This window comes from Clarias gariepinus, chromosome 28, assembly GCF_024256425.1.
Source record: "Clarias gariepinus isolate MV-2021 ecotype Netherlands chromosome 28, CGAR_prim_01v2, whole genome shotgun sequence".
Classification (NCBI taxonomy): Eukaryota; Metazoa; Chordata; class Actinopteri; order Siluriformes; family Clariidae; genus Clarias; species Clarias gariepinus.
Genome location: NC_071127.1, coordinates 7,899,790 through 7,971,878, shown reverse-complemented (window position 1 = coordinate 7,971,878; position 72,089 = coordinate 7,899,790). Strand labels below are relative to the sequence as shown.

The 72,089-nt window shown below is 41.1% G+C and overlaps 2 protein-coding genes and 1 long non-coding RNA gene across 4 annotated transcripts; 2 read left to right on the top strand and 1 right to left on the bottom strand.

The window, feature by feature from the left end:
• Window positions 1-46,778: 46,778 nt before the first annotated feature.
• On the bottom strand, window positions 46,779-48,730 carry LOC128515743 (uncharacterized). Its single transcript, XR_008356701.1, has 2 exons — window positions 48,653-48,730; window positions 46,779-47,101 (listed from the first exon to the last, which is right to left on the bottom strand). It is a non-coding gene; the product is annotated as an uncharacterized LOC128515743 (long non-coding RNA).
• Window positions 48,731-49,168: 438 nt separating this feature from the next.
• LOC128515741 (C-type lectin domain family 6 member A-like) lies at window positions 49,169-57,801 on the top strand. Of its 2 annotated transcripts, none has more exons than XM_053489899.1 (9): window positions 49,169-49,215; window positions 53,466-53,584; window positions 53,721-53,783; window positions 54,030-54,143; window positions 55,217-55,306; window positions 55,719-55,781; window positions 56,057-56,220; window positions 56,307-56,419; window positions 56,551-57,801. In XM_053489899.1, exons 2-9 carry the CDS (start codon window positions 53,551-53,553, stop codon window positions 56,711-56,713), a joined length of 804 nt encoding a protein of 267 aa, XP_053345874.1. In that variant the 5' UTR covers window positions 49,169-49,215; window positions 53,466-53,550; the 3' UTR covers window positions 56,714-57,801. The 2 variants fall into 2 exon arrangements, with proteins under 2 accessions (XP_053345874.1, XP_053345873.1); XM_053489898.1 differs by lacking the exon at window positions 49,169-49,215 and adding an exon at window positions 51,292-51,308.
• A 7,008-nt stretch (window positions 57,802-64,809) lies between these two features.
• On the top strand, window positions 64,810-71,568 carry si:dkeyp-92c9.2 (uncharacterized protein LOC571482 homolog). Its single transcript, XM_053489897.1, has 2 exons — window positions 64,810-65,142; window positions 66,094-71,568. Exon 2 carries the CDS (start codon window positions 66,232-66,234, stop codon window positions 67,192-67,194), a length of 963 nt encoding a protein of 320 aa, XP_053345872.1. The 5' UTR covers window positions 64,810-65,142; window positions 66,094-66,231; the 3' UTR covers window positions 67,195-71,568.
• The last annotated feature ends 521 nt before the right edge of the window (window positions 71,569-72,089 follow it).

The following is a 72,089-nucleotide window of genomic DNA, read 5'->3' as shown; positions in this document are numbered from 1 at the left end:
TTGTGGCACAGTGCTGACCGATGGTACAGGTGTGTAGGTGTTGCTGGTGGCGAGCGAAGGGGTGTTCTGCTGGCACTGCTCCCTTTTGTGAGTCAAGAACGCCGGCAAGGAGTCGAACTGCTTCTTACACACAGGAAGACATCGTCATCATCTGGCATGTCCATGAATGTGAACGCCGAGATGGCAGACATGAGAACTTCGTCGCTCACCAGAACGTTGCCCGGCACCAGGATGTGTGCGGGCGGCGACGGCGGCACCGTGATGTACGTCGAGACCTGCACACAGACAAAACACGAAAACCTGAAGTACACAAAATTAAACCGCACACCCTTTAAGTTTCCAATGTTTTGTTTTATTTGATCACCAGTACCTTTGTCAGTTTTTTTCAACACCATAGTACCCTTATTTTTTGATCACCAGTATCTTTCAGTTTCTTTGAACACCATAGTACCCTTTTTTTGATCTTTAGTTTTTCATTGAACACCTTTGATCACCATAGTTTTTCATTGAACACCATAGTACCCACAACACCCTTTTTTGATCACCTGTACCATTCAGTTTCTTTGAACACCATAGTACCCCTATTTTTTGATCACCAGTACCTTTTTCAGTTTTTCATTGAACACCACAACACCTTTTTGGATCACCAGCACCTTTTTCAGTTTCTTTGAACACCATAGTACCCTTTTTTGATCACCAGTACCATTCAGTTTCTTTGAACACCATAGTACCCTTATTGTTTGATCACCAGTACCTTTATCAGTTTTTCATTGAACACCACAACACCTTTTTGGATCACCAGCACCTTTTTCAGTTTCTTTGAACACCATAGTACCCTTTTTTGATCACCCATACCATTCAGTTTCTTTGAACACCATAGTACCCTTATATTTTGATCACCAGTACCTTTTTCAGTTTTTCTTTGAACACCATAGTACCCTTATTTTTTGATCACCAGTACCTTTTTCAGTTTTTCTTTAAACACCACAACACTTTTTTTTGATCACCAGTACCATTCAGTTTCTTGGAACACCATAGTACCCTTATTTTTGTTTTAAGTTCATCAAAATCCGCTTTGCGTTTTGGTTTATTCCTGTTTAAAGAGCAGGATCACCCGAGTGGTTTATTTCACCTGGGAGTTTGAAGCACTTACCAATACCATTCTTTAGGGTCTCCGGCGATAAATTTCGAAGAAAAGAAAAAACCTGTAAAGTCACAAATCTTTGGTTATACATGTATACAGAGCATCAAGAACATTCTCAGGCAAGAACAGCGATCACAATTAAAAGTAGCTGTTTGTACACAGGTGATTTTAAAAAGACACCATAACGTAGTTTGTCAGATATTTTTAAAGATTACAACACGTATACCTTTTTTTTTGTCAACAGATCACTTGCACTTTTTTAATGTTGTTTACATGAGGCATGAGACTACGGGCACTCCCCACACCATGCTCCACGATGAGACTACGGGCACTCCCTGTACCGCATTCCACGATGAGACTACGGGCACTCCCCTTACCGCACTCTGGGTCAAGGCTACGAAAACGCCCCGTACCGCGCTCTGGGACTAGGCTACGAACGCTTCCCGTACCGCACTCGCCGCGAAAAGCCTATGAGCAAGCCCCCGTACCGCTGCAGAATGTGACTACGGTACCTATCCTTTTGCTGGGGTTACGGGCCCCCGTACTATTCTTTTGCTTGGCACCTTAGCGGGAGGGGCTGCCGAGTACTTTTGCAGGAAGGGCTACGGGCCCCCGCACCTGCCCGAGGGGCTACGGGCGCCCCGTACCTTTGAGAGGGTGGGCTACGGGTGCCCCGTACCTTTTCATGTCGTGGTCATGGGCGAACCGTACCTTTTCGTGTTGTGGTCATGGGCGACCCGTGCCTTGCCTGGATCATACAGGCGAACTGTGATACCCTTTAGAAATGGTGCTTTTTTGGATGCGATACCTGTAATACCTGTTCAAAATAGTACCTTTTTGGATGCAATACCTGTAATACCTGTAAATACCTTTTCTCAATGTGGTTACTGGCGACCCATACCTTTCAGAATGATACCTTTTTTGGATGCAATAGCTGTAAAGTCATTTTCTCCGTGTGGTTACTGGCGACCTGATCCTTTTAACTTGCTATTTTTTTAAGGTTTGGTACCATACCTATTTTTTTTATAAACTACACACATATCTTTGTTCAGTTTTGTTGTGGGTGTAACATTAGTACATATGTACCTGTCTGTGGACTGGTGGTTGTGGCACAGTGCTGACCGATGGTACAGGTGTGTAGGTGTTGCTGGTGGCGAGCGAAGGGGTGTTCTGCTGGCACTGCTCCCTTTTGTGAGTCAAGAACGCCGGCAAGGAGTCGAACTGCTTCTTACACACAGGAAGACATCGTCATCATCTGGCATGTCCATGAATGTGAACGCCGAGATGGCAGACATGAGAACTTCGTCGCTCACCAGAACGTTGCCCGGCACCAGGATGTGTGCGGGCGGCGACGGCGGCACCGTGATGTACGTCGAGACCTGCACACAGACAAAACACGAAAACCTGAAGTACACAAAATTAAACCGCACACCCTTTAAGTTTCCAATGTTTTGTTTTATTTGATCACCAGTACCTTTGTCAGTTTTTTTCAACACCATAGTACCCTTATTTTTTGATCACCAGTATCTTTCAGTTTCTTTGAACACCATAGTACCCTTTTTTTGATCTTTAGTTTTTCATTGAACACCTTTGATCACCATAGTTTTTCATTGAACACCATAGTACCCACAACACCCTTTTTTGATCACCAGTACCATTCAGTTTTTCATTGAACACAACACCTTTTTGGATCACCAGCACCTTTTTCAGTTTCTTTGAACACCATAGTACCCTTTTTTGATCACCAGTACCATTCAGTTTCTTTGAACACCATAGTACCCCTATTTTTTGATCACCAGTACCTTTTTCAGTTTTTCATTGAACACCACAACACCTTTTTGGATCACCAGCACCTTTTTCAGTTTCTTTGAACACCATAGTACCCTTTTTTGATCACCAGTACCATTCAGTTTCTTTGAACACCATAGTACCCTTATTGTTTGATCACCAGTACCTTTATCAGTTTTTCATTGAACACCACAACACCTTTTTGGATCACCAGCACCTTTTTCAGTTTCTTTGAACACCATAGTACCCTTTTTTGATCACCCATACCATTCAGTTTCTTTGAACACCATAGTACCCTTATATTTTGATCACCAGTACCTTTTTCAGTTTTTCTTTGAACACCATAGTACCCTTATTTTTTGATCACCAGTACCTTTTTCAGTTTTTCATTGAACACCACAACACCTTTTTGGATCACCAGCACCTTTTTCAGTTTCTTTGAACACCATAGTACCCTTTTTTGATCACCAGTACCATTCAGTTTCTTTGAACACCATAGTACCCTTATTGTTTGATCACCAGTACCTTTATCAGTTTTTCTTTGAACACCACAACACCTTTTTGGATCACCAGCACCTTTTTCAGTTTCTTTGAACACCATAGTACCCTTATATTTTGATCACCAGTACCTTTTTCAGTTTTTCTTTGAACACCATAGTACCCTTATTTTTTGATCACCAGTACCTTTTTCAGTTTTTCTTTAAACACCACAACACTTTTTTTTGATCACCAGTACCATTCAGTTTCTTGGAACACCATAGTACCCTTATTTTTGTTTTAAGTTCATCAAAATCCGCTTTGCGTTTTGGTTTATTCCTGTTTAAAGAGCAGGATCACCCGAGTGGTTTATTTCACCTGGGAGTTTGAAGCACTTACCAATACCATTCTTTAGGGTCTCCGGCGATAAATTTCGAAGAAAAGAAAAAACCTGTAAAGTCACAAATCTTTGGTTATACATGTATACAGAGCATCAAGAACATTCTCAGGCAAGAACAGCGATCACAATTAAAAGTAGCTGTTTGTACACAGGTGATTTTAAAAAGACACCATAACGTAGTTTGTCAGATATTTTTAAAGATTACAACACGTATACCTTTTTTTTGTCAACAGATCACTTGCACTTTTTTAATGTTGTTTACATGAGGCATGAGACTATGGGCACTCCCCACACCATGCTCCACGATGAGACTACGGGCACTCCCTGTACCGCATTCCACGATGAGACTACGGGCACTCCCCTTACCGCACTCTGGGTCAAGGCTACGAAAACGCCCCGTACCGCGCTCTGGGACTAGGCTACGAACGCTTCCCGTACCGCACTCGCCGCGAAAAGCCTATGAGCAAGCCCCCGTACCGCTGCAGAATGTGACTACGGTACCTATCCTTTTGCTGGGGTTACGGGCCCCCGTACTATTCTTTTGCTTGGCACCTTAGCGGGAGGGGCTGCCGAGTACTTTTGCAGGAAGGGCTACGGGCCCCCGCACCTGCCCGAGGGGCTACGGGCGCCCCGTACCTTTGAGAGGGTGGGCTACGGGTGCCCCGTACCTTTTCATGTCGTGGTCATGGGCGAACCGTACCTTTTCGTGTTGTGGTCATGGGCGACCCGTGCCTTGCCTGGATCATACAGGCGAACTGTGATACCCTTTAGAAATGGTGCTTTTTTGGATGCGATACCTGTAATACCTGTTTAAAATAGTACCTTTTTGGATGCAATACCTGTAATACCTGTAAATACCTTTTCTCAATGTGGTTACTGGCGACCCATACCTTTCAGAATGATACCTTTTTTGGATGCAATAGCTGTAAAGTCATTTTCTCCGTGTGGTTACTGGCGACCTGATCCTTTTAACTTGCTATTTTTTTAAGGTTTGGTACCATACCTATTTTTTTTATAAACTACACACATATCTTTGTTCAGTTTTGTTGTGGGTGTAACATTAGTACATATGTACCTGTCTGTGGACTGGTGGTTGTGGCACAGTGCTGACCGATGGTACAGGTGTGTAGGTGTTGCTGGTGGCGAGCGAAGGGGTGTTCTGCTGGCACTGCTCCCTTTTGTGAGTCAAGAACGCCGGCAAGGAGTCGAACTGCTTCTTACACACAGGAAGACATCGTCATCATCTGGCATGTCCATGAATGTGAACGCCGAGATGGCAGACATGAGAACTTCGTCGCTCACCAGAACGTTGCCCGGCACCAGGATGTGTGCGGGCGGCGACGGCGGCACCGTGATGTACGTCGAGACCTGCACACAGACAAAACACGAAAACCTGAAGTACACAAAATTAAACCGCACACCCTTTAAGTTTCCAATGTTTTGTTTTATTTGATCACCAGTACCTTTGTCAGTTTTTTTCAACACCATAGTACCCTTATTTTTTGATCACCAGTATCTTTCAGTTTCTTTGAACACCATAGTACCCTTTTTTTGATCTTTAGTTTTTCATTGAACACCTTTGATCACCATAGTTTTTCATTGAACACCATAGTACCCACAACACCCTTTTTTGATCACCAGTACCATTCAGTTTTTCATTGAACACAACACCTTTTTGGATCACCAGCACCTTTTTCAGTTTCTTTGAACACCATAGTACCCTTTTTTGATCACCAGTACCATTCAGTTTCTTTGAACACCATAGTACCCTTATTGTTTGATCACCAGTACCTTTATCAGTTTTTCATTGAACACCACAACACCTTTTTGGATCACCAGCACCTTTTTCAGTTTCTTTGAACACCATATTACCCTTTTTTGATCACCAGTACCATTCAGTTTCTTTGAACACCATAGTACCCCTATTTTTTGATCACCAGTACCTTTTTCAGTTTTTCATTGAACACCACAACACCTTTTTGGATCACCAGCACCTTTTTCAGTTTCTTTGAACACCATAGTACCCTTTTTTGATCACCAGTACCATTCAGTTTCTTTGAACACCATAGTACCCTTATTGTTTGATCACCAGTACCTTTATCAGTTTTTCATTGAACACCACAACACCTTTTTGGATCACCAGCACCTTTTTCAGTTTCTTTGAACACCATAGTACCCTTTTTTGATCACCCATACCATTCAGTTTCTTTGAACACCATAGTACCCTTATATTTTGATCACCAGTACCTTTTTCAGTTTTTCTTTGAACACCATAGTACCCTTATTTTTTGATCACCAGTACATTTTTCAGTTTTTCTTCAAACACCACAACACTTTTTTTGATCACCAGTACCATTCAGTTTCTTTGAACACCATAGTACCCTTATTTTTGTTTTAAGTTCATCAAAATCCGCTTTGCGTTTTGGTTTATTCCTGTTTAAAGAGCAGGATCACCCGAGTGGTTTATTTCACCTGGGAGTTTGAAGCACTTACCAATACCATTCTTTAGGGTCTCCGGCGATAAATTTCGAAGAAAAGAAAAAACCTGTAAAGTCACAAATCTTTGGTTATACATGTATACAGAGCATCAAGAACATTCTCAGGCAAGAACAGCGATCACAATTAAAAGTAGCTGTTTGTACACAGGTGATTTTAAAAAGACACCATAACGTAGTTTGTCAGATATTTTTAAAGATTACAACACGTATACCTTTTTTTTGTCAACAGATCACTTGCACTTTTTTAATGTTGTTTACATGAGGCATGAGACTATGGGCACTCCCCACACCATGCTCCACGATGAGACTACGGGCACTCCCTGTACCGCATTCCACGATGAGACTACGGGCACTCCCCTTACCGCACTCTGGGTCAAGGCTACGAAAACGCCCCGTACCGCGCTCTGGGACTAGGCTACGAACGCTTCCCGTACCGCACTCGCCGCGAAAAGCCTATGAGCAAGCCCCCGTACCGCTGCAGAATGTGACTACGGTACCTATCCTTTTGCTGGGGTTACGGGCCCCCGTACTATTCTTTTGCTTGGCACCTTAGCGGGAGGGGCTGCCGAGTACTTTTGCAGGAAGGGCTACGGGCCCCCGCACCTGCCCGAGGGGCTACGGGCGCCCCGTACCTTTGAGAGGGTGGGCTACGGGTGCCCCGTACCTTTTCATGTCGTGGTCATGGGCGAACCGTACCTTTTCGTGTTGTGGTCATGGGCGACCCGTGCCTTGCCTGGATCATACAGGCGAACTGTGATACCCTTTAGAAATGGTGCTTTTTTGGATGCGATACCTGTAATACCTGTTCAAAATAGTACCTTTTTGGATGCAATACCTGTAATACCTGTAAATACCTTTTCTCAATGTGGTTACTGGCGACCCATACCTTTCAGAATGATACCTTTTTTGGATGCAATAGCTGTAAAGTCATTTTCTCCGTGTGGTTACTGGCGACCTGATCCTTTTAACTTGCTATTTTTTTAAGGTTTGGTACCATACCTATTTTTTTTATAAACTACACACATATCTTTGTTCAGTTTTGTTGTGGGTGTAACATTAGTACATATGTACCTGTCTGTGGACTGGTGGTTGTGGCACAGTGCTGACCGATGGTACAGGTGTGTAGGTGTTGCTGGTGGCGAGCGAAGGGGTGTTCTGCTGGCACTGCTCCCTTTTGTGAGTCAAGAATGCCGGCAAGGAGTCGAACTGCTTCTTATACACAGGAAGACATCGTCATCATCTGGCATGTCCATGAATGTGAACGCCGAGATGGCAGACATGAGAACTTCGTCGCTCACCAGAACGTTGCCCGGCACCAGGATGTGTGCGGGCGGCGACGGCGGCACCGTGATGTACGTCGAGACCTGCACACAGACAAAACACGAAAACCTGAAGTACACAAAATTAAACCGCACACCCTTTAAGTTTCCAATGTTTTGTTTTATTTGATCACCAGTACCTTTGTCAGTTTTTTTCAACACCATAGTACCCTTATTTTTTGATCACCAGTATCTTTCAGTTTCTTTGAACACCATAGTACCCTTTTTTTGATCTTTAGTTTTTCATTGAACACCTTTGATCACCATAGTTTTTCATTGAACACCATAGTACCCACAACACCCTTTTTTGATCACCAGTACCATTCAGTTTTTCATTGAACACAACACCTTTTTGGATCACCAGCACCTTTTTCAGTTTCTTTGAACACCATAGTACCCTTTTTTGATCACCAGTACCATTCAGTTTCTTTGAACACCATAGTACCCCTATTTTTTGATCACCAGTACCTTTTTCAGTTTTTCATTGAACACCACAACACCTTTTTGGATCACCAGCACCTTTTTCAGTTTCTTTGAACACCATAGTACCCTTTTTTGATCACCAGTACCATTCAGTTTCTTTGAACACCATAGTACCCTTATTGTTTGATCACCAGTACCTTTATCAGTTTTTCATTGAACACCACAACACCTTTTTGGATCACCAGCACCTTTTTCAGTTTCTTTGAACACCATATTACCCTTTTTTGATCACCAGTACCATTCAGTTTCTTTGAACACCATAGTACCCCTATTTTTTGATCACCAGTACCTTTTTCAGTTTTTCATTGAACACCACAACACCTTTTTGGATCACCAGCACCTTTTTCAGTTTCTTTGAACACCATAGTACCCTTTTTTGATCACCAGTACCATTCAGTTTCTTTGAACACCATAGTACCCTTATTGTTTGATCACCAGTACCTTTATCAGTTTTTCATTGAACACCACAACACCTTTTTGGATCACCAGCACCTTTTTCAGTTTCTTTGAACACCATAGTACCCTTTTTTGATCACCCATACCATTCAGTTTCTTTGAACACCATAGTACCCTTATATTTTGATCACCAGTACCTTTTTCAGTTTTTCTTTGAACACCATAGTACCCTTATTTTTTGATCCCCAGTACCTTTTTTAGTTTTTCTTCAAACACCACAACACTTTTTTTGATCACCAGTACCATTCAGTTTCTTTGAACACCATAGTACCCTTATTTTTGTTTTAAGTTCATCAAAATCCGCTTTGCGTTTTGGTTTATTCCTGTTTAAAGAGCAGGATCACCCGAGTGGTTTATTTCACCTGGGAGTTTGAAGCACTTACCAATACCATTCTTTAGGGTCTCCGGCGATAAATTTCGAAGAAAAGAAAAAACCTGTAAAGTCACAAATCTTTGGTTATACATGTATACAGAGCATCAAGAACATTCTCAGACAAGAACAGCGATCACAATTAAAAGTAGCTGTTTGTACACAGGTGATTTTAAAAAGACACCATAACGTAGTTTGTCAGATATTTTTAAAGATTACAACACGTATACCTTTTTTTTGTCAACAGATCACTTGCATTTTTTTAATGTTGTTTACATGAGGCATGAGACTACGGGCACTCCCCACACCATGCTCCACGATGAGACTACGGGCACTCCCTGTACCGCTTTCCACGATGAGACTACGGGCACTCCCCTTACCGCACTCTGGGTCAAGGCTACGAAAACGCCCCGTACCGCGCTCTGGGACTAGGCTACGAACGCTTCCCGTACCGCACTCGCCGCGAAAAGCCTATGAGCAAGCCCCCGTACCGCTGCAGAATGTGACTACGGTACCTATCCTTTTGCTGGGGTTACGGGCCCCCGTACTATTCTTTTGCTTGGCACCTTAGCGGGAGGGGCTGCCGAGTACTTTTGCAGGAAGGGCTACGGGCCCCCGCACCTGCCCGAGGGGCTACGGGTGCCCCGTACCTTTGAGAGAGTGGGCTACGGGTGCCCCGTACCTTTTCATGTTGTGGTCATGGGCGAACCGTACCTTTTCGTGTTGTGGTCATGGGCGACCCGTGCCTTGCCTGGATCATACAGGCGAACTGTGATACCCTTTAGAAATGGTGCTTTTTTGGATGCGATACCTGTAATACCTGTTCAAAATAGTACCTTTTTGGATGCAATACCTGTAATACCTGTAAATACCTTTTCTCAATGTGGTTACTGGCGACCCATACCTTTCAGAATGATACCTTTTTTGGATGCAATAGCTGTAAAGTCATTTTCTCCGTGTGGTTACTGGCGACCTGATCCTTTTAACTTGCTATTTTTTTAAGGTTTGGTACCATACCTATTTTTTTTATAAACTACACACATATCTTTGTTCAGTTTTGTTGTGGGTGTAACATTAGTACATATGTACCTGTCTGTGGACTGGTGGTTGTGGCACAGTGCTGACCGATGGTACAGGTGTGTAGGTGTTGCTGGTGGCGAGCGAAGGGGTGTTCTGCTGGCACTGCTCCCTTTTGTGAGTCAAGAACGCCGGCAAGGAGTCGAACTGCTTCTTACACACAGGAAGACATCGTCATCATCTGGCATGTCCATGAATGTGAACGCCGAGATGGCAGACATGAGAACTTCGTCGCTCACCAGAACGTTGCCCGGCACCAGGATGTGTGCGGGCGGCGACGGCGGCACCGTGATGTACGTCGAGACCTGCACACAGACAAAACACGAAAACCTGAAGTACACAAAATTAAACCGCACACCCTTTAAGTTTCCAATGTTTTGTTTTATTTGATCACCAGTACCTTTGTCAGTTTTTTTCAACACCATAGTACCCTTATTTTTTGATCACCAGTATCTTTCAGTTTCTTTGAACACCATAGTACCCTTTTTTTGATCTTTAGTTTTTCATTGAACACCTTTGATCACCATAGTTTTTCATTGAACACCATAGTACCCACAACACCCTTTTTTGATCACCAGTACCATTCAGTTTTTCATTGAACACAACACCTTTTTGGATCACCAGCACCTTTTTCAGTTTCATTGAACACCATAGTACCCTTTTTTGATCACCAGTACCATTCAGTTTCTTTGAACACCATAGTACCCCTATTTTTTGATCACCAGTACCTTTTTCAGTTTTTCATTGAACACCACAACACCTTTTTGGATCACCAGCACCTTTTTCAGTTTCTTTGAACACCATAGTACCCTTTTTTGATCACCAGTACCATTCAGTTTCTTTGAACACCATAGTACCCTTATTGTTTGATCACCAGTACCTTTATCAGTTTTTCATTGAACACCACAACACCTTTTTGGATCACCAGCACCTTTTTCAGTTTCTTTGAACACCATAGTACCCTTTTTTGATCACCCATACCATTCAGTTTCTTTGAACACCATAGTACCCTTATATTTTGATCACCAGTACCTTTTTCAGTTTTTCTTTGAACACCATAGTACCCTTATTTTTTGATCACCAGTACCTTTTTCAGTTTTTCTTCAAACACCACAACACTTTTTTTGATCACCAGTACCATTCAGTTTCTTTGAACACCATAGTACCCTTATTTTTGTTTTAAGTTAATCAAAATCCGCTTTGCGTTTTGGTTTATTCCTGTTTAAAGAGCAGGATCGCCCGAGTGGTTTATTTCACCTGGGAGTTTGAAGCACTTACCAATACCATTCTTTAGGGTCTCCGGCGATAAATTTCGAAGAAAAGAAAAAACCTGTAAAGTCACAAATCTTTGGTTATACATGTATACAGAGCATCAAGAACATTCTCAGACAAGAACAGCGATCACAATTAAAAGTAGCTGTTTGTACACAGGTGATTTTAAAAAGACACCATAACGTAGTTTGTCAGATATTTTTAAAGATTACAACACGTATACCTTTTTTTTGTCAACAGATCACTTGCATTTTTTTAATGTTTTTTACATGAGGCATGAGACTACGGGCACTCCCCACACCATGCTCCACGATGAGACTACGGGCACTCCCTGTACCGCATTCCACGATGAGACTACGGGCACTCCCCTTACCGCACTCTGGGTCAAGGCTACGAAAACGCCCCGTACCGCGCTCTGGGACTAGGCTACGAACGCTTCCCGTACCGCACTCGCCGCGAAAAGCCTATGAGCAAGCCCCCGTACCGCTGCAGAATGTGACTACGGTACCTATCCTTTTGCTGGGGTTACGGGCCCCCGTACTATTCTTTTGCTTGGCACCTTAGCGGGAGGGGCTGCCGAGTACTTTTGCAGGAAGGGCTACGGGCCCCCGCACCTGCCCGAGGGGCTACGGGTGCCCCGTACCTTTGAGAGGGTGGGCTACGGGTGCCCCGTACCTTTTCATGTTGTGGTCATGGGCGAACCGTACCTTTTCGTGTTGTGGTCATGGGCGACCCGTGCCTTGCCTGGATCATACAGGCGAACTGTGATACCCTTTAGAAATGGTGCTTTTTTGGATGCGATACCTGTAATACCTGTTCAAAATAGTACCTTTTTGGATGCAATACCTGTAATACCTGTAAATACCTTTTCTCAATGTGGTTACTGGCGACCCATACCTTTCAGAATGATACCTTTTTTGGATGCAATAGCTGTAAAGTCATTTTCTCCGTGTGGTTACTGGCGACCTGATCCTTTTAACTTGCTATTTTTTTAAGGTTTGGTACCATACCTATTTTTTTTATAAACTACACACATATCTTTGTTCAGTTTTGTTGTGGGTGTAACATTAGTACATATGTACCTGTCTGTGGACTGGTGGTTGTGGCACAGTGCTGACCGATGGTACAGGTGTGTAGGTGTTGCTGGTGGCGAGCGAAGGGGTGTTCTGCTGGCACTGCTCCCTTTTGTGAGTCAAGAACGCCGGCAAGGAGTCGAACTGCTTCTTATACACAGGAAGACATCGTCATCATCTGGCATGTCCATGAATGTGAACGCCGAGATGGCAGACATGAGAACTTCGTCGCTCACCAGAACGTTGCCCGGCACCAGGATGTGTGCGGGCGGCGACGGCGGCACCGTGATGTACGTCGAGACCTGCACACAGACAAAACACGAAAACCTGAAGTACACAAAATTAAACCGCACACCCTTTAAGTTTCCAATGTTTTGTTTTATTTGATCACCAGTACCTTTGTCAGTTTTTTTCAACACCATAGTACCCTTATTTTTTGATCACCAGTATCTTTCAGTTTCTTTGAACACCATAGTACCCTTTTTTTGATCTTTAGTTTTTCATTGAACACCTTTGATCACCATAGTTTTTCATTGAACACCATAGTACCCACAACACCCTTTTTTGATCACCAGTACCATTCAGTTTTTCATTGAACACAACACCTTTTTGGATCACCAGCACCTTTTTCAGTTTCTTTGAACACCATAGTACCCTTTTTTGATCACCAGTACCATTCAGTTTCTTTGAACACCATAGTACCCTTATTGTTTGATCACCAGTACCTTTATCAGTTTTTCTTTGAACACCACAACACCTTTTTGGATCACCAGCACCTTTTTCAGTTTCTTTGAACACCATAGTACCCTTATATTTTGATCACCAGTACCTTTTTCAGTTTTTCTTTGAACACCATAGTACCCTTATTTTTTGATCACCAGTACCTTTTTCAGTTTTTCTTTAAACACCACAACACTTTTTTTTGATCACCAGTACCATTCAGTTTCTTGGAACACCATAGTACCCTTATTTTTGTTTTAAGTTCATCAAAATCCGCTTTGCGTTTTGGTTTATTCCTGTTTAAAGAGCAGGATCACCCGAGTGGTTTATTTCACCTGGGAGTTTGAAGCACTTACCAATACCATTCTTTAGGGTCTCCGGCGATAAATTTCGAAGAAAAGAAAAAACCTGTAAAGTCACAAATCTTTGGTTATACATGTATACAGAGCATCAAGAACATTCTCAGGCAAGAACAGCGATCACAATTAAAAGTAGCTGTTTGTACACAGGTGATTTTAAAAAGACACCATAACGTAGTTTGTCAGATATTTTTAAAGATTACAACACGTATACCTTTTTTTTGTCAACAGATCACTTGCACTTTTTTAATGTTGTTTACATGAGGCATGAGACTACGGGCACTCCCCACACCATGCTCCACGATGAGACTACGGGCACTCCCTGTACCGCATTCCACGATGAGACTACGGGCACTCCCCTTACCGCACTCTGGGTCAAGGCTACGAAAACGCCCCGTACCGCGCTCTGGGACTAGGCTACGAACGCTTCCCGTACCGCACTCGCCGCGAAAAGCCTATGAGCAAGCCCCCGTACCGCTGCAGAATGTGACTACGGTACCTATCCTTTTGCTGGGGTTACGGGCCCCCGTACTATTCTTTTGCTTGGCACCTTAGCGGGAGGGGCTGCCGAGTACTTTTGCAGGAAGGGCTACGGGCCCCCGCACCTGCCCGAGGGGCTACGGGCGCCCCGTACCTTTGAGAGGGTGGGCTACGGGTGCCCCGTACCTTTTCATGTCGTGGTCATGGGCGAACCGTACCTTTTCGTGTTGTGGTCATGGGCGACCCGTGCCTTGCCTGGATCATACAGGCGAACTGTGATACCCTTTAGAAATGGTGCTTTTTTGGATGCGATACCTGTAATACCTGTTCAAAATAGTACCTTTTTGGATGCAATACCTGTAATACCTGTAAATACCTTTTCTCAATGTGGTTACTGGCGACCCATACCTTTCAGAATGATACCTTTTTTGGATGCAATAGCTGTAAAGTCATTTTCTCCGTGTGGTTACTGGCGACCTGATCCTTTTAACTTGCTATTTTTTTAAGGTTTGGTACCATACCTATTTTTTTTATAAACTACACACATATCTTTGTTCAGTTTTGTTGTGGGTGTAACATTAGTACATATGTACCTGTCTGTGGACTGGTGGTTGTGGCACAGTGCTGACCGATGGTACAGGTGTGTAGGTGTTGCTGGTGGCGAGCGAAGGGGTGTTCTGCTGGCACTGCTCCCTTTTGTGAGTCAAGAACGCCGGCAAGGAGTCGAACTGCTTCTTACACACAGGAAGACATCGTCATCATCTGGCATGTCCATGAATGTGAACGCCGAGATGGCAGACATGAGAACTTCGTCGCTCACCAGAACGTTGCCCGGCACCAGGATGTGTGCGGGCGGCGACGGCGGCACCGTGATGTACGTCGAGACCTGCACACAGACAAAACACGAAAACCTGAAGTACACAAAATTAAACCGCACACCCTTTAAGTTTCCAATGTTTTGTTTTATTTGATCACCAGTACCTTTGTCAGTTTTTTTCAACACCATAGTACCCTTATTTTTTGATCACCAGTATCTTTCAGTTTCTTTGAACACCATAGTACCCTTTTTTTGATCTTTAGTTTTTCATTGAACACCTTTGATCACCATAGTTTTTCATTGAACACCATAGTACCCACAACACCCTTTTTTGATCACCAGTACCATTCAGTTTTTCATTGAACACAACACCTTTTTGGATCACCAGCACCTTTTTCAGTTTCTTTGAACACCATAGTACCCTTTTTTGATCACCAGTACCATTCAGTTTCTTTGAACACCATAGTACCCCTATTTTTTGATCACCAGTACCTTTTTCAGTTTTTCATTGAACACCACAACACCTTTTTGGATCACCAGCACCTTTTTCAGTTTCTTTGAACACCATAGTACCCTTTTTTGATCACCAGTACCATTCAGTTTCTTTGAACACCATAGTACCCTTATTGTTTGATCACCAGTACCTTTATCAGTTTTTCATTGAACACCACAACACCTTTTTGGATCACCAGCACCTTTTTCAGTTTCTTTGAACACCATATTACCCTTTTTTGATCACCAGTACCATTCAGTTTCTTTGAACACCATAGTACCCCTATTTTTTGATCACCAGTACCTTTTTCAGTTTTTCATTGAACACCACAACACCTTTTTGGATCACCAGCACCTTTTTCAGTTTCTTTGAACACCATAGTACCCTTTTTTGATCACCAGTACCATTCAGTTTCTTTGAACACCATAGTACCCTTATTGTTTGATCACCAGTACCTTTATCAGTTTTTCATTGAACACCACAACACCTTTTTGGATCACCAGCACCTTTTTCAGTTTCTTTGAACACCATAGTACCCTTTTTTGATCACCCATACCATTCAGTTTCTTTGAACACCATAGTACCCTTATATTTTGATCACCAGTACCTTTTTCAGTTTTTCTTTGAACACCATAGTACCCTTATTTTTTGATCACCAGTACCTTTTTCAGTTTTTCTTCAAACACCACAACACTTTTTTTGATCACCAGTACCATTCAGTTTCTTTGAACACCATAGTACCCTTATTTTTGTTTTAAGTTAATCAAAATCCGCTTTGCGTTTTGGTTTATTCCTGTTTAAAGAGCAGGATCACCCGAGTGGTTTATTTCACCTGGGAGTTTGAAGCACTTACCAATACCATTCTTTAGGGTCTCCGGCGATAAATTTCGAAGAAAAGAAAAAACCTGTAAAGTCACAAATCTTTGGTTATACATGTATACAGAGCATCAAGAACATTCTCAGGCAAGAACAGCGATCACAATTAAAAGTAGCTGTTTGTACACAGGTGATTTTAAAAAGACACCATAACGTAGTTTGTCAGATATTTTTAAAGATTACAACACGTATACCTTTTTTTTGTCAACAGATCACTTGCACTTTTTTAATGTTGTTTACATGAGGCATGAGACTATGGGCACTCCCCACACCATGCTCCACGATGAGACTACGGGCACTCCCTGTACCGCATTCCACGATGAGACTACGGGCACTCCCCTTACCGCACTCTGGGTCAAGGCTACGAAAACGCCCCGTACCGCGCTCTGGGACTAGGCTACGAACGCTTCCCGTACCGCACTCGCCGCGAAAAGCCTATGAGCAAGCCCCCGTACCGCTGCAGAATGTGACTACGGTACCTATCCTTTTGCTGGGGTTACGGGCCCCCGTACTATTCTTTTGCTTGGCACCTTAGCGGGAGGGGCTGCCGAGTACTTTTGCAGGAAGGGCTACGGGCCCCCGCACCTGCCCGAGGGGCTACGGGCGCCCCGTACCTTTGAGAGGGTGGGCTACGGGTGCCCCGTACCTTTTCATGTCGTGGTCATGGGCGAACCGTACCTTTTCGTGTTGTGGTCATGGGCGACCCGTGCCTTGCCTGGATCATACAGGCGAACTGTGATACCCTTTAGAAATGGTGCTTTTTTGGATGCGATACCTGTAATACCTGTTCAAAATAGTACCTTTTTGGATGCAATACCTGTAATACCTGTAAATACCTTTTCTCAATGTGGTTACTGGCGACCCATACCTTTCAGAATGATACCTTTTTTGGATGCAATAGCTGTAAAGTCATTTTCTCCGTGTGGTTACTGGCGACCTGATCCTTTTAACTTGCTATTTTTTTAAGGTTTGGTACCATACCTATTTTTTTTATAAACTACACACATATCTTTGTTCAGTTTTGTTGTGGGTGTAACATTAGTACATATGTACCTGTCTGTGGACTGGTGGTTGTGGCACAGTGCTGACCGATGGTACAGGTGTGTAGGTGTTGCTGGTGGCGAGCGAAGGGGTGTTCTGCTGGCACTGCTCCCTTTTGTGAGTCAAGAACGCCGGCAAGGAGTCGAACTGCTTCTTACACACAGGAAGACATCGTCATCATCTGGCATGTCCATGAATGTGAACGCCGAGATGGCAGACATGAGAACTTCGTCGCTCACCAGAACGTTGCCCGGCACCAGGATGTGTGCGGGCGGCGACGGCGGCACCGTGATGTACGTCGAGACCTGCACACAGACAAAACACGAAAACCTGAAGTACACAAAATTAAACCGCACACCCTTTAAGTTTCCAATGTTTTGTTTTATTTGATCACCAGTACCTTTGTCAGTTTTTTTCAACACCATAGTACCCTTATTTTTTGATCACCAGTATCTTTCAGTTTCTTTGAACACCATAGTACCCTTTTTTTGATCTTTAGTTTTTCATTGAACACCTTTGATCACCATAGTTTTTCATTGAACACCATAGTACCCACAACACCCTTTTTTGATCACCAGTACCATTCAGTTTTTCATTGAACACAACACCTTTTTGGATCACCAGCACCATTTTCAGTTTCTTTGAACACCATAGTACCCTTTTTTGATCACCAGTACCATTCAGTTTCTTTGAACACCATAGTACCCCTATTTTTTGATCACCAGTACCTTTTTCAGTTTTTCATTGAACACCACAACACCTTTTTGGATCACCAGCACCTTTTTCAGTTTCTTTGAACACCATAGTACCCTTTTTTGATCACCAGTACCATTCAGTTTCTTTGAACACCATAGTACCCTTATTGTTTGATCACCAGTACCTTTATCAGTTTTTCATTGAACACCACAACACCTTTTTGGATCACCAGCACCTTTTTCAGTTTCTTTGAACACCATAGTACCCTTTTTTGATCACCCATACCATTCAGTTTCTTGGAACACCATAGTACCCTTATATTTTGATCACCAGTACCTTTTTCAGTTTTTCTTTGAACACCATAGTACCCTTATTTTTTGATCACCAGTACCTTTTTCAGTTTTTCTTCAAACACCACAACACTTTTTTTGATCACCAGTACCATTCAGTTTCTTTGAACACCATATTACCCTTATTTTTGTTTTAAGTTAATCAAAATCCGCTTTGCGTTTTGGTTTATTCCTGTTTAAAGAGCAGGATGTGTAGGTGTTGCTGGTGGCGAGCGAAGGGGTGTTCTGCTGGCACTGCTCCCTTTTGTGAGTCAAGAACGCCGGCAAGGAGTCGAACTGCTTCTTACACACAGGAAGACATCGTCATCATCTGGCATGTCCATGAATGTGAACGCCGAGATGGCAGACATGAGAACTTCGTCGCTCACCAGAACGTTGCCCGGCACCAGGATGTGTGCGGGCGGCGACGGCGGCACCGTGATGTACGTCGAGACCTGCACACAGACAAAACACGAAAACCTGAAGTACACAAAATTAAACCGCACACCTATATTTTGATCACCAGTACCTTTTTCAGTTTTTCTTTGAACACCATAGTACCCTTATTTTTTGATCACCAGTACCTTTTTCAGTTTTTCTTTAAACACCACAACACTTTTTTTTGATCACCAGTACCATTCAGTTTCTTGGAACACCATAGTACCCTTATTTTTGTTTTAAGTTCATCAAAATCCGCTTTGCGTTTTGGTTTATTCCTGTTTAAAGAGCAGGATCACTCGAGTGGTTTATTTCACCTGGGAGTTTGAAGCACTTACCAATACCATTCTTTAGGGTCTCCGGCGATAAATTTCGAAGAAAAGAAAAAACCTGTAAAGTCACAAATCTTTGGTTATACATGTATACAGAGCATCAAGAACATTCTCAGGCAAGAACAGCGATCACAATTAAAAGTAGCTGTTTGTACACAGGTGATTTTAAAAAGACACCATAACGTAGTTTGTCAGATATTTTTAAAGATTACAACACGTATACCTTTTTTTTGTCAACAGATCACTTGCATTTTTTTAATGTTGTTTACATGAGGCATGAGACTACGGGCACTCCCCACACCATGCTCTACGATGAGACTACGGGCACTCCCTGTACCGCATTCCACGATGAGACTACGGGCACTCCCCTTACCGCACTCTGGGTCAAGGCTACGAAAACGCCCCGTACCGCGCTCTGGGACTAGGCTACGAACGCTTCCCGTACCGCACTCGCCGCGAAAAGCCTATGAGGAAGCCCCCGTACCGCTGCAGAATGTGACTACGGTACCTATCCTTTTGCTGGGGTTACGGGCCCCCGTACTATTCTTTTGCTTGGCACCTTAGCGGGAGGGGCTGCCGAGTACTTTTGCAGGAAGGGCTACGGGCCCCCGCAACTGCCCGAGGGGCTACGGGCGCCCCGTACCTTTGAGAGGGTGGGCTACGGGTGCCCCGTACCTTTTCATGTTGTGGTCATGGGCGAACCGTACCTTTTCGTGTTGTGGTCATGGGCGAACCGTACCTTTTCGTGTTGTGGTCATGGGCGACCCGTGCCTTGCCTGGATCATACAGGCGAACTGTGATACCCTTTAGAAATGGTGCTTTTTTGGATGCAATACCTGTAATACCCTTTCAGAAAGGTACCATTTTGGACGCAATACCTGTAATACCTGTTCAAAATAGTACCTTTTTGGATGCAATACCTGTAATACCTGTAAATACCTTTTCTCAATGTGGTTACTGGCGACCCATACCTTTCAGAATGATACCTTTTTTGGATGCAATACCTGTAAAGTCATTTTCTCCGTGTGGTTACTGGCGACCTGATCCTTTTAACTTGCTATTTTTTTAAGGTTTGGTACCATACCTATTTTTTTATAAACTACACACATATCTTTGTTCAGTTTTGTTGTGGGTGTAACATTAGTACATATGTACCTGTCTGTGGACTGGTTGTGGCACAGTGCTGACCGATGGTACAGGTGTGTAGGTGTTGCTGGTGGCGAGCGAAGGGGTGTTCTGCTGGCACTGCTCCCTTTTGTGAGTCAAGAACGCCGGCAAGGAGTCGAACTGCTTCTTACACACAGGAAGACATCGTCATCATCTGGCATGTCCATGAATGTGAACGCCGAGATGGCAGACATGAGAACTTCGTCGCTCACCAGAACATTGCCCGGCACCAGGATGTGTGCGGGCGGCGACGGCGGCACCGTGATGTACGTCGAGACCTGCACACAGACAAAACACGAAAACCTGAAGTACACAAAATTAAACCGCACACCCTTTAAGTTTCCAATGTTTTGTTTTATTTGATCACCAGTACCTTTGTCAGATTTTTTCAACACCATAGTACCCTTATTTTTTGATCACCAGTATCTTTCAGTTTCTTTGAACACCATAGTACCCTTTTTTTGATCTTTAGTTTTTCATTGAACACCTTTGATCACCATAGTTTTTCATTGAACACCATAGTACCCACAACACCCTTTTTTGATCACCAGTACCATTCAGTTTCTTTGAACACCATAGTACCCCTATTTTTTGATCACCAGTACCTTTTTCAGTTTTTCATTGAACACCACAACACCTTTTTGGATCACCAGCACCTTTTTCAGTTTCTTTGAACACCATAGTACCCTTTTTTGATCACCAGTACCATTCAGTTTTTCATTGAACACAACACCTTTTTGGATCACCAGCACCTTTTTCAGTTTCTTTGAACACCATAGTACCCTTTTTTGATCACCAGTACCATTCAGTTTCTTTGAACACCATAGTACCCCTATTTTTTGATCACCAGTACCTTTTTCAGTTTTTCATTGAACACCACAACACCTTTTTGGATCACCAGCACCTTTTTCAGTTTCTTTGAACACCATAGTACCCTTTTTTGATCACCAGTACCATTCAGTTTCTTTGAACACCATAGTACCCTTATTGTTTGATCACCAGTACCTTTATCAGTTTTTCATTGAACACCACAACACCTTTTTGGATCACCAGCACCTTTTTCAGTTTCTTTGAACACCATAGTACCCTTTTTTGATCACCCATACCATTCAGTTTCTTTGAACACCATAGTACCCTTATATTTTGATCACCAGTACCTTTTTCAGTTTTTCTTTAAACACCACAACACTTTTTTTTGATCACCAGTACCATTCAGTTTCTTGGAACACCATAGTACCCTTATTTTTGTTTTAAGTTCATCAAAATCCGCTTTGCGTTTTGGTTTATTCCTGTTTAAAGAGCAGGATCACCCGAGTGGTTTATTTCACCTGGGAGTTTGAAGCACTTACCAATACCATTCTTTAGGGTCTCCGGCGATAAATTTCGAAGAAAAGAAAAAACATGTAAAGTCACAAATCTTTGGTTATACATGTATACAGAGCATCAAGAACATTCTCAGGCAAGAACAGCGATCACAATTAAAAGTAGCTGTTTGTACACAGGTGATTTTAAAAAGACACCATAACGTAGTTTGTCAGATATTTTTAAAGATTACAACACGTATACCTTTTTTTTGTCAACAGATCACTTGCACTTTTTTAATGTTGTTTACATGAGGCATGAGACTATGGGCACTCCCCACACCATGCTCCACGATGAGACTACGGGCACTCCCTGTACCGCATTCCACGATGAGACTACGGGCACTCCCCTTACCGCACTCTGGGTCAAGGCTACGAAAACGCCCCGTACCGCGCTCTGGGACTAGGCTACGAACGCTTCCCGTACCGCACTCGCCGCGAAAAGCCTATGAGCAAGCCCCCGTACCGCTGCAGAATGTGACTACGGTACCTATCCTTTTGCTGGGGTTACGGGCCCCCGTACTATTCTTTTGCTTGGCACCTTAGCGGGAGGGGCTGCCGAGTACTTTTGCAGGAAGGGCTACGGGCCCCCGCACCTGCCCGAGGGGCTACGGGCGCCCCGTACCTTTGAGAGGGTGGGCTACGGGTGCCCCGTACCTTTTCATGTCGTGGTCATGGGCGAACCGTACCTTTTCGTGTTGTGGTCATGGGCGACCCGTGCCTTGCCTGGATCATACAGGCGAACTGTGATACCCTTTAGAAATGGTGCTTTTTTGGATGCGATACCTGTAATACCTGTTCAAAATAGTACCTTTTTGGATGCAATACCTGTAATACCTGTAAATACCTTTTCTCAATGTGGTTACTGGCGACCCATACCTTTCAGAATGATACCTTTTTTGGATGCAATAGCTGTAAAGTCATTTTCTCCGTGTGGTTACTGGCGACCTGATCCTTTTAACTTGCTATTTTTTTAAGGTTTGGTACCATACCTATTTTTTTTATAAACTACACACATATCTTTGTTCAGTTTTGTTGTGGGTGTAACATTAGTACATATGTACCTGTCTGTGGACTGGTGGTTGTGGCACAGTGCTGACCGATGGTACAGGTGTGTAGGTGTTGCTGGTGGCGAGCGAAGGGGTGTTCTGCTGGCACTGCTCCCTTTTGTGAGTCAAGAACGCCGGCAAGGAGTCGAACTGCTTCTTACACACAGGAAGACATCGTCATCATCTGGCATGTCCATGAATGTGAACGCCGAGATGGCAGACATGAGAACTTCGTCGCTCACCAGAACGTTGCCCGGCACCAGGATGTGTGCGGGCGGCGACGGCGGCACCGTGATGTACGTCGAGACCTGCACACAGACAAAACACGAAAACCTGAAGTACACAAAATTAAACCGCACACCCTTTAAGTTTCCAATGTTTTGTTTTATTTGATCACCAGTACCTTTGTCAGTTTTTTTCAACACCATAGTACCCTTATTTTTTGATCACCAGTATCTTTCAGTTTCTTTGAACACCATAGTACCCTTTTTTTGATCTTTAGTTTTTCATTGAACACCTTTGATCACCATAGTTTTTCATTGAACACCATAGTACCCACAACACCCTTTTTTGATCACCAGTACCATTCAGTTTTTCATTGAACACAACACCTTTTTGGATCACCAGCACCTTTTTCAGTTTCTTTGAACACCATAGTACCCTTTTTTGATCACCAGTACCATTCAGTTTCTTTGAACACCATAGTACCCCTATTTTTTGATCACCAGTACCTTTTTCAGTTTTTCATTGAACACCACAACACCTTTTTGGATCACCAGCACCTTTTTCAGTTTCTTTGAACACCATAGTACCCTTTTTTGATCACCAGTACCATTCAGTTTCTTTGAACACCATAGTACCCTTATTGTTTGATCACCAGTACCTTTATCAGTTTTTCATTGAACACCACAACACCTTTTTGGATCACCAGCACCTTTTTCAGTTTCTTTGAACACCATAGTACCCTTTTTTGATCACCCATACCATTCAGTTTCTTTGAACACCATAGTACCCTTATATTTTGATCACCAGTACCTTTTTCATTTTTTTTTTTGAACACCATAGTACCCTTATTTTTTGATCACCAGTACCTTTTTCAGTTTTTCTTCAAACACCACAACACTTTTTTTGATCACCAGTACCATTCAGTTTCTTTGAACACCATAGTACCCTTATTTTTGTTTTAAGTTCATCAAAATCCGCTTTGCGTTTTGGTTTATTCCTGTTTAAAGAGCAGGATCACCCGAGTGGTTTATTTCACCTGGGAGTTTGAAGCACTTACCAATACCATTCTTTAGGGTCTCCGGCGATAAATTTCGAAGAAAAGAAAAAACCTGTAAAGTCACAAATCTTTGGTTATACATGTATACAGAGCATCAAGAACATTCTCAGACAAGAACAGCGATCACAATTAAAAGTAGCTGTTTGTACACAGGTGATTTTAAAAAGACACCATAACGTAGTTTGTCAGATATTTTTAAAGATTACAACACGTATACCTTTTTTTTGTCAACAGATCACTTGCATTTTTTTAATGTTGTTTACATGAGGCATGAGACTACGGGCACTCCCCACACCATGCTCCACGATGAGACTACGGGCACTCCCTGTACCGCATTCCACGATGAGACTACGGGCACTCCCCTTACCGCACTCTGGGTCAAGGCTACGAAAACGCCCCGTACCGCGCTCTGGGACTAGGCTACGAACGCTTCCCGTACCGCACTCGCCGCGAAAAGCCTATGAGCAAGCCCCCGTACCGCTGCAGAATGTGACTACGGTACCTATCCTTTTGCTGGGGTTACGGGCCCCCGTACTATTCTTTTGCTTGGCACCTTAGCGGGAGGGGCTGCCGAGTACTTTTGCAGGAAGGGCTACGGGCCCCCGCACCTGCCCGAGGGGCTACGGGTGCCCCGTACCTTTGAGAGGGTGGGCTACGGGTGCCCCGTACCTTTTCATGTTGTGGTCATGGGCGAACCGTACCTTTTCGTGTTGTGGTCATGGGCGACCCGTGCCTTGCCTGGATCATACAGGCGAACTGTGATACCCTTTAGAAATGGTGCTTTTTTGGATGCGATACCTGTAATACCTGTTCAAAATAGTACCTTTTTGGATGCAATACCTGTAATACCTGTAAATACCTTTTCTCAATGTGGTTACTGGCGACCCATACCTTTCAGAATGATACCTTTTTTGGATGCAATAGCTGTAAAGTCATTTTCTCCGTGTGGTTACTGGCGACCTGATCCTTTTAACTTGCTATTTTTTTAAGGTTTGGTACCATACCTATTTTTTTTATAAACTACACACATATCTTTGTTCAGTTTTGTTGTGGGTGTAACATTAGTACATATGTACCTGTCTGTGGACTGGTGGTTGTGGCACAGTGCTGACCGATGGTACAGGTGTGTAGGTGTTGCTGGTGGCGAGCGAAGGGGTGTTCTGCTGGCACTGCTCCCTTTTGTGAGTCAAGAACGCCGGCAAGGAGTCGAACTGCTTCTTACACACAGGAAGACATCGTCATCATCTGGCATGTCCATGAATGTGAACGCCGAGATGGCAGACATGAGAACTTCGTCGCTCACCAGAACGTTGCCCGGCACCAGGATGTGTGCGGGCGGCGACGGCGGCACCGTGATGTACGTCGAGACCTGCACACAGACAAAACACGAAAACCTGAAGTACACAAAATTAAACCGCACACCCTTTAAGTTTCCAATGTTTTGTTTTATTTGATCACCAGTACCTTTGTCAGTTTTTTTCAACACCATAGTACCCTTATTTTTTGATCACCAGTATCTTTCAGTTTCTTTGAACACCATAGTACCCTTTTTTTGATCTTTAGTTTTTCATTGAACACCTTTGATCACCATAGTTTTTCATTGAACACCATAGTACCCACAACACCCTTTTTTGATCACCAGTACCATTCAGTTTCTTTGAACACCATAGTACCCCTATTTTTTGATCACCAGTACCTTTTTCAGTTTTTCATTGAACACCACAACACCTTTTTGGATCACCAGCACCTTTTTCAGTTTCTTTGAACACCATAGTACCCTTTTTTGATCACCAGTACCATTCAGTTTCTTTGAACACCATAGTACCCTTATTGTTTGATCACCAGTACCTTTATCAGTTTTTCTTTGAACACCACAACACCTTTTTGGATCACCAGCACCTTTTTCAGTTTCTTTGAACACCATAGTACCCTTATATTTTGATCACCAGTACCTTTTTCAGTTTTTCTTTGAACACCATAGTACCCTTATTTTTTGATCACCAGTACCTTTTTCAGTTTTTCTTTAAACACCACAACACTTTTTTTTGATCACCAGTACCATTCAGTTTCTTGGAACACCATAGTACCCTTATTTTTGTTTTAAGTTCATCAAAATCCGCTTTGCGTTTTGGTTTATTCCTGTTTAAAGAGCAGGATCACCCGAGTGGTTTATTTCACCTAGGAGTTTGAAGCACTTACCATTACCATTCTTTAGGGTCTCCGGCGATAAATTTCGAAGAAAAGAAAAAACCTGTAAAGTCACAAATCTTTGGTTATACATGTATACAGAGCATCAAGAACATTCTCAGGCAAGAACAGCGATCACAATTAAAAGTAGCTGTTTGTACACAGGTGATTTTAAAAAGACACCATAACGTAGTTTGTCAGATATTTTTAAAGATTACAACACGTATACCTTTTTTTTGTCAACAGATCACTTGCACTTTTTTAATGTTGTTTACATGAGGCATGAGACTATGGGCACTCCCCACACCATGCTCCACGATGAGACTACGGGCACTCCCTGTACCGCATTCCACGATGAGACTACGGGCACTCCCCTTACCGCACTCTGGGTCAAGGCTACGAAAACGCCCCGTACCGCGCTCTGGGACTAGGCTACGAACGCTTCCCGTACCGCACTCGCCGCGAAAAGCCTATGAGCAAGCCCCCGTACCGCTGCAGAATGTGACTACGGTACCTATCCTTTTGCTGGGGTTACGGGCCCCCGTACTATTCTTTTGCTTGGCACCTTAGCGGGAGGGGCTGCCGAGTACTTTTGCAGGAAGGGCTACGGGCCCCCGCACCTGCCCGAGGGGCTACGGGCGCCCCGTACCTTTGAGAGGGTGGGCTACGGGTGCCCCGTACCTTTTTATGTCGTGGTCATGGGCGAACCGTACCTTTTCGTGTTGTGGTCATGGGCGACCCGTGCCTTGCCTGGATCATACAGGCGAACTGTGATACCCTTTAGAAATGGTGCTTTTTTGGATGCGATACCTGTAATACCTGTTCAAAATAGTACCTTTTTGGATGCAATACCTGTAATACCTGTAAATACCTTTTCTCAATGTGGTTACTGGCGACCCATACCTTTCAGAATGATACCTTTTTTGGATGCAATAGCTGTAAAGTCATTTTCTCCGTGTGGTTACTGGCGACCTGATCCTTTTAACTTGCTATTTTTTTAAGGTTTGGTACCATACCTATTTTTTTTATAAACTACACACATATCTTTGTTCAGTTTTGTTGTGGGTGTAACATTAGTACATATGTACCTGTCTGTGGACTGGTGGTTGTGGCACAGTGCTGACCGATGGTACAGGTGTGTAGGTGTTGCTGGTGGCGAGCGAAGGGGTGTTCTGCTGGCACTGCTCCCTTTTGTGAGTCAAGAACGCCGGCAAGGAGTCGAACTGCTTCTTACACACAGGAAGACATCGTCATCATCTGGCATGTCCATGAATGTGAACGCCGAGATGGCAGACATGAGAACTTCGTCGCTCACCAGAACGTTGCCCGGCACCAGGATGTGTGCGGGCGGCGACGGCGGCACCGTGATGTACGTCGAGACCTGCACACAGACAAAACACGAAAACCTGAAGTACACAAAATTAAACCGCACACCCTTTAAGTTTCCAATGTTTTGTTTTATTTGATCACCAGTACCTTTGTCAGTTTTTTTCAACACCATAGTACCCTTATTTTTTGATCACCAGTATCTTTCAGTTTCTTTGAACACCATAGTACCCTTTTTTTGATCTTTAGTTTTTCATTGAACACCTTTGATCACCATAGTTTTTCATTGAACACCATAGTACCCACAACACCCTTTTTTGATCACCAGTACCATTCAGTTTTTCATTGAACACAACACCTTTTTGGATCACCAGCACCTTTTTCAGTTTCTTTGAACACCATAGTACCCTTTTTTGATCACCAGTACCATTCAGTTTCTTTGAACACCATAGTACCCCTATTTTTTGATCACCAGTACCTTTTTCAGTTTTTCATTGAACACCACAACACCTTTGTGGATCACCAGCACCTTTTTCAGTTTCTTTGAACACCATAGTACCCTTTTTTGATCACCAGTACCATTCAGTTTCTTTGAACACCATAGTACCCTTATTGTTTGATCACCAGTACCTTTATCAGTTTTTCATTGAACACCACAACACCTTTTTGGATCACCAGCACCTTTTTCAGTTTCTTTGAACACCATATTACCCTTTTTTGATCACCAGTACCATTCAGTTTCTTTGAACACCATAGTACCCCTATTTTTTGATCACCAGTACCTTTTTCAGTTTTTCATTAAAAACCACAACACCTTTTTGGATCACCAGCACCTTTTTCAGTTTCTTTGAACACCATAGTACCCTTTTTTGATCACCAGTACCATTCAGTTTCTTTGAACACCATAGTACCCTTATTGTTTGATCACCAGTACCTTTATCAGTTTTTCATTGAACACCACAACACCTTTTTGGATCACCAGCACCTTTTTCAGTTTCTTTGAACACCATAGTACCCTTTTTTGATCACCCATACCATTCAGTTTCTTTGAACACCATAGTACCCTTATATTTTGATCACCAGTACCTTTTTCAGTTTTTCTTTGAACACCATAGTACCCTTATTTTTTGATCACCAGTACCTTTTTCAGTTTTTCTTCAAACACCACAACACTTTTTTTGATCACCAGTACCATTCAGTTTCTTTGAACACCATAGTACCCATATTTTTGTTTTAAGTTCATCAAAATCCGCTTTGCGTTTTGGTTTATTCCTGTTTAAAGAGCAGGATCACCCGAGTGGTTTATTTCACCTGGGAGTTTGAAGCACTTACCAATACCATTCTTTAGGGTCTCCGGCGATAAATTTCGAAGAAAAGAAAAAACCTGTAAAGTCACAAATCTTTGGTTATACATGTATACAGAGCATCAAGAACATTCTCAGACAAGAACAGCGATCACAATTAAAAGTAGCTGTTTGTACACAGGTGATTTTAAAAAGACACCATAACGTAGTTTGTCAGATATTTTTAAAGATTACAACACGTATACCTTTTTTTTGTCAACAGATCACTTGCATTTTTTTAATGTTGTTTACATGAGGCATGAGACTACGGGCACTCCCCACACCATGCTCCACGATGAGACTACGGGCACTCCCTGTACCGCATTCCACGATGAGACTACGGGCACTCCCCTTACCGCACTCTGGGTCAAGGCTACGAAAACGCCCCGTACCGCGCTCTGGGACTAGGCTACGAACGCTTCCCGTACCGCACTCGCCGCGAAAAGCCTATGAGCAAGCCCCCGTACCGCTGCAGAATGTGACTACGGTACCTATCCTTTTGCTGGGGTTACGGGCCCCCGTACTATTCTTTTGCTTGGCACCTTAGCGGGAGGGGCTGCCGAGTACTTTTGCAGGAAGGGCTACGGGCCCCCGCACCTGCCCGAGGGGCTACGGGTGCCCCGTACCTTTGAGAGGGTGGGCTACGGGTGCCCCGTACCTTTTCATGTTGTGGTCATGGGCGAACCGTACCTTTTCGTGTTGTGGTCATGGGCGACCCGTGCCTTGCCTGGATCATACAGGCGAACTGTGATACCCTTTAGAAATGGTGCTTTTTTGGATGCGATACCTGTAATACCTGTTCAAAATAGTACCTTTTTGGATGCAATACCTGTAATACCTGTAAATACCTTTTCTCAATGTGGTTACTGGCGACCCATACCTTTCAGAATGATACCTTTTTTGGATGCAATAGCTGTAAAGTCATTTTCTCCGTGTGGTTACTGGCGACCTGATCCTTTTAACTTGCTATTTTTTTAAGGTTTGGTACCATACCTATTTTTTTTATAAACTACACACATATCTTTGTTCAGTTTTGTTGTGGGTGTAACATTAGTACATATGTACCTGTCTGTGGACTGGTGGTTGTGGCACAGTGCTGACCGATGGTACAGGTGTGTAGGTGTTGCTGGTGGCGAGCGAAGGGGTGTTCTGCTGGCACTGCTCCCTTTTGTGAGTCAAGAACGCCGGCAAGGAGTCGAACTGCTTCTTACACACAGGAAGACATCGTCATCATCTGGCATGTCCATGAATGTGAACGCCGAGATGGCAGACATGAGAACTTCGTCGCTCACCAGAACGTTGCCCGGCACCAGGATGTGTGCGGGCGGCGACGGCGGCACCGTGATGTACGTCGAGACCTGCACACAGACAAAACACGAAAACCTGAAGTACACAAAATTAAACCGCACACCCTTTAAGTTTCCAATGTTTTGTTTTATTTGATCACCAGTACCTTTGTCAGTTTTTTTCAACACCATAGTACCCTTATTTTTTGATCACCAGTATCTTTCAGTTTCTTTGAACACCATAGTACCCTTTTTTTGATCTTTAGTTTTTCATTGAACACCTTTGATCACCATAGTTTTTCATTGAACACCATAGTACCCACAACACCCTTTTTTGATCACCAGTACCATTCAGTTTTTCATTGAACACAACACCTTTTTGGATCACCAGCACCTTTTTCAGTTTCTTTGAACACCATAGTACCCTTTTTTGATCACCAGTACCATTCAGTTTCTTTGAACACCATAGTACCCCTATTTTTTGATCACCAGTACCTTTTTCAGTTTTTCATTGAACACCACAACACCTTTTTGGATCACCAGCACCTTTTTCAGTTTCTTTGAACACCATAGTACCCTTTTTTGATCACCAGTACCATTCAGTTTCTTTGAACACCATAGTACCCTTATTGTTTGATCACCAGTACCTTTATCAGTTTTTCATTGAACACCACAACACCTTTTTGGATCACCAGCACCTTTTTCAGTTTCTTTGAACACCATATTACCCTTTTTTGATCACCAGTACCATTCAGTTTCTTTGAACACCATAGTACCCCTATTTTTTGATCACCAGTACCTTTTTCAGTTTTTCATTGAACACCACAACACCTTTTTGGATCACCAGCACCTTTTTCAGTTTCTTTGAACACCATAGTACCCTTTTTTGATCACCAGTACCATTCAGTTTCTTTGAACACCATAGTACCCTTATTGTTTGATCACCAGTACCTTTATCAGTTTTTCATTGAACACCACAACACCTTTTTGGATCACCAGCACCTTTTTCAGTTTCTTTGAACACCATAGTACCCTTTTTTGATCACCCATACCATTCAGTTTCTTTGAACACCATAGTACCCTTATATTTTGATCACCAGTACCTTTTTCAGTTTTTCTTTGAACACCATAGTACCCTTATTTTTTGATCACCAGTACCTTTTTCAGTTTTTCTTCAAACACCACAACACTTTTTTTGATCACCAGTACCATTCAGTTTCTTTGAACACCATATTACCCTTATTTTTGTTTTAAGTTAATCAAAATCCGCTTTGCGTTTTGGTTTATTCCTGTTTAAAGAGCAGGATCACCCGAGTGGTTTATTTTACTTGGGAGTTTGAAGCACTTACCAATACCATTCTTTAGGGTCTCCGGCGATAAATTTCGAAGAAAAGAAAAAACCTGTAAAGTCACAAATCTTTGGTTATACATGTATACAGAGCATCAAGAACATTCTCAGACAAGAACAGCGATCACAATTAAAAGTAGCTGTTTGTACACAGGTGATTTTAAAAAGACACCATAACGTAGTTTGTCAGATATTTTTAAAGATTACAACACGTATACCTTTTTTTTGTCAACAGATCACTTGCATTTTTTTAATGTTGTTTACATGAGGCATGAGACTACGGGCACTCCCCACACCATGCTCCACGATGAGACTACGGGCACTCCCTGTACCGCATTCCACGATGAGACTACGGGCACTCCCCTTACCGCACTCTGGGTCAAGGCTACGAAAACGCCCCGTACCGCGCTCTGGGACTAGGCTACGAACGCTTCCCGTACCGCACTCGCCGCGAAAAGCCTATGAGCAAGCCCCCGTACCGCTGCAGAATGTGACTACGGTACCTATCCTTTTGCTGGGGTTACGGGCCCCCGTACTATTCTTTTGCTTGGCACCTTAGCGGGAGGGGCTGCCGAGTACTTTTGCAGGAAGGGCTACGGGCCCCCGCACCTGCCCGAGGGGCTACGGGTGCCCCGTACCTTTGAGAGGGTGGGCTACGGGTGCCCCGTACCTTTTCATGTTGTGGTCATGGGCGAACCGTACCTTTTCGTGTTGTGGTCATGGGCGACCCGTGCCTTGCCTGGATCATACAGGCGAACTGTGATACCCTTTAGAAATGGTGCTTTTTTGGATGCGATACCTGTAATACCTGTTCAAAATAGTACCTTTTTGGATGCAATACCTGTAATACCTGTAAATACCTTTTCTCAATGTGGTTACTGGCGACCCATACCTTTCAGAATGATACCTTTTTTGGATGCAATAGCTGTAAAGTCATTTTCTCCGTGTGGTTACTGGCGACCTGATCCTTTTAACTTGCTATTTTTTTAAGGTTTGGTACCATACCTATTTTTTTTATAAACTACACACATATCTTTGTTCAGTTTTGTTGTGGGTGTAACATTAGTACATATGTACCTGTCTGTGGACTGGTGGTTGTGGCACAGTGCTGACCGATGGTACAGGTGTGTAGGTGTTGCTGGTGGCGAGCGAAGGGGTGTTCTGCTGGCACTGCTCCCTTTTGTGAGTCAAGAACGCCGGCAAGGAGTCGAACTGCTTCTTACACACAGGAAGACATCGTCATCATCTGGCATGTCCATGAATGTGAACGCCGAGATGGCAGACATGAGAACTTCGTCGCTCACCAGAACGTTGCCCGGCACCAGGATGTGTGCGGGCGGCGACGGCGGCACCGTGATGTACGTCGAGACCTGCACACAGACAAAACACGAAAACCTGAAGTACACAAAATTAAACCGCACACCCTTTAAGTTTCCAATGTTTTGTTTTATTTGATCACCAGTACCTTTGTCAGTTTTTTTCAACACCATAGTACCCTTATTTTTTGATCACCAGTATCTTTCAGTTTCTTTGAACACCATAGTACCCTTTTTTTGATCTTTAGTTTTTCATTGAACACCTTTGATCACCATAGTTTTTCATTGAACACCATAGTACCCACAACACCCTTTTTTGATCACCAGTACCATTCAGTTTCTTTGAACACCATAGTACCCCTATTTTTTGATCACCAGTACCTTTTTCAGTTTTTCATTGAACACCACAACACCTTTTTGGATCACCAGCACCTTTTTCAGTTTCTTTGAACACCATAGTACCCTTTTTTGATCACCAGTACCATTCAGTTTCTTTGAACACCATAGTACCCTTATTTTTTGATCACCAGTACCTTTATCAGTTTTTCATTGAACACCACAACACCTTTTTGGATCACCAGCACCTTTTTCAGTTTCTTTGAACACCATAGTACCCTTTTTTTGATCACCCATACCATTCAGTTTCTTTGAACACCATAGTACCCTTATATTTTGATCACCAGTACCTTTTTCAGTTTTTCTTTGAACACCATAGTACCCTTATTTTTTGATCACCAGTACCTTTTTCAGTTTTTCTTTAAACACCACAACACTTTTTTTTGATCACCAGTACCATTCAGTTTCTTGGAACACCATAGTACCCTTATTTTTGTTTTAAGTTCATCAAAATCCGCTTTGCGTTTTGGTTTATTCCTGTTTAAAGAGCAGGATCACCCGAGTGGTTTATTTCACCTGGGAGTTTGAAGCACTTACCAATACCATTCTTTAGGGTCTCCGGCGATAAATTTCGAAGAAAAGAAAAAACCTGTAAAGTCACAAATCTTTGGTTATACATGTATACAGAGCATCAAGAACATTCTCAGGCAAGAACAGCGATCACAATTAAAAGTAGCTGTTTGTACACAGGTGATTTTAAAAAGACACCATAACGTAGTTTGTCAGATATTTTTAAAGATTACAACACGTATACCTTTTTTTTGTCAACAGATCACTTGCACTTTTTTAATGTTGTTTACATGAGGCATGAGACTATGGGCACTCCCCACACCATGCTCCACGATGAGACTACGGGCACTCCCTGTACCGCATTCCACGATGAGACTACGGGCACTCCCCTTACCGCACTCTGGGTCAAGGCTACGAAAACGCCCCGTACCGCGCTCTGGGACTAGGCTACGAACGCTTCCCGTACCGCACTCGCCGCGAAAAGCCTATGAGCAAGCCCCCGTACCGCTGCAGAATGTGACTACGGTACCTATCCTTTTGCTGGGGTTACGGGCCCCCGTACTATTCTTTTGCTTGCCACCTTAGCGGGAGGGGCTGCCGAGTACTTTTGCAGGAAGGGCTACGGGCCCCCGCACCTGCCCGAGGGGCTACGGGCGCCCCGTACCTTTGAGAGGGTGGGCTACGGGTGCCCCGTACCTTTTCATGTCGTGGTCATGGGCGAACCGTACCTTTTCGTGTTGTGGTCATGGGCGACCCGTGCCTTGCCTGGATCATACAGGCGAACTGTGATACCCTTTAGAAATGGTGCTTTTTTGGATGCGATACCTGTAATACCTGTTCAAAATAGTACCTTTTTGGATGCAATACCTGTAATACCTGTAAATACCTTTTCTCAATGTGGTTACTGGCGACCCATACCTTTCAGAATGATACCTTTTTTGGATGCAATAGCTGTAAAGTCATTTTCTCCGTGTGGTTACTGGCGACCTGATCCTTTTAACTTGCTATTTTTTTAAGGTTTGGTACCATACCTATTTTTTTTATAAACTACACACATATCTTTGTTCAGTTTTGTTGTGGGTGTAACATTAGTACATATGTACCTGTCTGTGGACTGGTGGTTGTGGCACAGTGCTGACCGATGGTACAGGTGTGTAGGTGTTGCTGGTGGCGAGCGAAGGGGTGTTCTGCTGGCACTGCTCCCTTTTGTGAGTCAAGAACGCCGGCAAGGAGTCGAACTGCTTCTTACACACAGGAAGACATCGTCATCATCTGGCATGTCCATGAATGTGAACGCCGAGATGGCAGACATGAGAACTTCGTCGCTCACCAGAACGTTGCCCGGCACCAGGATGTGTGCGGGCGGCGACGGCGGCACCGTGATGTACGTCGAGACCTGCACACAGACAAAACACGAAAACCTGAAGTACACAAAATTAAACCGCACACCCTTTAAGTTTCCAATGTTTTGTTTTATTTGATCACCAGTACCTTTGTCAGTTTTTTTCAACACCATAGTACCCTTATTTTTTGATCACCAGTATCTTTCAGTTTCTTTGAACACCATAGTACCCTTTTTTTGATCTTTAGTTTTTCATTGAACACCTTTGATCACCATAGTTTTTCATTGAACACCATAGTACCCACAACACCCTTTTTTGATCACCAGTACCATTCAGTTTTTCATTGAACACAACCCCTTTTGGATCACCAGCACCTTTTTCAGTTTCTTTGAACACCATAGTACCCTTTTTTGATCACCAGTACCATTCAGTTTCTTTGAACACCATAGTACCCCTATTTTTTGATCACCAGTACCTTTTTCAGTTTTTCATTGAACACCACAACACCTTTTTGGATCACCAGCACCTTTTTCAGTTTCTTTGAACACCATAGTACCCTTTTTTGATCACCAGTACCATTCAGTTTCTTTGAACACCATAGTACCCTTATTGTTTGATCACCAGTACCTTTATCAGTTTTTCATTGAACACCACAACACCTTTTTGGATCACCAGCACCTTTTTCAGTTTCTTTGAACACCATAGTACCCTTTTTTGATCACCCATACCATTCAGTTTCTTTGAACACCATAGTACCCTTATATTTTGATCACCAGTACCTTTTTCAGTTTTTCTTTGAACACCATAGTACCCTTATTTTTTGATCACCAGTACCTTTTTCAGTTTTTCTTCAAACACCACAACACTTTTTTTGATCACCAGTACCATTCAGTTTCTTTGAACACCATATTACCCTTATTTTTGTTTTAAGTTAATCAAAATCCGCTTTGCGTTTTGGTTTATTCCTGTTTAAAGAGCAGGATCACCCGAGTGGTTTATTTCACCTGGGAGTTTGAAGCACTTACCAATACCATTCTTTAGGGTCTCCGGCGATAAATTTCGAAGAAAAGAAAAAACCTGTAAAGTCACAAATCTTTGGTTATACATGTATACAGAGCATCAAGAACATTCTCAGACAAGAACAGCGATCACAATTAAAAGTAGCTGTTTGTACACAGGTGATTTTAAAAAGACACCATAACGTAGTTTGTCAGATATTTTTAAAGATTACAACACGTATACCTTTTTTTTGTCAACAGATCACTTGCATTTTTTTAATGTTGTTTACATGAGGCATGAGACTACGGGCACTCCCCACACCATGCTCCACGATGAGACTACGGGCACTCCCTGTACCGCATTCCACGATGAGACTACGGGCACTCCCCTTACCGCACTCTGGGTCAAGGCTACGAAAACGCCCCGTACCGCGCTCTGGGACTAGGCTACGAACGCTTCCCGTACCGCACTCGCCGCGAAAAGCCTATGAGCAAGCCCCCGTACCGCTGCAGAATGTGACTACGGTACCTATCCTTTTGCTGGGGTTACGGGCCCCCGTACTATTCTTTTGCTTGGCACCTTAGCGGGAGGGGCTGCCGAGTACTTTTGCAGGAAGGGCTACGGGCCCCCGCACCTGCCCGAGGGGCTACGGGTGCCCCGTACCTTTGAGAGGGTGGGCTACGGGTGCCCCGTACCTTTTCATGTTGTGGTCATGGGCGAACCGTACCTTTTCGTGTTGTGGTCATGGGCGACCCGTGCCTTGCCTGGATCATACAGGCGAACTGTGATACCCTTTAGAAATGGTGCTTTTTTGGATGCGATACCTGTAATACCTGTTCAAAATAGTACCTTTTTGGATGCAATACCTGTAATACCTGTAAATACCTTTTCTCAATGTGGTTACTGGCGACCCATACCTTTCAGAATGATACCTTTTTTGGATGCAATAGCTGTAAAGTCATTTTCTCCGTGTGGTTACTGGCGACCTGATCCTTTTAACTTGCTATTTTTTTAAGGTTTGGTACCATACCTATTTTTTTTATAAACTACACACATATCTTTGTTCAGTTTTGTTGTGGGTGTAACATTAGTACATATGTACCTGTCTGTGGACTGGTGGTTGTGGCACAGTGCTGACCGATGGTACAGGTGTGTAGGTGTTGCTGGTGGCGAGCGAAGGGGTGTTCTGCTGGCACTGCTCCCTTTTGTGAGTCAAGAACGCCGGCAAGGAGTCGAACTGCTTCTTACACACAGGAAGACATCGTCATCATCTGGCATGTCCATGAATGTGAACGCCGAGATGGCAGACATGAGAACTTCGTCGCTCACCAGAACGTTGCCCGGCACCAGGATGTGTGCGGGCGGCGACGGCGGCACCGTGATGTACGTCGAGACCTGCACACAGACAAAACACGAAAACCTGAAGTACACAAAATTAAACCGCACACCCTTTAAGTTTCCAATGTTTTGTTTTATTTGATCACCAGTACCTTTGTCAGTTTTTTTCAACACCATAGTACCCTTATTTTTTGATCACCAGTATCTTTCAGTTTCTTTGAACACCATAGTACCCTTTTTTTGATCTTTAGTTTTTCATTGAACACCTTTGATCACCATAGTTTTTCATTGAACACCATAGTACCCACAACACCCTTTTTTGATCACCAGTACCATTCAGTTTCTTTGAACACCATAGTACCCCTATTTTTTGATCACCAGTACCTTTTTCAGTTTTTCATTGAACACCACAACACCTTTTTGGATCACCAGCACCTTTTTCAGTTTCTTTGAACACCATAGTACCCCTATTTTTTGATCACCAGTACCATTCAGTTTCTTTGAACACCATAGTACCCTTATTTTTTGATCACCAGTACCTTTTTCAGTTTTTCATTGAACACCACAACACCTTTTTGGATCACCAGCACCTTTTTCAGTTTCTTTGAACACCATAGTACCCTTTTTTTGATCACTCATACCATTCAGTTTCTTTGAACACCATAGTACCCTTATATTTTGATCACCAGTACCTTTTTCAGTTTTTCTTTGAACACCATAGTACCCTTATTTTTTGATCACCAGTACCTTTTTCAGTTTTTCTTTAAACACCACAACACTTTTTTTTGATCACCAGTACCATTCAGTTTCTTGGAACACCATAGTACCCTTATTTTTGTTTTAAGTTCATCAAAATCCGCTTTGCGTTTTGGTTTATTCCTGTTTAAAGAGCAGGATCACCCGAGTGGTTTATTTCACCTGGGAGTTTGAAGCACTTACCAATACCATTCTTTAGGGTCTCCGGCGATAAATTTCGAAGAAAAGAAAAAACCTGTAAAGTCACAAATCTTTGGTTATACATGTATACAGAGCATCAAGAACATTCTCAGGCAAGAACAGCGATCACAATTAAAAGTAGCTGTTTGTACACAGGTGATTTTAAAAAGACACCATAACGTAGTTTGTCAGATATTTTTAAAGATTACAACACGTATACCTTTTTTTTGTCAACAGATCACTTGCATTTTTTTAATGTTGTTTACATGAGGCATGAGACTACGGGCACTCCCCACACCATGCTCTACGATGAGACTACGGGCACTCCCTGTACCGCATTCCACGATGAGACTACGGGCACTCCCCTTACCGCACTCTGGGTCAAGGCTACGAAAACGCCCCGTACCGCGCTCTGGGACTAGGCTACGAACGCTTCCCGTACCGCACTCGCCGCGAAAAGCCTATGAGGAAGCCCCCGTACCGCTGCAGAATGTGACTACGGTACCTATCCTTTTGCTGGGGTTACGGGCCCCCGTACTATTCTTTTGCTTGGCACCTTAGCGGGAGGGGCTGCCGAGTACTTTTGCAGGAAGGGCTACGGGCCCCCGCAACTGCCCGAGGGGCTACGGGCGCCCCGTACCTTTGAGAGGGTGGGCTACGGGTGCCCCGTACCTTTTCGTGTTGTGGTCATGGGCGAACCGTACCTTTTCGTGTTGTGGTCATGGGCGACCCGTGCCTTGCCTGGATCATACAGGCGAACTGTGATACCCTTTAGAAATGGTGCTTTTTTGGATGCAATACCTGTAATACCCTTTCAGAAAGGTACCATTTTGGACGCAATACCTGTAATACCTGTTCAAAATAGTACCTTTTTGGATGCAATACCTGTAATACCTGTAAATACCTTTTCTCAATGTGGTTACTGGCGACCCATACCTTTCAGAATGATACCTTTTTTGGATGCAATACCTGTAAAGTCATTTTCTCCGTGTGGTTACTGGCGACCTGATCCTTTTAACTTGCTATTTTTTTAAGGTTTGGTACCATACCTATTTTTTTATAAACTACACACATATCTTTGTTCAGTTTTGTTGTGGGTGTAACATTAGTACATATGTACCTGTCTGTGGACTGGTTGTGGCACAGTGCTGACCGATGGTACAGGTGTGTAGGTGTTGCTGGTGGCGAGCGAAGGGGTGTTCTGCTGGCACTGCTCCCTTTTGTGAGTCAAGAACGCCGGCAAGGAGTCGAACTGCTTCTTACACACAGGAAGACATCGTCATCATCTGGCATGTCCATGAATGTGAACGCCGAGATGGCAGACATGAGAACTTCGTCGCTCACCAGAACATTGCCCGGCACCAGGATGTGTGCGGGCGGCGACGGCGGCACCGTGATGTACGTCGAGACCTGCACACAGACAAAACACGAAAACCTGAAGTACACAAAATTAAACCGCACACCCTTTAAGTTTCCAATGTTTTGTTTTATTTGATCACCAGTACCTTTGTCAGTTTTTTTCAACACCATAGTACCCTTATTTTTTGATCACCAGTATCTTTCAGTTTCTTTGAACACCATAGTACCCTTTTTTTGATCTTTAGTTTTTCATTGAACACCTTTGATCACCATAGTTTTTCATTGAACACCATAGTACCCACAACACCCTTTTTTGATCACCAGTACCATTCAGTTTCTTTGAACACCATAGTACCCCTATTTTTTGATCAACAGTACCTTTTTCAGTTTTTCATTGAACACCACAACACCTTTTTGGATCACCAGCACCTTTTTCAGTTTCTTTGAACACCATAGTACCCTTTTTTGATCACCAGTACCATTCAGTTTTTCATTGAACACAACACCTTTTTGGATCACCAGCACCTTTTTCAGTTTCTTTGAACACCATAGTACCCTTTTTTGATCACCAGTACCATTCAGTTTCTTTGAACACCATAGTACCCCTATTTTTTGATCACCAGTACCTTTTTCAGTTTTTCATTGAACACCACAACACCTTTTTGGATCACCAGCACCTTTTTCAGTTTCTTTGAACACCATAGTACCCTTTTTTGATCACCAGTACCATTCAGTTTCTTTGAACACCATAGTACCCTTATTGTTTGATCACCAGTACCTTTATCAGTTTTTCATTGAACACCACAACACCTTTTTGGATCACCAGCACCTTTTTCAGTTTCTTTGAACACCATAGTACCCTTTTTTGATCACCCATACCATTCAGTTTCTTTGAACACCATAGTACCCTTATATTTTGATCACCAGTACCTTTTTCAGTTTTTCTTTGAACACCATAGTACCCTTATTTTTTGATCACCAGTACCTTTTTCAGTTTTTCTTCAAACACCACAACACTTTTTTTGATCACCAGTACCATTCAGTTTCTTTGAACACCATAGTACCCTTATTTTTGTTTTAAGTTAATCAAAATCCGCTTTGTGTTTTGGTTTATTCCTGTTTAAAGAGCAGGATCACCCGAGTGGTTTATTTCACCTGGGAGTTTGAAGCACTTACCAATACCATTCTTTAGGGTCTCCGGCGATAAATTTCGAAGAAAAGAAAAAACCTGTAAACTCACAAATCTTTGGTTATACATGTATACAGAGCATCAAGAACATTCTCAGGCAAGAACAGCGATCACAATTAAAAGTAGCTGTTTGTACACAGGTGATTTTAAAAAGACACCATAACGTAGTTTGTCAGATATTTTTAAAGATTACAACACGTATACCTTTTTTTTGTCAACAGATCACTTGCATTTTTTTAATGTTGTTTACATGAGGCATGAGACTACGGGCACTCCCCACACCATGCTCCACGATGAGACTACGGGCACTCCCTGTACCGCATTCCACGATGAGACTACGGGCACTCCCCTTACCGCACTCTGGGTCAAGGCTACGAAAACGCCCCGTACCGCGCTCTGGGACTAGGCTACGAGCGCTTCCCGTACCGCACTCGCCGCGAAAAGCCTATGAGCAAGCCCCCGTACCGCTGCAGAATGTGACTACGGTACCTATCCTTTTGCTGGGGTTACGGGCCCCCGTACTATTCTTTTGCTTGGCACCTTAGCGGGAGGGGCTGCCGAGTACTTTTGCAGGAAGGGCTACGGGCCCCCGCACCTGCCCGAGGGGCTACGGGTGCCCCGTACCTTTGAGAGGGTGGGCTACGGGTGCCCCGTACCTTTTCATGTTGTGGTCATGGGCGAACCGTACCTTTTCGTGTTGTGGTCATGGGCGACCCGTGCCTTGCCTGGATCATACAGGCGAACTGTGATACCCTTTAGAAATGGTGCTTTTTTGGATGCGATACCTGTAATACCTGTTCAAAATAGTACCTTTTTGGATGCAATACCTGTAATACCTGTAAATACCTTTTCTCAATGTGGTTACTGGCGACCCATACCTTTCAGAATGATACCTTTTTTGGATGCAATACCTGTAAAGTCATTTTTTCCGTGTGGTTACTGGCGACCTGATCCTTTTAACTTGCTATTTTTTTAAGGTTTGGTACCATACCTATTTTTTTATAAACTACACACATATCTTTGTTCAGTTTTGTTGTGGGTGTAACATTAGTACATATGTACCTGTCTGTGGACTGGTGGTTGTGGCACAGTGCTGACCGATGGTACAGGTGTGTAGGTGTTGCTGGTGGCGAGCGAAGGGGTGTTCTGCTGGCACTGCTCCCTTTTTTGAGTCAAGAACGCCGGCAAGGAGTCGAACTGCTTCTTACACACAGGAAGACATCGTCATCATCTGGCATGTCCATGAATGTGAACGCCGAGATGGCAGACATGAGAACTTCGTCGTTCACCAGAACGTTGCCCGGCACCAGGATGTGTGCGGGCGGCGACGGCGGCACCGTGATGTACGTCGAGACCTGCACACAGACAAAACACGAAAACCTGAAGTACACAAAATTAAACCGCACACCCTTTAAGTTTCCAATGTTTTGTTTTATTTGATCACCAGTACCTTTGTCAGTTTTTTTCAACACCATAGTACCCTTATTTTTTGATCACCAGTATCTTTCAGTTTCTTTGAACACCATAGTACCCTTTTTTGATCTTTAGTTTTTCATTGAACACCTTTGATCACCATAGTTTTTCATTGAACACCATAGTACCCACAACACCCTTTTTTGATCACCAGTACCTTTTTCAGTTTTTCATTGAACACCACAACACCTTTTTGGATCACCAGCACCTTTTTCAGTTTCTTTGAACACCATAGTACCCTTTTTTGATCACCAGTACCATTCAGTTTCTTTGAACACCATAGTACCCTTATTGTTTGATCACCAGTACCTTTTTCAGTTTTTCTTTGAACACCATAGTACCCTTATTTTTTGATCACCAGTACCTTTTTCAGTTTTTCTTTAAACACCACAACACTTTTTTTTGATCACCAGTACCATTCAGTTTCTTGGAACACCATAGTACCCTTATTTTTGTTTTAAGTTCATCAAAATCCGCTTTGCGTTTTGGTTTATTCCTGTTTAAAGAGCAGGATCACCCGAGTGGTTTATTTCACCTGGGAGTTTGAAGCACTTACCAATACCATTCTTTAGGGTCTCCGGCGATAAATTTCGAAGAAAAGAAAAAACCTGTAAAGTCACAAATCTTTGGTTATACATGTATACAGAGCATCAAGAACATTCTCAGGCAAGAACAGCGATCACAATTAAAAGTAGCTGTTTGTACACAGGTGATTTTAAAAAGACACCATAACGTAGTTTGTCAGATATTTTTAAAGATTACAACACGTATACCTTTTTTTTGTCAACAGATCACTTGCATTTTTTTAATGTTGTTTACATGAGGCATGAGACTACGGGCACTCCCTGTACCGCATTCCACGATGAGACTACGGGCACTCCCCTTACCGCACTCTGGGTCAAGGCTACGAAAACGCCCCGTACCGCGCTCTGGGACTAGGCTACGAACGCTTCCCGTACCGCACTCGCCGCGAAAAGCCTATGAGCAAGCCCCCGTACCGCTGCAGAATGTGACTACGGTACCTATCCTTTTGCTGGGGTTACGCGCCCCCGTACTATTCTTTTGCTTGGCACCTTAGCGGGAGGGGCTGCCGAGTACTTTTGCAGGAAGGGCTACGGGCCCCCGCACCTGCCCGAGGGGCTACGGGCGCCCCGTACCTTTGAGAGGGTGGGCTACGGGTGCCCCGTACCTTTTCATGTTGTGGTCATGGGCGAACCGTACCTTTTCGTGTTGTGGTCATGGGCGACCCGTGCCTTGCCTGGATCATACAGGCGAACTGTGATACCCTTTAGAAATGGTGCTTTTTTGGATGCGATACCTGTAATACCTATTCAAAATAGTCCCTTTTTGGATGCAATACCTGTAATACCTGTAAATACCTTTTCTCAATGTGGTTACTGGCGACCCATACCTTTCAGAATGATACCTTTTTTGGATGCAATACCTGTAAAGTCATTTTCTCCGTGTGGTTACTGGCGACCTGATCCTTTTAACTTGCTATTTTTTTAAGGTTTGGTACCATACCTATTTTTTTATAAACTACACACATATCTTTGTTCAGTTTTGTTGTGGGTGTAACATTAGTACATATGTACCTGTCTGTGGACTGGTGGTTGTGGCACAGTGCTGACCGATGGTACAGGTGTGTAGGTGTTGCTGGTGGCGAGCGAAGGGGTGTTCTGCTGGCACTGCTCCCTTTTTTGAGTCAAGAACGCCGGCAAGGAGTCGAACTGCTTCTTACACACAGGAAGACATCGTCATCATCTGGCATGTCCATGAATGTGAACGCCGAGATGGCAGACATGAGAACTTCGTCGTTCACCAGAACGTTGCCCGGCACCAGGATGTGTGCGGGCGGCGACGGCGGCACCGTGATGTACGTCGAGACCTGCACACAGACAAAACACGAAAACCTGAAGTACACAAAATTAAACCGCACACCCTTTAAGTTTCCAATGTTTTGTTTTATTTGATCACCAGTACCTTTGTCAGTTTTTTTCAACACCATAGTACCCTTATTTTTTGATCACCAGTATCTTTCAGTTTCTTTGAACACCATAGTACCCTTTTTTGATCTTTAGTTTTTCATTGAACACCTTTGATCACCATAGTTTTTCATTGAACACCATAGTACCCACAACACCCTTTTTTGATCACCAGTACCTTTTTCAGTTTTTCATTGAACACCACAACACCTTTTTGGATCACCAGCACCTTTTTCAGTTTCTTTGAACACCATAGTACCCTTTTTTGATCACCAGTACCATTCAGTTTCTTTGAACACCATAGTACCCTTATTGTTTGATCACCAGTACCTTTTTCAGTTTTTCTTTGAACACCATAGTACCCTTATTTTTTGATCACCAGTACCTTTTTCAGTTTTTCTTTAAACACCACAACACTTTTTTTTGATCACCAGTACCATTCAGTTTCTTGGAACACCATAGTACCCTTATTTTTGTTTTAAGTTCATCAAAATCCGCTTTGCGTTTTGGTTTATTCCTGTTTAAAGAGCAGGATCACCCGAGTGGTTTATTTCACCTGGGAGTTTGAAGCACTTACCAATACCATTCTTTAGGGTCTCCGGCGATAAATTTCGAAGAAAAGAAAAAACCTGTAAAGTCACAAATCTTTGGTTATACATGTATACAGAGCATCAAGAACATTCTCAGGCAAGAACAGCGATCACAATTAAAAGTAGCTGTTTGTACACAGGTGATTTTAAAAAGACACCATAACGTAGTTTGTCAGATATTTTTAAAGATTACAACACGTATACCTTTTTTTTGTCAACAGATCACTTGCATTTTTTTAATGTTGTTTACATGAGGCATGAGACTACGGGCACTCCCTGTACCGCATTCCACGATGAGACTACGGGCACTCCCCTTACCGCACTCTGGGTCAAGGCTACGAAAACGCCCCGTACCGCGCTCTGGGACTAGGCTACGAACGCTTCCCGTACCGCACTCGCCGCGAAAAGCCTATGAGCAAGCCCCCGTACCGCTGCAGAATGTGACTACGGTACCTATCCTTTTGCTGGGGTTACGCGCCCCCGTACTATTCTTTTGCTTGGCACCTTAGCGGGAGGGGCTGCCGAGTACTTTTGCAGGAAGGGCTACGGGCCCCCGCACCTGCCCGAGGGGCTACGGGCGCCCCGTACCTTTGAGAGGGTGGGCTACGGGTGCCCCGTACCTTTTCATGTTGTGGTCATGGGCGAACCGTACCTTTTCGTGTTGTGGTCATGGGCGACCCGTGCCTTGCCTGGATCATACAGGCGAACTGTGATACCCTTTAGGAATGGTGCTTTTTTGGATGCAATACCTGTAATACCCTTTCAGAAAGGTACCATTTTGGATGCAATACCTGTAATACCTGTTCAAAATAGTACCTTTTTTGCATGCAATACCTGTAATACCTGTAAATACCTTTTCTCAATGTGGTTACTGGCAACCCATACCTTTCAGAATGATACCTTTTTTGGATGCAATACCTGTAAGGTCATTTTCTCCGTGTGGTTACTGGCGACCCTTTCCTTTTAACTTTCTATTTTTTTAAGGTTTGGTACCATACCTTTTTTTTTTATAAACTACACACATCTTTGTTCAGTTTTGTTGTGGGTGTAACATTAGTACATATGTACCTGTCTGTGGACTGGTGGTTGTGGCACAGTGCTGAACGATGGTACAGGTGTGTAAGTGGCGAGCAAAGGGGTGTTCTGCTGGCACTGCTCCCTTCTGTGAGTCAAGAACGCCGGCAAGGAATTGAACTGCTGCTTACACACAGGAAGACGTCATCATCTGGCATGTCCATGAATGTGAACGCCGAGATGGCAGACATGAGAACTTCGTCGCTCACCAGAACGTTGCCCGGCACCAGGATGTGTGCGGGCGGCGACGGCGGCACCGTGATGTACGTCGAGACCTGCACACAGAAAACACAAAGACCTGAAGTACACAAAATTAAACCACACCCTTTAAGTTTCCATTGTTTCGTTTTATTTGATCACCAGTACCTTTGTCAGTTTCTTTGACCACCATACTACCCCTTTTTTTGATCTTCAGTTTTTCCATTAAACACCACAACACCAGTACCAATTTTAGATCATCTTTGAACACCATAGTACTCTTTTTTTTGGTCACCAGGACCTTTTTTTTTTTTTTTTATCTTGGCATGAAATGAGTTGTACCTTGAAGGGGTGTGCAGTAAAATTTTGGTACTAGTTTGTCACATGGTGATAACCAAAACGCAATAAGTAATTGTAATTTAAATTATATAAATTACAATTTCTATGTAATTCATATAATAAAATTCACAATACTCCATCTAATAATTCAACAATTATGCTGCATCATTCCATATGACTTTGTTCATGAATGTGTATTTAAGAAATTAGAATAACTGGGGCATGTAGCCAGGGAAGTAACAAATAACTTTTACCCAGAAGACCTTACGCAGGCAGGAGGCAAGGGATAGAAAACAGAGCAATAGATGAAATTATTATTATTATTATTATTTTTAATTACTAACCTTTTATGTACCAATAATTACTTTATCTGTGGTTAGATAAAGTTTTAATGATTAGGAAAAAGTAAGCAAAGTGGGACCCAAGAACAATCCGTACACAGAGTTCAAGAAATTAAGGAACTTTATTAGAGGGGATAATACAGAAAATGCAGGTAGTGATCCAAAATATAAGCTTTTGGTTCTGCTTTAATTGGAACACAAAGCGCAAAGAGCCAGGCTTCTGCTTTTAAAAGCAGATAAACATAAATCACATCATATTGGAAAAAAAGAAATCAAATTAATCACTAATCTTCAGCAATACCATCCTCAAAGGAATAAGTGCTCTGAAAAGACAATGTTTGTGGCGGTTTGGGTACAGGAAGGTGTAACCACTTGCTCCCAGAAGGATTACAGATGAGAAGATGAGCAGGAAGAGCGCTGCCTGCAAGCTAGAATTAACCAAAAAAAATAAATAAAATAAATTAGTAAACATGGGCCCGATAGAAAATCTGGAAAAATGCACTTTGCACATTAAAAAAAATACTACAACATACTACAACTAAAATTAACCATTACTTTACCAATTTAACTAATATACACAATCTACTATATATGCACAACTAAATAGAATCATGTAATTTTAATTTTTAGTATAAGTTCAAAAAACTAGCAATATATAATCATACCAATAATCAGATCAATGTATTGTTTTAAAATTGAACCAGAGGGATAGTAAAAGGTATATGAAGAATGAATACTAAAACATGATCATACATTGATTTAATTAATCTCTACTCTCAAAATCTATCCTATAAAAATCTCTAAACATTTAAACAAAAAGTCTCAGGGCAATTTAATTAAATTGTAAAAAAAAAAAAAAAAAAAAAAAATCTGAAAGGTTTTACAGGAATTGATTACTGGTTATATATGAAAGAATTTATTAACTTTTTTTATTTCCATCCTATAATCATCAATATCAAACTAGTAGATAAGGTCAAAATCATTTAGTTACAGAAATATGTTTAATATACATTCAATAATTTTGATTATACTTTAAAGTACTAATAGATAAATAACCTCTATACATGTAAAAAATATATAATGGACATTTAAAGACAAATCAAATAAATGAATTATGATAGGAATAGTAAAAATAGAAAACTTGCACTTCAACAAAAGTCACCAACGGTGGTCAATGGTCTGGTCAAGGAAAAACATGAACAAACCAAACCTTCTCCAAAAAAAAAAAAAAAAAAAGAACGCAAGACCTCTTAGGTCTACCCAGACATCAATAAATTTGAGATAAGAAAGAATTATTTAATTGGGAGGTGCTACTTCAATCTGACCTGAGCAAAACTAGCTTACATCTCATGAATATTAAGTAGTTTCTTGACTTAAGGAGGAGCAAACAATGACGTAGTTGTTAGGTGTAGGTATATAAACCATGTAAAATTAGGCAAGTTAGGGAGAATTTTTCCTGTTTGTCTTACTGGTCCAGTGCTGTCCATTTACTTTTGGTTGCAATATACTCTTGCTATTTCAGTACTTGTAGTTATCGATTTTGTTTGGAAAATTGGTATAGTTCACAAAATTTGCCACCTAACTTTTCATCTGGACAGAAGTGTGTCGACGGTCCCGAACACCACTTCCGAACATCTGAACATCAAACTAACTGCACCGCGGTGCGCAAATTAGTGTCGCCGGTGTCTCTAGGTTTCTAATTTATCCAGTTATTTGCCTACATTTTGCAAACTTTGCCAAACGAACTTTCGACGTTATTAAGTTATCGATAACAAAAGTGTAAAGACAAGCCGCGGTAACACTCAGCACCCCTGAGCCGTGTGGAATACCCGCGCTGTGTGTTTATAAACACACTTAATCTGAATAAACACGCGCGCTGTAGAACTGGGAAGAAAACACGCAAAACAAACACTACACACAACTGCTTTTAAGAAACACTAAGCAAACAACCCAAAAATTGCGTAAATTGTAAATGTTACCTTCGTACGGCTCGACTAAGGCCCGAGACATGGCGACGGCACGGATAGTCTCCGTTTCCAAGCGGCAGAACTTTAAATCTTCTTCTTCGTCTGCTTATATTCCGCTTGTTCTTCTTCTACGCTCCCTAGCTAATGTAATCTGTAATATCTGCCATCTTGTGGTCGGTTATGGAACTGCTGGAAAACTTATGACTGATGGCTGAAAAGTCTTTATCACATCTCTATAGTGTAAGGAAAAGTAAGGATTTCAATAACTCGCTATTACACTTATATCGTTACGTTTCAACAGTAAGGACAGTAATCAGACAGTAAGGTTTAAGGTCCTACAATGTATAAAACGTAACGATCTCATAGGAAGAACGAGTTCTGACCAACGTTCTCCGGCAGTTCCAAAACTGAGCACAAGATGGCAGACAATGCATTACACGAGTGAGCTGTCTAGAGTAGAAGAAGAACAGGGGTAATATAAGCAGACGAAGACGAGCATGTAAAGTTCGGCTGCTTGGCAACAGACACCCACCGTGCCGTCACGTTGTCTCAGTCCAGATTCGAAGAGTAAGAAGGTAAAACTTTACGCTGTTGTTAAGCGTTAAAAACGTGCTGAATTGGATTGGTTGTGTTTAGTGTTTGGCTTCGTTGTTTCCTTTCCAATTTTACAGCGCGTGTGTTTATTCAGGTTACTTACTGTCTTAGGTACTTGGGAGCTTTCACATGTGGGTGACAGTGTGGTTTAACAATTTCTGGTTAATAAAAGAAAATAAACTCATGGCAGTTAAATGTATTTATCAACGTTTTTGTGTGTTTGGATGTGTAGTGTATTTATAAGGTATGGAAGTATGACTAGGTGATTAAAATCGCCTGAATGATTTGAACTTTTTTTGGTATCAATGTTTCCCAATAAAAGATTTTTTTTTTCCCTGCACTTTGTCCTTCACACACATTCCAGGAGCAATTTCATTTAACTAACCTGTCATAAATCTAGTTCTTTCGTGAGGAAATGTCTGGCAGGAATACTAACAAAGCCCTATAGTTGCATGTTGATAAAAACTCTTTGGTATAAGTGGAATAAGTGTTTAATAAATGATCTCTGTGCTTACATCCTGCCTCATCACTTATCTAACATTTCATTAATGTCAGAACCTCAAGAGATCAGGAGCATATATTTATTATTTCTTCATTCCTAAAAGATTGTTCCAATATAACTATCAACTAATTGCAGGAAAAAAAAAATTGTTTAGCTTTCTTATATATTGGTGCAGGTGTGCGTTTATATTGAGCAAGCAGCTTATTAGTAGCCTGTTTTAAAGCAGATAAATAAATAGAAACATAATTGTTTATGATGACACTTTTACTCATCATTTTGATTTTACTTATGTTGCAGGTTAAACTTCAGACTATGTGCTGACACAGTTTCATTAAATTCTGTTCAGGCAGTTTTGTGTAATGCTGCAACAAAATCTGGCCAGACAGACATACATAAAGAGTCCTTCAGGTGCCTTTTGGCAAACTCCAGGCAGGCTGTCATGTGCCTTTTACTGGAAAGTGGTTTCTGTCTGGCTAATCTACCATACAGGCCTGATTAGTGGAGTGCTGCAGAGATAGTTCTTCTCCTGGAGGGTTCTCTTCTCTCCATAGAGAAACTTCTTGGGCTCTTTCAGAGTGACCATCAGGATCTTGGTCACCTCCCTGACTAAAGCTCTTTTACCTTGGTATTTTAGTTTGACTGGGTGGCCCAACCTAGAAAGAATCCTGGTGGTTCCAAACTTCCATTTATGGATGATGGAAGCCACTATGATCAAGATCTTCAATGCTGCAGAATTTGTACTATACCCTTTCCCAGACTTGTACCTTGATACAAGCCGGTCTCTGAGGTCAACAGACAATTCCTTAGAATTGGCTTGTGTTCTGACATGCACTATCAACTGTGGGACCTCATCTAGACAGGTGAACGACCCATCACTAATGGCATGTAGAGGAGAGGTTGTGTAGAGGTTGTGTTGGAGAGAGATTCTTTTTTTTTTTTTTTTATTGTGATTTTGGTTTAGAGAGTCAGGGAAGGTACCTGTATTTTTGTTTGGGTTTTTTAGCAGGTAATCTAGCTACTAAAATACAGATACCTTTTGTTTATTATGTTGGTCTGGGTCCGCCCTGAAGCTGAACCTGGTGTTGTGCGTGTGTGTTTTTCTTAGTGAGGTTTGTATAGCTTTACAAAAATATACACAATTTCATTAGCAAATGACTGGGTCTAGTTCTTTCAGCCATATACCACCATTTCCATACGGTTTAAAATAGAACCCTGAACCATCATTTTGCTTCCTTTAATTACAATACAACTAGTATGTAACTTGTATCCGCTAGTCTTTGTTAAACCTCACTAGTTTGAGCTACTTTTTACTTTTACTCGAGTAGATTTTTATAATGTAATGTACTATAATCTATAATTTTACTTGTACTTCAGTAAAATTTCACTGAAGTAACTACTTTGAGTACCAAAGATCATTACTCTTTTCACCTCTGGCCATACCCTATGAGGCAATCCAACTTCCTGAAGTCGAGCTGTGACAATTCTGCTCCTGTGGTGGAGCATTATCATCCATGAACAGAATGTGTGCTGGTGGAATTGGGGAATGACGATGGGTTCTATGATGTCTCTCAGGTAAGCACGTGCAGTAACTGAGCCATGTATAATAACCAAATCTGTTTTGTGCTAACTGGTGATGCCTGCCCAGCCTCAGCGTCTGTTAAGTGATGTGTGTTCATGGCTGTTTGAATGATGAACTTGGAATGACTTACTGACACTACCAGCTTTTTATACCCACAGAATGTTGAAATTAATGCCACATTGAAAAAGGTTGTCTTTTGGGATTGGCCCCAATATTAGGCACACCCAATGAGACCATTACATGGAAAACACAATGTGAGTTGTGTCCATCACCCCAATACAATTGCCTCCCTATCCCCAAAATGTCTGAAGTGAAACAAACACCGTATGTATGACATGTAATATAATATATATTTATTGTGGCGTGGGCGGAGCGGCGGCTGACGACCAGCATGCCTTGCGGGGTTAATGTCTTCACCCAGTTGGGGAAGGGTGTTTGGGGTAGTGGCTTCGGCCATGTTGTGTGTGGGTGTGTGTGACCTGTTGAATGTGCTCCTGTTCATGCTTAGGCTGAATTGGATGTAGGTTCTCGTGTGAATGTGCTGCTCATGCTATACATGCTGTGTTCAAAATAAAGTACTCCCAGCCATTGCATTGGGCAGCAATTAAGCTCACTCGTCTCGTCCTTTCCGGGGGTAAAACACTACTATCTATCTATATCCATCTATCTATATATGATTTAACAGGTCTAGTGGGAATACTTTATCAAATGAAATAATATAATTTTAAGTAGTATTGAAAGAACTATTGTTATGGTGAGTTGATTCAGCTTATAAAATTGACTATGTTAAAGAAATGTGTGCTGGACATGTTTCCCAATTCTCAAGAGTGACCGATTTGTTTTCTATGGTTCCTCGGGTAAGTTTATTATTAATTGGGTGCAAGAGATGTTAATTATAGTTTACAGATAAATAGATCAAAACAGAAAATTATGCCACATTGATGAAAAGTGAGTGTTAGGTGAGAGGAGGAGAAGGAGACAGGCTGAAGCTAAAGAGAGACATTAAGCAACAGCCAGCAGAACGTATACAAGGATCAGGGACAACATAAACAAAGGAGAGAGAGAGAAAGAAAAACCATAAAAGAGGTTGCATTTTGTTTAAATGTGGGGTGCTATAGTTCAACAGGTTATTCTGTCAATGATGTTGGTGTGTCGCTTAATTCTCTGCTGTTGTGACAGCATCTATTGTAGCAGCTAAGTTTAACAGATTCAATCATTGAGTCTATTTAAGTCTTTCTAAGTTGGTGTGTTAAATCAACAAGGCTTTTGGAAAATGACAAATACTTGCGAAGCCTTACACAATCTTATTTTTTGAAGACAGATTTACAAGGACTTAGGAAGACTTCTTGATTAAAAACGAGTTACGAAGTTACTTACAAAGACTTTCCTACTTTTTAATAGTTTTAATTTTTTTTTATTATGAATCTCCATTGTTTATTTCTTTAAAACCATTTTAAATCATTGTTATTGGGCAATTATTATTAGAGGGAATTTAGTGACTTATCCAGGGTTCCTCATCAGTTCTGAGTAGTATGAAAGTCAGAGGTAAGTATATGTTTATTACAAAAGTCAGATGTATTTAGGGAGGCTATCAAAGTACCAGGAAGACCACCAAGCACAGCAAATACATGCAAGCTTCACACACACAGAATTGGCAGGACTCAAACCCTCAACCCTGGAGGGGTATGCCACTTTTCTGAAATGTTTATACTTTTAAATATAAAATATTGAACAATATTAATGTTTGACATATGTGATTAGGGATTGTAAATGACAAGAAATTTTCTATTGTGTGTGCTATCTCTTTTGTACTATTATTTATTTTTTGCTAGTACGTGTTAAAGTTGTGTCCCTGCACTCACACTGTTTTTGAGATTTCTCCATCCTTGGATCCACAATGACCCCTATAAGTTGTTTGATCGATTAGACACTTTATAGCTGTGAATATAAATGTCAGGAGAAACACTGTTTTATTTAATCTGCGTCAATTCCTTTTAGCGGGAACAAAAAGAATTTTCACTTCCCTAAGTGACATTAATATCATGACACTACGCACCCACAAGAAAAAAGAAATATATATATATATATATATATATATATATATATATATATATAAAAACTACAACTCACAAGTGATTTCTGCTTGCTAGTCTGAAAACACAGTAAGACAGAGTAAAGCATTGGTGAAGTTTGGAAGTGCAAGCTATTGATTAAAACCGTTTTGACTTCTGCAAAATGGATCATAGTGTAAACTATCATTCTGCAACAGGTAGATATATGTTTTATATATATTTTTTCACTTATACATTTAACTATATTTAAGTATATTATGAGGGTTTAAGACCAAAATAGTGTACATGAAGGAGATCTGTAAATTTTATGGAACTTTCACTTCACACACACAGAAAAGGAAGATGGTGTTTATTTAACTACACCAAACTGGCATCCAAATCCCAGGAATTACACAGGTGTGTGCTTCTTTGATAATTATACTGCTTATCGTACCTTATGAGGTAATTAATGAGTAGTCTTCATAAAGTTTGTCATATTTAATTATTGGTTGATTTTGACTTGAATTATTGCTCCTAATTACAAAGACATGAGTGTGTGGTTAAACCTGGCTGTTTTACCTCTAAGGCCGAGTTTCACTGAGTCCTCTGGACTGTAGTCAGGGAACAAAGCTATATGAAAAAAAACGAATTCTTTTTTCCCAGGTATCATCGTTCTCAGCCAGTTAAAGGGGAAAAAAGTAAAGATCATAGTAGCTGCTTTTGGTCTTCTCCTAATGCTTGGTGCTTTAATGGCACTCTGCACTGTGGGAATCTTTTGTGAGTATTTCTTATCATATTTATCTGTGATGGTCTCATTCAACAAATCACAATATGTTGTATAAATTGATGTAGAACTTAATGGATGAGTAAGTCATTTTTTTTTTGAAAAATTTATTTTAAACCTGTGTGAGAATATAGTTACAGTGAATTATGAGCATAATTAATTCCACGTTACTCACAATCCGAGGTTTCACTGTATAAAGACAAAACAAGTGGTAATTTCTCCCTTTAGTTGTCTACGTTGGACCATTCTGAATAAGTAGCATAATGTCATTAGGATTATCTATAATATATTATACCATACAAAATAAAAATTATATGTACAGTTATAATATAATTTGGCAGTAGTAGCTCAGGTGGTTGAGACTGTGCTTGCTTATCAATACTTGTCATCCTATGCCTAATAATCCATCACTTATTATAATATTTCATATATATATATATATATATATATATATATATATATAATTTTTTTATTATATCTAATTATTAGATATACTATCTAAAATATATCAAGCCTCATAAAATATAAGCATCAAATGATCCAATGTGAAGATAGAATAAACAAGCCAAAGGCTCATGACAAATGTCTGGTTTAATTAGTTTCTAATGATCTGATTTTAGGATTTATATGCAATAATCTTACCATTAATTGATGCTTCACTGTGTCCACTGGTGATTACTTAAGCTTGTAGATGGTATACTCTAATCTCATAAACAGCGTTTCAATGCATGTTACATAACCAAATAGCTATAGCACTTTTCAATCTTATACTTATGTAAAACTATATTCCATTGCAATGTTTTATTGGCCTTCCTTGTTCTACCAAATGATATAACCCTGTACTCACCTTAGTAAAGAAATTGGGCATTGGCATTTTCATTTTGTTATGATTTTGTAGCTTGGTTCTGTTTTTGCCTTGAGATCAAATTGAACTCCTTCTCAATCACTGTGTTTTACTTCCTTCCAAATCCAACATAATATTTGCCTGCTGTACATTCTACTGTTAAAACATATGTTTGAAATTCAGTTTCTATATATGACCATCCATGATGTTCCTGTTCCACAGTTCACAATAAAACTGTCTCCTTTGCTAAATTACGTGAGCAGTATGATAACGCTACAGCCACAATTATAATGCAAAAAATCCAAGCCAAAGGTAAGTTTCAAGAAACCTGATAACTTAGCTGTAAGCAGTATTTTTTTTTATTGTCTCTTTCACAAAATGTAAACCTGATAATTATTTCCGTCCTTTTAGATATAAGAAAACAAGTTTTTATAGGCCAAACAGATAATAATACAGTGTCAGCAAAATAGACAATAATGTATGACCACCTGTAATGAAAAGAGTGTAAACATACAGTAAAAGTACAGTTAGTGTGGTTATAATTCACTTGTGTTAAAGGAAATGTAGTCATGAAGAAAAGTGCAAGGAAAAACTAAATACATAATGTGCAGGGGGAAAAAAAACTTGAAAAAATGCTTTACAAAATAGATCCATACCTGTATAATTATTATTTTTGAATATATATTGTTTAAATATACTTTAAGCTTTTTTCTTTTTGTATCAGAAAAAGAGAGAGCATATGAAATGCTGAAGGTGAAGTATCAAGAACTCGACTTTGCATGCAGTAGTAAGACACACCGATTAGCAGCCCCTGGCTGCAACTTACCATCTTAAATCCTGTTAAAGCAGGATTACCCACACCTTTTTTTTTCTTTCTTTTTGTTAAAGATTCTGTTCTAAAAATCTTCTCTGCTGTTTTTCTTCCAATGTTGTAGTTGCCTAATACTGAGACCAGATGATTTGTATTACACAATAATTTGTAGGAACCAATTTTTAAACATGAATGTCTGCCTTTTATTTCATAATTGTTTTATTTGTTTGTTTTTTTGCAACTTTTCTTAGCAAAAAGAACTGAATCCACTGGACAATGTGAGGAAGGATGGAAGTCTCTTGGGTTAAAGTGTTACTTCTTCTCCACTGAGAAACTGAACTGGACACAGAGTAGAGATTACTGTGTAGAACAGAAAGGAGGACACCTGGTGATTATAACCAACCAAATTGAACAGGTGATTGTAGTGTCTTCTCTTTCCATAGGTAATTTTGATATTTGCATTAATTAAATTTATGTTCGTGTCATGCTGGTTTTTATTAGAATTTTGTAGCTTTACAAATTGGAGAAACATATTGGATTGGCCTGAATGACTTGGAGACTGAGGGAGAGTGGATGTGGGTGAACAGCCAGTCCTTAAATGAGACGGGTGTATCGTAAGAACCATATTCACTCATACTTCTTATTGTACTGTTGACATTCAATGCTTCAGCATGCACAAACATATACAAATCTATTTATAATGAAACTTTCTAAAAACTGATTCTCGTCTTTCCTATATTTTAAGGTTCTGGTTTAGTGCACCAGAAGGACCAAATGAGCCTGATAACTGGAAAGTGGAGGACCCTTCTGGAGAGAACTGTGCTTCTCTCGGCCATGAACATGGTTACACACATAAATGGTTTGATGCTACTTGCCGTAAGCGGAAACTATTCATTTGTGAAAAGTAAAATACAACTTGATTTTTCTCTGTGATTATATATGCTTGTGTCGACCATTAGAAGGTCTGATCATGTATGTGGCTTTTCTCCTGCTGTTTCATTTGGTAGAAAGCTTATCATTTGACAGAAATTTGATTATTCTGAACTTTAATTCATGATTTTTAATCTTAAAATTATTATTATTATTTCTTTAAATACATATTAATGGCAAAGCTATGGGACAGTATAATGTAAATATTTTTGGTGAACATTCAATGTTCTGCATTAGTTCTGAGTAGTAGGGAAGTCAGAGGTATTTATGTTGTCTTACTACTACTGGACAGTTGAAGATGACTTTGCCTGAAAATCTTCATTACATGTTTTGTTTTTTGGGGTGGAAAAAAGAAAGAATTTAGTGTATATATTTTTTTCTTCTTCTTTTTCTAAGTCTTGGATGTGATGGATGTTTAAAGAAAACCTATTCCTTCAGTTTAAGGTTTAAGTTTAAGGGTGTATGCTATACACCCCAGTATAGCATTAGGTTCTCCTTTATCTACTACAACCAAATATAAAGTTTATTTAAATAGATGTTGAAGATGTAAGAATTAATAAAAACTTACATCACTCTAAGATATAATGTCTGTGTCATTTATGACATGTGATTGTGTTTTAATTCCTGTACAGCACTACTGAGCTACAGTATGGACTGCAACAGAAGAGCAATAAACTGACAACAGCTGCTATTGTTTACAATAAAAGGTCAATCCAGAAAAAACAGATCCCAAAAATTAAGATTAAATTACTGCTCAGTTTACCTTTGGTGGTTTCAGTCACATCTGAAATTGAAATTGCTGCCCCTTTTACAAGTATCATATCCCACAGTCTGCAGGGATATTTTTATACTGTTATAAATTTTGATACTGTTTTAATTTTGTACAGAACATTATCAAGGAAAAATAAGCCATAGTAAATACCTTCCATATTGAAATTCATCTTATGTAGCTGAAGTGCTGTAATGTGAAAGCTTGTTGGCCATTGGCTGCCTCAGCCACTGCCACATCTGCTTCATTGTAATCTTCCATTGGAGGATCAGGACAGCAGCACCGCTGTAGCAATGATGACCTTGCAGCATCTTCTTGGGCTAAAACAAAATGCATTGTGTAAACCCTGGAATCGACTTTTCCATATTCCAAACATGCGTTCAACCATGCCTCTTGTTCGGATATGAGCTCTGTTGTATCTTTGCTGCTCCACTGTTGTGGGATTTATGTATGGAGTGATTAAAAAGTTACTTTGACCATATCCACTGTCACTAAGTAGAAGTCCACTATGCTGTCCTCTCTGTAACTGAGCACACAATGAGGAGTTGAGAAAAATCCTTAAATTATGAGTTGAAACTTTCCAACACGCTACAATGTTTGCAGACTCTACATTGGTGCGCCTACACCCTGAACATTGATTAAAAACCTGTTCTTACGGTTCCTGTACTCCTCAGCATCAGGACTTAATGGACACTTGATGGAAACATGACATCCAACTATGCAGCCAATGACACCTGGGAAGTGCCCATATTTATAAAATTGCACTTTGTAGTTGGCATGGTCAGCAGCATCAGGAAACTTTATGTAAACACTCCTCAGTTTACAAATGTCTCTGCAGACTTTGTGAACTATTCTACACACAGTTGCTTGAACGGCACCACACAAATCACCAGTTTTATGGTGAAAGGTCCCACATGTCTAACAAGACATATCCATGACCACCAACAAGGAAAAACAGGTGAGGTTCTAAATCAGAAATAACAACACAAACAGTGCAAATAAAGCTTGGATGTGGGCAACACCAAGATAAGACATTACAATCATTAAAGGACAACACAGTTTAATCCACTAATACTACAGCAAAACAGTTATCCTTTAAGGCACATGTAGATAATATTACCAGGATAGCATTCTTTTATCTCAGAAATATTGCCAAAATAAGAAATAACACAGTATCTGAGTGAACTGCTAGTGTCTTACAATCTGCCACGCCTACTTCAATCAAAGGATGTGGGCTGCTTATCAGTACCACGTATTATTAAAACTACAGCAGGGGGCAGAGCTTTTTCTTACAAAGCCCCAAAGTTATGGAATAGTCTTCCAAATAGTGTTCGGGACTCAAACACAGTCTCAGCGTTTAAGTCCAGGCTAAAAACCTCTTTATTTAGCCAAGCATTTTTGTAAATAGATTAGCCTTAGGTAAAGGAGCAGATCTGGGGGACTCATGGACGTAGAGTATTATGGTGAACTGGTATGTTTGGATGCTGTCTTCCTCACTCTCATTGATCACTCAGGTTTGTTGACGGTGAGGTGATTGGTTGCTTTACATCTCAGGAAGCCCTCATGTCTGTGTTTCCTTTTTAGTTATGCTGTCATAGTTAGCCCTGCCGGAGTCTCTGCTTGCACTCTGCACTAAATATACATTCACTTTTTACATTGTTCGACTGTGATCATACCTAACTGTTATTTTTCCATCTCTTTTGCTCTCTCCTTTTCTGCTCTCTCCTATATCTCTCTCCGTCTCTCCTTTTCCCTCCATGATTCCACTTTTCCATGAAGGTGGTCCTGTCCTCGACTGATGCAGACAGTTGTTCTCTGAGGACCTGTGACTTCAGTCGCTCAACAGTTCAGGACTGGAATTTCTTACAGTCTACCTGAGCCTTCAGGAACAAACTGGACTTTAATCTTACACCTCTCCTCTTATACTGAACTTCCAGTCTCACATATTATTATGCACTTCAATCCCTGCTATCTGTTTCCCCCCAGATGAGGATGGGTTCCATGTTGAGTCTGGTTCCTCTTAAGGTTTCTTCGTATTACCATCTCAGCAAGTTTTTCCTTGCCACTGTCGCTGTCGTCCTAGGCTTGCTTATCAGGGACAATCATATAATTTTGATTCATACACATTCACATTTCATACAAACTTAATTCTTTTGATTGTGTAAAGCTGCTTTGTGATGATGTAAATCGTTAAAAGCGCTATACAAATAAAATTGAATTGAAAATTCAATGCCATCCCTCTGTAATATGACAGACTCAGCCTTGGGGTAAGGATTCATATGCAGAGGTTTTATTTAAGGCCAGTTAAAAACAGTTTTAGAGGCAAATTTAAAGCCTAATCATGATCAAAACATGTAAAACATGTGGCAAGAACATTCATTTATCTGTGTAATATGTGTGCAGGGTAATGGCAGCCTTGAGCATATCCCAGGAGACTTTGGGTAATCCATTGCAGGACAAACACACTCCCTCACTAATTCATCATCTATACCTCTTTGTCCTATATTCAGGGTCATGGGTGGTCTGGAGCCTATCCCAGGAGGCTTCGCGCACAAGGCGGGTAGGGTGCCAATCCATCGCAGGGTACACCCATATACACTCACTTACACACTACGGGCAATTTGGAATGCCAATTAGCCTAATTGGCATGTCTTTGAACTGTGGGAAGAAACTGAAATAACTGGAGGAAACCCACCAAGCACGGAAAGAACATGCAAACTCCACACACACAGACGGGAGGCGGGAATCAAACCCTCATTCCTGGAAGCATGAGGGACAGTGCTACTATCGCCATGACCCTGGCAAGAACTTATTCAGAATAAACACAAATCTAAGAAAAGACTTAAGAAAAACAGGAAATGTTGAGAAAGCAAAAAAGTCAAGCTAGAGCTCTGGTCAGCATTCTCACTTCTCTTTCACCTCCTTATTATATTTTGAGAGGAGGGATAAAGGTTTACGTGCACCACATCTGCTGAAATTAAATCGATTACTCTACCTCGACTGATGTGTGAATCTGTGAATAGTATACTGGGGTGGACTGGTGTCTGTCATGGTGTGTATTTTCACGTACTTACAACTGTCAGGTTTCTATTTAAATAATCAAACTTTTTCTTGCAACTGCATTTTCTTTAAAACAGGATGTTTAAAAAAAAACAGTCCTTAATCAGCTCTTTTACTTTTCATGCATCCTTTTTCTTTTCTTTTTTTTATTCACAGTATTCTGATTATGCAATATCATTAGGTACATACTGTACATTATTAATTAATAACTGAGCACTTTTTTTTTTTGCATTTTTCTTCACATAATCACACAATAAAAAGCACAAATGGCAAAATATTATATCAAAATTGTTTTGGCTCTATTAGTGTAAATTGTTATTGATTTTAGAAAATGTAATAGCGTTTTGTCACAGTTGGATAATGTTTATATAGTTTGTACTTGTATTTGCCATATACTGTACATATGCAATTAAGTTTCAGTAATGTGTTGGTTAAGGTTAATAAAATATAGTAATTAAAAAAAAGTTCTTGTAGACAACCCTGTGTGCCTGAGGAGAAGAGTGTGCAGAAATGTTCAAAAATAAAATTTATATTGTTTTGCAGTCAATCTGCATGATGGCTTGTACAGTGGGCACTATGCATGATCAGGCTTATCATTTTATGTGCAAACTCTAACCCATGTCTAATATCCACTGGAAAGGCTTTAAAAACCTGTTGCCAAGGACCACATCAATGCAGATCCTGCAGGTGAGCCTTTCAATTACTCAACCCCTTCTCTTCTGTGTCTCAGAAGGCAGCAAAAGATGGCATCGTTGGCCAGGAACAAAAAAAAGGAAGAGCAACTCAAACATTGCATGAGCCAAGTTCTAATAGTGGCCAAAGACAAGCAGATGCATGGCCACTGCCAAACACATCCTTCTGCTTTCATGTCAAAATTTATCACTGACCTCTACTGGCTGTTGCAGGTAAGACAGATACAAACCTCCATATGTCATTTACAGATGGACGGCCTCATGGAGAGGATTAACTAGACCTTTAAAGCCATGTTGAAGAAGATAATTAATGATGAAGGATGGAACTGGGAGTAGCGTCTTCTCTATGTTGATTCACACTCCAAAAGACACCCCAGATCTTAACAGACTTCACACTATTTGAGCTGTTTGTTTGTTGTTGGCCGAGAGGTCTCAAAAAATTACCAGCACAAGGGTATTTAAGGAATAGAATAGAATAGAATAGAATAGAATAGAAGAATAATAGAAATTAATTAATAGACAAATGTAGGGCTCATGGGCTTGTATTCGTAAAATGATGGGGAACCTGGTAGTTCCTGTGATGAGGAGTGAAGGGCATTGATTGGGTTCAGTGCAGGGGGTCTTCTCTATGGACCGACTATACAGTGCTATCAGAGGGTGTTGCAACAGATGTGATGCCAGCTGCAGCTTCACAGGCAAAAGAGGGGTTTATAACACACCCATCTGTGCCAGAGATAATTAATGCTGTAACACAGGAAAATTGCTCTGCATCATCTGAACTGGTAGTATACACTTCTGAATGAATACATGTGTTATCAATAGAAACTCAGTGCAGAGGACAATACATAATGTCATTTATCCTAGGGGCATTTTAAGACAATTGCAAGGGTGTAAGGGCAATTGCAGCTTTGTAAAAGAATAGGAAGAGAGATCTAATGAATATTGGAAGCACATTCTTTAGTCAGATTGCACAATTTAAGTGATTTTGAACAGAAATGTACTTACTTCTGTTGTATATTGTAAATTCTGTGAAATATAAATATATTACACAAATAAAGTCATTACAGTATTTTTTTATTCATTCATGAAGGTTCAGGCTGAGAAATCAAATGAGACAGCACAAGCCTTATAACAGGAGAGATGAGAAGAAAAATGCTTGTTTTAGTTTGATTATTTGATAACATCTCATTTTCTATACCGCTTTATCCTGTATACAGTGTCGGGGAGGGTTTGAAGCCTATCCCAGAAGACTTAGGGCTCGAGACGGGGTGCCAATTCATCGCAGGTCACACAAATACTCACACACTACAGGAAACACCAAAAATAGCCAAATCTACTGTACATGTCTAGACTGTAGGAGGAACCCCACGAAGCGCAGGGAGAACATGCAAACAAACCTGAGGCAGGAATCAAACCCAGACTCTGGAGGTGCAAAATGACAGTACTAACCATTATGCCACAGTGCAATTGTCAATAATGTAAAAAAATTAAATTCTTATTTTTATATAAATAAATAAATAAATTTAGGTGCAAAGTAGCTTTGCACTGTTGCAGAAGCATCAATATTAATAATAAGGATATTTAGTGAGTATTGTAAATTTTATCTTTCTCTCTCTTTTTTTTTTACACATATAGAATTAGAAAACTTTCCAAAATTGTAATACACATCCATTCACACATCCAAACTTTTTTAAATAATACAAATATTATTATTTAATTTGTCACCAGTCTGTAGTACTTTTTTTTTATTATTAAGAAATGTGAATTTTATACAATCTTAAGCTTTGAATTTATGTAAGGTATTTAGCAGTACAGAGGGGTCACAGAGAATGAGTGGTTATGTTCACACATGTCAACATGGTTTTGTTCACATAAAGATATAAAAACAGTCAAACATTGCCGTATTCAATGCATTATTGATCAAACCTTATGGATTATTTGCAATAAGGGAAGGACACTTTTTTTCGTTTAGTGTAGTTAAGACAACACTATCATCAATAAACACTGACTCCACGTGCTAGTCCTTAAGCTCCTTAACCTGAACTACAACAACATCGTTTTTCTTTTAATTGAATTTCAAAAACTTTAGAACCCTATGACCTAATGGAGTAACTGTAAGTTTTGCCACTAGATGGCAGTAATGATACGCAGGTTATGCGTTATGGTACTTTTTAATTCCTTTGTCGAATATCTGTTTCACTTTTACTGACAGGGTCAGGGTTCGATTCCCAACTGCTACATTATTAAGTAGAATGGATTAAACGTTGTATCCTCTACTGGGGAACATACTTTTTTTTAACTATAACTTGTGATCTATCTATCTATCTATCTATCTATCTATCTATCTATCTAAACATTTTGTTTGGAACAAGAAAACAGTATCTCATTCTAATTCATTCATTCAGTCGTTCATTATTATTATTATTATTATTATTATTATTATTATTATTTGTTGTTGTTGTTGTTGTTGTTGTTGTTGTTGTTGCTTAATCACTTTTCACCTGCTGCATTAATGGGTAGAATACATTAAACTTTGCACCCCCTATTTATTTAATAAATATTCACGGGGTAGTTCCTTTTTTAACTTCAACTTGTGATTTATATGCTTCATTTATATGCTATCTATAGAATAACATTACAAATTTAAGCTTAGAAAGAAGTTAAAAGCCATATTTACAGAGAACTACATATCAAGTAGCATCTGATTTTATTAAGCAAACATTAATGCAAAGATTATTCTGTTTGTGGTTGATAGTTCCATGACCGTCCACCTTGGAATTCCAAGACTAATGATGATAAATGTTTTTGTTTGTTTGCTTGTTTATTTTCCCAGGTAGACACTATCAAGTTTCATGCTGCTAAAAAAATATTGCTCTCACTTTTTTTTTTCATTGCTACAAATTGCACATCAATAGTTGTACAGTACTGCATTTTCATGTCATATTATATACATTCTAAATATTTACTTTATTTTCCACTTCTTTTTTTAACTATTATTTTTATTATCTTGTTATTTTTATAAACTCACTTTATGCTACTCCGGTAGTTTAGCATTGCACTACTACAAGCATTAGTCATCTCCCATGTGTCAGTCATCTGTCTCCTGAGTATATGCTCTACATTGTGCAATCACACCTGCAAACCTGGAAAATGGTGTTCAAAAGTATCTATATTCATTCTATATTTTTAAATTGAAAGATAATAGAAACTGTCTGATCATAGCTGGTTTTAATATAACATCAGGAAACTTTTTTCACTGTGCCTTTATTTAGTTAATAAAAATGAATTGAAAGAGGGGGTACTAACTTTTAAACATATCTATCTATCTATCTTCTACTGAGGCTCATTCATTCATTTATAGTTCTATATTATTATTATTATTATTATTATTATTATTGATGATGATAATGTTATTGATTTACTTTTCACCTGCTACATCATTTGTTACTGTAGAGTGCATTGAACTTTCTCCCCCCTACCGGCCAGTCGGTGGCGCGCATGGATGAGTTTCAGCACCGGGAGCGCGCCTTCAGTTGCGCGCAGTTCAGTTCGGTCTAGTTTGCGCACGGAGGGATGAAGGAGTGCACTACCGAGTTCGCGTGCTCGCGTCCACGGACTTTACCCAGCGGCTATATTTATATATTTATTAATTGCTTGTTAAAAAACTCTACCAGTGCCGCATGAGCGTTCCTTCTGAAATTTTCATCCCCGTCTGTGGAAATGAAGCCGGCGGCGGCGCGTCTGGACTCTACACAGCACACTGTCACTCACAAAGTGCAACGGATGATGCGTTCCGACTGAAGTGCTTATTATACTGAGTTGCCGATGATTACCATCATTAATCAGCAGCACTGCCTTGGTGTGGGGTTGGTCGGATATCACCAGGGTAAGTGAGCATCATATCCATCGCCACATCAGTTTATACACGCTGCTCTTCTTCATGTGCTTTATGATGTCATTGTATGTATACAGTATAAAGTGCAAAACTCTGTAGGTGTATAGACCTGAAAAACTTTACACACACACGCATAGGCTTACACACTTAAATACACACAGGATTGAGAAATTGCATGTATTATTATGACTTTTGTCTTTGCTCAAGATGTTTAGCTTCATTTAACTCCTCAGACCTTAAACCTTAAACTCTAATACTGTGTGCCTAGTAATTCCTCTTCAGTGTTTCTGCTTATAGAATTTGATCAATGTCTTCAAGCTGAAAGAATTTATTAAATATTAATACCGCTCAGGAGTGGTTACCACTGTAGCCTTGCCCCTCCAGGGTCTGGGTTCAATTCCCACCTAGTCTGTGTGCTCGAAGTTTGCATGTTCTCCCCGTGCTTGCTGGGTTTCCTTATGGTACTCGGGTTTCCTCCAACAGTCCAAAGACCTGCAGATTAGGCTAATTGGTGTTCCCAAAATGCCCGTCATGTGTGAATGTTGAACAATAGTCACCATTAGTCTGTGAATGAGCATGTGTATATGTGTTTGTGTGTGTGTGCGTGTGCAATGCAATGCTTGGCACCCCGTCCAGGGTGTACCCTGTCTCATGCCCTAAGTCTTCTGGGATAGGCTCTAGGCCTCTGTCACCCTGTATACAGGCTAAAGCGGTATAGATGGTGAGTGAGTGAGTAATACAGTACGTCATGTATATGAGGATCCTATGAGGATATACTGTACATACAGTGTGGTGGAGACAAAATGTTTTGTTTTCAGATGAGAATAGAATGATCTCAAGAGGTTAATTAAGTAAGTAGCAGGAAACAGGATACTCTTCTAGTTTTATTTTGATTAACTTGTATTAGTTGACTCATTTAAATTTGTGTTTGTTTCTTTTAAGGTCTATCCATGCTGTTTACCCTCCCTGTATGGGCATCGTGGGTTTCAACCAGTGAAGGACACACTGTTTAACATCAGAACTTATCCTGTGTGACCCCATCCCTCAGCATAGTATTTAAAATTCATCGGGTTTCTCATCATGGGCACTGCTTTGTCCCTCTCTCCTGGTCCCCAAAAATCTGACTACTATGACGACCGGCCTAACTCCCTCAGCCGGTACCCAAGCTTGAGCAGCCGCTCTTTGACTGCACAGAAGGAGCAAGGGCTCAAATCAAGAGGACAATCTATCTTCCTGCCCGCACTCACCTGGAAACGTCTGGTGGCCTCCACTAAGAAGCGAGGTTCCTCCAAGAAAGGGTTTCCCACCAGCCAAGGAGCCATTGGAGCTCCGCTTCACAACAACAACCACATTTATCCAAAAGACCCTGTCTTACACCTGAATCGGGAGAATGTGAAAAAGTCACTGTCATGTGCAAACCTATCCAGCTATGATGGTCCAGCAGGTCTTGGTTTGGGAATGGGGTTAAATTTGGGGTATGTTAAGCCACATCAGCTTTCCTCTGTCAAAAAAGTATCTCACGGGACCTCATCCCCGAAACGAGTAATTGTCCAAGCATCTACAAGTGAACTCCTGCGATGTTTGGGTGAATTTCTATGTGGACGATGTTATCGGCTTAAGCTCCTTTCCCCTTCTGATCCGGTTCTTTGGCTTCGTGCTGTAGATCGATCACTTCTACTCCAGGGCTGGCAGGACCAAGCTTTTGTGACTCCAGCAAACGTAGTGTTCATCTATATGTTGTGTCGAGATGTGGTGGACGGTGAGGTTGTGTCCTCGGAACATGAACTACAAGCTGTCCTTCTCACCTGCCTTTACCTGTCGTACTCATACATGGGCAATGAGATCTCTTACCCACTCAAGCCCTTCTTGGTAGAAGCAGCTAAGGAGGCATTTTGGGACAGATGCCTGGCCATCATTAATGCCATGAGTGCCAAGATGCTGCGCATCAATGCGGACCCACATTACTTCACTCAGGTATTTGCGGAACTGAAAAGCGAAGGCGGATGTGGATTGCAGGATTATGGACTGTTGCTGGATCGGTGAGTGGAGAAGGAGTGGAGCTACTTCACTGAGTCTTCAGTAGTAACATTTATGTTCTTCTCCAAGTCCTGTTCTAAAAGATCAGTGTCTATTAATACCTCTGTAATGTAAAGATCGGTAGGGTCAAAGTGTGTTGGGCACTTCACCTTGGTTCAACTCTTATATTGACCTCATAGATTAAAACTTGATAACAGAAAGTAAACTATGTTGAAGACTTTTTGTGAATCCTTCTGCAATTCAACAATTAATCAAATGGCATCAGGTCAATAAATTGGAAAAAACATTTTTGCCACATTCAGTGGATCCTTTTGCAGTTTTGGGACGCTGCATTTTTACTGGAGTAAAAATGAACCTGTTGACCTTTTTACACAGTCCACAAGCCACCTGAGCCCTTCTTATGTTTAAATCTCACATAATAAACATAATGACTGGTTCATGCCTGATACTACTTGACCATTGGGTAGTCCATCCAAAGTGTTAGGATTACTGCCCATATTCATATGAGAAACACTAGTTAGTTCGGCCACCAATTCCCTTAGCAAAACGTTAGCAGGCCGCAATGTTTCTTGGGAACATTTCAGAGTCTAATTAGGAATTAATTAAGAAGTAGCATACTATGATCATCAGGAGAGTGCTGTATACATTTATCAGCTGTTGAATGTGCTTTTTCTGTAAGAAAATCCAAGTGAAAGCACTTTGAGTGTGTGTATGTGAGAGAAAGGATACCCATGAGATGTCCATTAGCAATTTGGTACTGTGTGTCCTTGCTTTTGTTTTATGTGTCCAGATTTAGGGTCTTGTGGCATTAATAAGATTAACAGATTAACCACACACACACACACACACACACCTAGATACACAGCACTTGTTCTTGCGCTAATCCATACCACTTGGTCAGTATGTTTGTTCCAAGCCTTTCCGTGTCACGCGTCTGTTCTCTCCAGCAGTAACTAGCAAAGGCTGATGGTCAGCAAAAATGTGTGTTTGTGTGTATTTTTAACAGTCCATGCTTAAGGGAGAAAGGAGGTATATTTTAGGTAATGGGAATTTGAAGCGATGAGGTTGGGCATTTCTAAAAGCTGTCAGGTCACTGTGGTCATGCACAGCTGCCTAATCCAGGTGTGTGTCCTGACGGACGGGGCACGGGGGTTTTCGGTGATGTGGGAAGCTTTTATCTCTACTCTCCTAAATACAAATTTAAAAACATTTTAACTATATAGCCTGTAATTAATGTTGTGCTCAAGTCACTTTGCGGTTCAGACTGTTCAGGTTCAGGTCCTGTTTACCTAAAATTTGCTTAGCAAGGAAAGCATAGGAATTGAAATTGCTATAAAACGAGGTGACAGGTGTCCGAAAGCTTCTTTATGGACTTCTTTTTTATGGATTTTTTTTATTCCATTCTATTAATTTTTGTAAAATTGGCACATGGCTAAACTACATAATATAAGTGATGGGTGAGATCATGAATTTGAGAGGGCAGCACGTGGCTTTGCGGTTAACAGTTAATCTGATTGTCCTTTATTGCAGTGCCACGCCACGGGAGGCGTTGTCCTCCAAACTGCATTAAAAAAATTATAATAAAAACTCAAAGCTTTTCACTTATGCAGGCATTTTAGATGAGTGCTCACACCAGAACACGTGTACACACACCCACATACGGACTGATAATCTGTTAATCCATTTCTACCACAGTCAAGAACAAAAATGCAGTAAATAAATTGCAGTTTCTTCTCCCTCCTGTTCTTCCTGGGTCATCGGCACAACTGCCCGCTCAAACACATTTGTTCTTAATCGGATGCCTGGCAGTGTGGTTATGTAACATTTATATGAAGAGCCAGCACTTTTAATGCAGCAGATGACTGGAAACAATGCTTAAACAATGCTTACTGTATGACATTTTATCAGATATCAATGCAAGATTTCTAAGACTAAATCATGCTTCCTTCCCAACTACAGTAATTTCCCCAGCTAATATTTTTAATTAGAACTATCCAGATATTATACACACCTTTATTGCAATTGGCCAATGCTTACATAATGTATTGTATAAGGTACTTAAATGTGAACAGTGTAATGTTTAGCACCTTTAACTGGATGATATGTATTTGCAGTTAAGCAATGACAAGCCTCACAAGCCTGACAATGCCAAGAAAACCTTTTTCTTACAAACTGTAGCTTGAGAGGGAAAAATCCACAGTGAGTGAGACTTAAAAATGTGAGATCTTCATGCGGCATCCAAGATTCATTTGATAAATAAAAAAAAAACAATTCTTACACATTTGTATTTTTATCAAATGACAAGAAAAGCATTTGCTAAATACAATTTCACACTGTTTTATGTAGTGTCTGTAACTTTTTGGAATTCAAATCTTTCAGTGATCTTAATTGTCATTTAGATAAAACTTGGCCAGTTTAGATTTAAACCTAAAAAGTGTATTATTCTAAAATGCTAACATATTGGAAAATGAATTTGACATGGTTATGGACACGACAGATTTTTTGCTTTTTAAGTTCAAAAACTGATTTTAAGCAACTTGGAATTTTTCGGAAAGCCAGATTGGTCACGTCCATGTTGCATAAAACCTTTTTATATGTATAATCCCCCCAAAAATTTCAATTAGCACCAACACTTTGTTTTGGCCATTTATTCTCTCCAGTCCATCTCCTCATCTGTACATTCTGCACAAACAGATCAGCTTTTAAAGCTTTAGCTTTCATAATTAAACTCCTATCACGCTCATCATCTTGTAGATCTCTATTCAAGCCAAAAAAAAAAAAAACACAACAACAACCAACAAATCAACGCATTTGCTAAACACAGCACAAAGATTTTAGTATTAGTACTTTATATTTCACATGTTAGGGGTTCAGGGGGTATAAAGCAGAGCTAATAAACTACAGGTTTAACTCTTGTGTAAAGCCTGAGGCCATGTCCTAGCTCAGAGACCCAATATAGCCTACTGTACATTATTTTTGGTCAGACAAAAGAATAAAGGAAGAAGAGAGACAGAGGGTGAAAGGATTCAACAGTCAGGAATAGACTGTGTGATGACTCGTATATTTTATACAATACAGCTTAGAATACAGTTGTATACTACAATACAATTATGTTAATAGCATGCATCTGTAACCTCAGGTGTTCCGCTATCACACTGCTGTGCTCGATCCATCATGTCTTTCCCCAAACACATAATGTTTGTCTTTGGCCAGCCAAAAGCGTCTCAAAATCAGCCTCATTGTGCAGAGAGAGGACAGACAGGGTGGTGTTCGGGCTTAGGCTGCTATGTGAAGGCCCTCTATAAGCGTTGTGTAGGGCTTTGTCAGGGCATGCTGAATGTGCAATGACTTCTGCTTTCACTTGGATTCTCATATCTGGTTAGCATTACCTCCTGGTCTGGAGTTTATCTTTGCCTTAAAAATGTTTATTGCTTCCCGGTATCTATTCCATACAGCAGCTCTGTAGACGTTTAGGTATTTAGATTAGCTGTGTATACAGCACGTCTGAGTGTCTAGACTACTGGATAAAATGTTAGAAGCCGATGTCTGCTTATGGTTTGTCATGGGAACATCAAACATCTGGTTCTTGTTTATGAGCCATTTCCTTTATACCCATAGCAGAATCGTGATGATCACACAACTGGATCAACAATCATCATTTATGGGATTAAATCGGTCCAATCATGCGTCCTTGTGGGATGCCTATCACACCTTAATCCTATCTATTAAAAGTTTGCTTGAAAATACTACCAGAACCTGCATAATTTCTAAAGACACCCAACAGAATGGATTCAAAGACTACTTAAGGGTCAAAGGCAGGACAGAGTACATCTTTGAATTGACAGACTCAAGGACATTTTGCTTCCTGCAACAGTTGTTGTTTAAGCACAAGTATGTCTTGCCTCATCGACAGACTCAGGATTTATGTTGCATTAAGGTCGATTACGCACTGCAAGGTGCCATTACTCCATGAGTTGTGGTTACATCAATGTTTTCTTTGCTGCTATGTATTTATGTGCGTAAATCAGTAAGTAGAAATAAATAGGCTACTGTGTAGAACATCTGTCCATACAGACTAGTAGAAATGAAATGTAAATATGTTACTATGTAGCAAAAGAAATGTACACAGAATATGAATTGTGTAGTGCTACTGTGACGGTGCAGATGATGGCTCAATAGTTCAGTTTCTTTTTTTTTGTGTGTGTGTGTGTGTGTGTGTGTGTGTTCATCTGTTTTCTTGTTTCTTTCTTTGTTTTTGTTATTTTTTATAGTACTGTATGTTAACTTAAAATTATTTTTATTTCAGTTCTTGGAGAATTGAAGTCAGCAGTATTAGTGTTGATTATGGATCAATGTGTTGATTAATAATAATGTTGCAAAAGCTGTCTCCGACTTATTTCTTGCCCATGTGTTTTTCTATGTATGTGAAACACGAAGCAGATCATTAACATGAGGTGGCTCAAGTGGGTGGCTCAAAGTTTGGGAGAAAGGAAGTGCTGTAATTTTTGTGTTTCACACTTCCTTTAAAGTTTCTGAAATAGTGTTAAGAAACACATTCTTAGACTTTTATACACCACATGCACACAATTACCTTGGTTAAGTTATGCATTGGTTAAGTGTGAAAGACCTATTACAGGTCTTACCTATTACAGAGTACCTGACCGATGCACGCATGCACGATGCAGCTTAACCACTGTGACTGTTTAAGACACATCCTGTATTTCTAAAGTGCATTCTCATCATCTAAACAAACTCTAGCCTTCTGAGTATACACCACAGAATGCATCATGGTTTTAGATCTTACTCATCAGACTTTGGTTCTGATACAATGCACAGCCTTAGAGGAGATTAAGAGGATTACAGGGTTTGGAAGGTCCATGCCTCTGGTGCCATAGTGCTTG

Excerpts from the sequence above, each read along its gene's own strand:
- LOC128515741 (XM_053489899.1), top strand. The coding sequence starts at position 53,551 with ATGGATCATAGTGTAAACTATCATTCTGCAACAG. Across the intron at positions 53,784-54,029 it reads AAATCCCAGGAATTACACAG|GTATCATCGTTCTCAGCCAG; the intron begins GTGTGTGCTTCT and ends CTTTTTTCCCAG. Across the intron at positions 55,307-55,718 it reads GCAAAAAATCCAAGCCAAAG|AAAAAGAGAGAGCATATGAA; the intron begins GTAAGTTTCAAG and ends TTTTTGTATCAG.
- si:dkeyp-92c9.2 (XM_053489897.1), top strand. The coding sequence starts at position 66,232 with ATGGGCACTGCTTTGTCCCTCTCTCCTGGTCCCCAAAAATCTGACTAC.